This window comes from Henckelia pumila, chromosome 3, assembly GCF_033568475.1.
Source record: "Henckelia pumila isolate YLH828 chromosome 3, ASM3356847v2, whole genome shotgun sequence".
Taxonomy (NCBI): domain Eukaryota; kingdom Viridiplantae; phylum Streptophyta; class Magnoliopsida; order Lamiales; family Gesneriaceae; genus Henckelia; species Henckelia pumila.
The window spans coordinates 21,588,911-21,660,999 of NC_133122.1; the positions used below are offsets into that span (position 1 = coordinate 21,588,911).

The following is a 72,089-nucleotide window of genomic DNA, read 5'->3' on the forward strand; positions in this document are numbered from 1 at the left end:
TATTTTTAATTAAAATCCTAATCAATTCGATCCATTTTAGATTTATTTTTTTTCTAGAAAAAAATGTCATACGTAGTTCGATCAGACACTAATGCTAAAATTGGGAAACTTGGTTTTAAAATTTTATATTTTTATTAAAATTCAATAATTGTAAGATGAAAAACCAAAATCTTTTCTCTTTGCAGATAGCTAGGATATGGATTATCATGCTTGTTTACCAAAATTATAATTGCTAGGTTGCAAAATCAAATGATATTAAAAAATATATATATGTGTTTACATAATTATCATGTCCCATAATGTTACAGGTGGATGATACATTAGCTGTGTTCTACACACATGCGGTGGCCGGAATTTTGGGTGGGGGGTTAACCGGACTCCTGGCGGAACCCACCCTCTGCAGCATGCTGCTGCCGGTCAAAAACACCAAGGGTGCTTTTTACGGTGGCGGAATACTGTTCGTCAAGCAAATAGTTGCAGCTCTGTTTATAATTGGCTGGAATTTCACTGCCACAACAATCATCCTTCTATTAATCAAGATATTTATACCGCTTAGAATGCCGGACGAGGAGCTCGTGATCGGAGACGACGCGGTGCATGGCGAGGAAGCGTACGCCCTGTGGGGCGACGGGGAGAAATACGAACCGGCTAAACACGGGTGGCATAACCCGGCTCATGCGATGGAAATGGGCGCAGGTGGGCATTTGAATGGTGCTAGAGGAGTGACCATAAATGTATAAATTAACTTGGAAGCTAAGGTACGTAGAAGATGAAGAAAAAGAAAGGATAATGTGTGAAACTAGTGGGTATATATATATCATTTGTTGATTGAGTTTTGAGATTTTTGTAACAATATCATATTAATTAGTAGTGTTACACAGCATGATAATCCATAGTGATTGCTCTTACCGTCTCATATCGAAAATACAAAAAATTCGATCAACAAATTAATATGATAATCCATGTGATGGATTATCATATTAATTTGTTGATCGAATTTTTTGTATTTTCGATATGAGACGGTAAGAGCAATCACTATTCGATTGTAATTTTCACTCTTCGGAGACACCAGACAGTGAAAGTAATCACCATGTCTATTGAGAATTTGAGAGTTGACGGTGACTTGGACGGAGATTCAATTAATCACTCACGGGATCATCAACCCTTCTTGTACGTTTATCAAGCATGTGCTCAGAAGTGGTAATGACGTCGGTTTCAACAAAAAAAAAAAAAAAGAAGTGGTAATGCGTGGCTCATTATTTAGCCTCTTATTTCGTTATTTTATTGTGTAAATATTCCTTTATAGCCTATTAACTTTGCAACATCGGAGTTCAATACGTAATAATATATTTATGTTAGCTTTAAAGTAATACACATATTGATGTTTAGCTTTTAAAAAAATTATATTATCTACAATCCGCATCTACATCAAATAAAATCTAGGTCAAAGTAAAAATTACATTCTAAATTTTGCAAGTTCACGGTAAGGTGGATGCTAGTACCCACATGCCAGATCCAATGATCCATTTTTCAATGCAAGTGAAATATTCGCGCGAACATTTCACTTGCATTGAATCTATGAAAGGGTCGTGTCCTGATTTAATATTTAATCATCAAACATTTAGGATTAATTAATGTAAACAACGAAAACGAGTTAAAAATATGTGTTTTGGGCCTACAGAAAATTCGGCATGACCTATTCGTAAATAGGACATCCCAAAAACATATACAACACAACTAACATAATATACTCGAAAATAGAGTCACATCACCAATTTACAAACATATAGCCGCACTGACCAGGACTAATCACATGCAGAGCCGGCAAGGCTCAATCACACAAACAACAATCCAAAATAAATTAAAAACTATCAATACAGATACACAGGGCATGTCTCCGAAAAATATAAAACTCGCTAATATGATATATATACATATATCTCGCAACTCGACTCCACGCTCAACTCACTGGGTATCACTAGATGACGCTCCACCAGATGCGTCAAATCCCCCTGGATAACCTGCTATGAAATCACAAACAACCACAGCATAAAAGAAACAGAGGTTGGACCCTGATGAACTAGAAAAATTACGACAAATATAACTTACATGAATAAAATCAAGTAAAATGCAATGAAATGCAATGCAATGCGTGACAGGTATCAATGGAATAAAGGATACCAAATGGAGTCCAAATAATCGTATCACAATAATCTCAGTGTTCACCCGTGTCAGGAACGCAGCAGACCTCGAATCATCACTGCTCAACCACGCACGTAGCATCGAGGGCGACGGGAGCTACCCGGCCTGCCTCATGCTGTCATCAGGAGCCCGAGGGCGACAGAAGCGACCCGGCCTGCCTCGTGCCCACATCTGGAGTGTGCTAAATCCTATATCACTAGCTCCAGAGATGACTCAATACATCTCAAGAGATCAATATAAATAGCAGTCAAAGGAGTCAAGGCTCAACGTGCTATGAAAAATTATCAACGTGCTTATTTGACCAATATCCCTTAATATTTTTCAATAAAAATGTATTTGAAAATATATTTTATTTTAGTAAAAGAAAATATAGATTATTCTCAATTCGGCACATTAACAATAAATGTAAATGAGTGAATGCAATCATATAATCCACATAAGCACATAAAACACGTTATCACTCATTACAAAATACTTAATATCATTACATGTCATTACAGACGTCGTAATATAAACAGCTCATATGTACCTCAACCAACACTTAATTTACCACAGAAATATCTCAAGTATTTTTCAAATAGTCCAATCCTGTGAAAAACCATTTGTTTCAAATTAATTCATATTCCTTTGTACAAATCTGAGAATTATCGGAATAATTCTAAAAATCAACTAATATTTCCAAATATTCATATTTCATATTAAATCATCATATCAATGTCCAAACAGTGAATAAACGACTCCTGAATGTCGAAATACCCAAATTAGAACAATATGAAAAAATTCCATTTGATACCTCGAATCCACGAAAATGTTGTTTCTACATCCAAAACACAAGAATTATCAATTACTTGAATCAAAATCGAACCGAAACTCGCATAACTTGAATTAAAAATCTGCTCACACTTATACAGCTTCTGACAATCAAGCTAAACTAATGATTCGAGCTCCCGACGTCCCAAGAACTCAAGTACAAGTAACGGCGGTGGTTCGGTGCGACGGATGGCCGCGAACAGCGGTGACTGGCCGGAGGTAGGTTTCAGGTGATGCGATAAAACCTTACGAAATTGGTATCACTACCTAGCTATCTCTCGTCGAGAGGATTCCGAATCTATATTTACTTTTGAAATCCGACCAAAAACGAAGAAGATACGAGCATTTAAAGTGACGGAAAAATTTTTGAAAAGAAAAGAATAAGGATCGGGAAACCATAGAAGATGACGATGATGAATAACGAGGAGAGAGGTTATATATATCATATAGCTATTAGATATATATTGGTTTAAATGTGTGTCCTATTTTATTAATTCGGGGTTGGATCTTGATCCGTTTTGAGTTATTTCAACTCTTGTGTGCTCTATAAATAAAATATGCATTTTAATATCGTCTATAAACCGATATTTATTAATACATATTTTAACACACAAATAATTTATTTGGCTTAATTATTTTAATTTTGCACTTTAAAATAATTAACACTAGATCTTGCCAAATTAATTCACAAATTAATATCGGGTCCTTACATTTCTCCCCCTCTAAAAAGAAAATTTCGTCCTCGAAATTAACACACATCAAACTTATATACAAAGGGATCAAACATCTACCAGTGATAGTACATAGGAAAATCAGAGTACATGGCATAATTCATAACATTGTCAAACAAATGAGGTCATTCTTGACGCATTCTAGACTCTAATTACCATGTAGCTTCTTCTCTCCCATGTCTACTCCATTCGACCATAACCAAAGGAATCGTCTTGTTCCTAAGTTGCTTTTCTTTACGATCAAAAATCTGCACTGGATATTCAATATAGCTAAGGGAACTATCCAATTCCACATCATCAGCCCTCAAAATATGAGAAGGATCTGGTTCATACTTTCGCAGCATATATACATGAAATATATCATGTATCGCAGACAAACTCTGCGGCAAGTTCAAACGATATGCCAAAATACCAATCTTCTCAATAATCTCGTACGGACCGATATAACGAGGAGCTAATTTCCCTTTACGCCCAAATCTCATAGTACCACGAAATGGTGATACATTCAAGAAAACAAAATCTCCAACCTGAAATTCTAAATGTCTACGTCTGTTATTAGCATAGCTGGCTTGACGATCCTGGGCTGATTTCATCCTTTTCCTGATCATTTTAACCTTTTCTTTCATCTCTTGGATAAATTCTGGTCCTGACAACTGGCGTTCTCCTATTTTTTTCCAACATATCGGAGATCTACATTTTCTGTCATACAAGGCTTCAAATGATGTCATCCCGATAGATACTTGATAACTATCATTGTAAGAAAATTCCACCAAAGATAATAATTCTTGCCAACCACCACTGAAATCCATCACAACAGCTCGTAATAAATCTTCAAGCGTCTGAATAGTTCTTTTAGATTGACGATTTGTCTATGGATGATAAGCAGTGCTTATGGACAATTTAGAACCCAAAACTGATTGCAAACTAGCCCAAAACTTAGAAGTAAATCTGGGATCACGGTCTGATACTATGGTAACTGGCACACCATGCAATCTCACTATCTGATCAATGTACAGTGTTGCCATTTTATTATATGTACAAGTACGATCATAAGGAATAAAATGGGAAGATTTAGACTATCTATCCACAATAACCCAAATGGCATCACAACCGCGATTAGAACGAGGTAAATGTGTCACGAAATCCATAGTAATGTGTTCCCAATTCCACTGTGGTACTTCAAGACTAAGTAACATACCACCTGGTCTCATTCTTTCAGCCTTCACTTGTTGACACGTCAGACACTTGGCCACAAAGTCATAAATATCTTTCTTTATACCTTCCTACTAGTAATGGGCTTTCAAGATATGATGCATCTTTCTAATTCCAGGATGTACACTATGTCGACTACAATGAGCTTCTCGTAATATATCTTCTTTCAAATCTATCAAATTCGTAACCACAAGTCTACCATTATAACGCAGACATCCATCAGAAGCAACAATGAATTTATCAGACTGACCTACTGTAAGGACCCGATTTTAATATGTTAATTAATTTGTATGTTAAAATATGTATTAATAAATATCGGTTTATGGACAATATTAAAATATATATTTTATTTATAGAGCACACAAAAGTTGAAATAACTTGAATCGGGTCAAGTTTTAACCCCGAATGAATAAAATAAGACACATATTAAACTGAAACATATTTTAATGGATATATATCTATATATAGATTTATAAATATAAGATATATATCATCACCTTTCTCTTTCTTCTGAAGTCGCGTCCATTCTCTGTTTTTTACTTTTCAAATTTCTTCATCGCTTCAAATCGCCGTAACTTTCCCGTCGGTTATCAATTTTCAAAAGTAAATATAGATTCAGAATCCTCTCGACCAGAGCTAGATAGTGATACCGATTTCATAAGGTTTCTCGCAATCTGTTCAAATGCGATTTCCGGCAACCGCGCCGTTCGCCGCTCTTTGCTGCCGCCGGTCGCCGTCTAGACTAGGAAGAAGGTGGTTTAGATTGTTTGAAGCTCAAATTCGAATCTTTGAGGAAAATTTCGAGAGTAGGGTTTTGGAAATTTGGGAATTTCGATTCAATTGATGTTCAATAATTGATATTTGATTTATTCTTCGTTGTAAGTATTAGACTGAAGCCGATTGATGGTATCGGTTAATTTTCAGAATTTATTTGGAATTATTTCGAATTTCCAGATTATTTTAGTTGGGATTTTTGAATTTTAGGGTTATTTAAATCAATGTTTAGATGTTTCGATGCGTTAAAATTGTCCTATATTAATTTTAGGATTTATTAAAAATTTTATGGAAAATTTTAGATTCTGAAAAGTTGAGTTTTTCGACTTTTAGCGTCGTATATTCGATATTTGGTCATTGATAGGATGTTTTGATATTAACGATGACTTTTTTGGAATGTTAATTTGATTTTTAAATTAGTTCCGTAATTCTTAGATTTGTAAAAAGAATAGGAATTGATATGAAATAAATGATTTTTCCACAGGATTGGATTATTCGAAAAATACTTGAGATATTTCTGTGGTAAATTAAGTGATGGTTGAGGTACGTATGAGCTGCTTATAATACGACGCCTATAATGGCATGTAATGATATTAAGTATTTTGTAATGAGTGATAATGTGTTTTATGTGTTTATGTGAATTATATGATTGCATTCACTCATTTACATTGATTGTTAATTTGTATAATTGAGAATAATCCCTATTTTCTTTTAATAAAATAAAATAAATTTCAAATATATTTTTATTAGAAAATATTAAGGGATATTCGTCAAATAAGCACATTGACAATTTTTCATAGCACGTTGAACCTTGACTCCTTTGACTGCTATTTATATTGATCTTTTGAGATGTATTGAGTCATCATGGAGCGAGTGACATTGTTTAGTGTACTCCTGAGATAGCATGAGGCACAGACAGGTCGCTCCTGTCGCCCTCCAATGCTACGTACGACACTCCTGATGACAACATGAGGCTGGACGAGTCGCTCCTGTCAACCTCCGATGCTACGTGTATGGATTACCAGTGATGATTCGAGGTTTGCTGCGTTCCTGGCACCGGTGGCCACTGAGATTATTGTGATACGATTATTTGGACTCCATTTTGTATCTCTTATTCCATTGATACCTGTCACACATTACATTGCATCTCATTGCATTGCATTTTACTTGATTGTATTCATGTCAGTTATATTTATCGTAATTTTTCTAGTTCGTCGTACTGGGGTCCGACCCCTGTTTTCTTTTTATGTTGTGGTTGTTTGTGATTCCATAGCAGGTTATCCAGGGGGATTTGACGCATCTGGTGGAGCGTCATCTAGTGGTACCCAGTGAGTAGAGCGTGGAGTCGAGTTCCCAGATATATGTATATATCAGATTAGCGAGTTTTATATTTTTCGGGGAATGCCCTGTGTATCTGTATTGATAGTTTTTTCTTTGTTGGTGTGATTGAGCCTTGCCGGCTCTGTATGTGTTTAGTCCTGAACAGTGCGGTTATAGGTTTGTAAATTGATGGTGTGACTCTATTTCGAGTATATATTGTTTTGTACAGGTTTTTGGGATGTTATGTTTACGAATAGGTCATGACGAAATTTCTGTAGGCCCAAAACGCAAAATTTTAACTCGCTTTCGTTGTTTACATTAATTAATCCTGATTTTTTTATCATTAAATATTAAATCAGAACATGGGCGGGCCCTTTCATTTGGTATCAAAGCATAAACTGGGATATGCTCGAATTAGAGTCTAGGACACTCTAGTTTAGACACTAACAAAATGGTTGCGTATGTGTGTGACTACTTGTTCTTACGTGACTTTTTTTGTTTAATTTTAACTTATCTGATAAAACTAGTAGTACTTGGCTTTGGAACTTAGTTTATGAATTCTTATTAGAACTCTGAGTTCGTATAATAGTTCTGTATTCGTTTAGATATTTCTGCCTGTATTTAAATCCTTGTGTCTTGTAGAATGACACCGGGAGGAAGAGGTAGAAAATGAAAGAAAGTTGTAAAAGAGTCTGCAGCAGAAAATATTAGAAATTTTGATTATATTGGCAGGGTAAGACGTGGTCGACCAGCTGTCCAGCCTCCAAAGAATGTAGAATTAGAGGTGGAACAGTAGCCACAGGTAAATCCTGACAAGAGAAAAGTTGTCCAGGCTGAGACTGAACCAGAAATGGCCAAATTGATTGAGAAGATGGGAGGAATACGATTAATAATTTCTCAATTTCAAGAGTTGCGTCCTCAAAAGTTCTTTGGCAATAAGGAAGTGAAAAAGCTGCAAGCTGGTTAAAAAGTCTCAACACTATGTTTAATGGACTAGAGTATCCAGATGAAATTCGACAGCATGTAACACCCGGTATTTTTAATTACATAAATCCGCCTGCATAATTAGGATATTTAATTATTTAAATTTATGATTTATGGGTTAAATAATTATGTGAATTATTTATGCATGATTTAATTTATTTTTAAGCATTTAACCCATAATTAGTGATTTTTATGATTTTTAGTATTTTTATTATTTAATCGCGTAGACGGGACCGTGGACGGACGAGATGACAACTTTCTAGCCAAATTATTTTATGAGCCTTTTTGGAGCATTAAAATATTATTTTGAGTGTTATTATCTCAAAATTTTAAGTATTTAATTTTATTTAATTTTAGGGGTCTTTTTTATCCAAAATTAGTCAAAATATTGACTTTTTAGTATTTTTAAAATTCCCCTAAATTATTATTTCGAGATTTATTTTATGTTATCAGATTTCTAAAGTTTAATTAAGAGTTTAAGTTATATATTTAATATTTAAAACCTTTTATATTTAATTACTAAACCTATATTTAATTAACACCAAAATTAAAACCTAAAACCCTACTAGCCGATTATTTTCTTCCTTCCATCAGCCGACATCCACCTCCACCATCTTCTTCTTCTTCGAACCAACCTCCAAGAAGACTCCATAGCCGGTTTTCAAGGTTCCAAGCAAGCCAAAGTCGTCCCGTCGTCCCGAAGTCCTTCCTACACGTGTTATATCCATATCAACGGTGAAAGGCATGATTTTCCTTCTCATTTTAACGTCATATCAGTATATATTATGTAAGTTATGGTAGGCATCGAAATCTTTTGAAAACTTTTTCAGAAAAATCGATTTATGTGGTTTTAGGCGCATTGTTCTTCGATTTCATATGCATGCTCACGTTTTTCATGCCCATGGCTAGGTGGTCTGCTGGTCCATGGTTAGAGGGGTTCCTTGGGGTCCCTAGGGTCGAGTGGTAGGGTCAGACATGGGCTGGAGATGGCTAGGAAGAGACTGGGCATGGCTGCACAAAATCTGTGCTGTTCGCGCAGGTTTAGGATGTCAAGGAAGGGAGCTTCGTTCTCCTTCCTCAGACCACGGTTTAGGGTAAGGTCGGTTGGGTTAGAACCCCCTTTAAGTTTTCTAAGTTTTTGCAAAAGGTTCCATGGTCTTTCGTGGTCGGAGCTTCGAGAACGAACGGTTCTCCCGCAGCTGCTCGGGTCTGCGCGACAGTGCAGAAGGGCCGGGTGGCAGAGCTTCGTTCTCACTCCATAGTCGACGGTTTGGGCTGGTTCTTGGCTTGTTGGAAAGGCCTGGATGTGAGCTAAGTCCTAGGGGTGGCCCTCCGGCCGGTGGGTGGTCGGAGCAAGGCGGCCGCCGGGAATTTTGGTTGCTGCTCACAGTGGCCGAACAGTTTTGGGAAGGGGGTGATCGGGCTAGGGTTTTTGGGCATGGTCCGGGTCGGGTCAGGTGCTCGGGTCGGGTCAGTAAGTTAGTGGGTCGGGTTAAGTGGGTCCGGGTCCGGGTTTGGTGGGCCGGGCTCGAGTCTTTTTATTTTTAAAATATTTTATGAATTAATGGGTTTTTGAGGCAATTTAATTGAAATAAAATTATTTGGACTCCCAAATAATTTTATTTGGACTTTTAAAATTTTAATTAAGTTAGTCCATTAATTTTATGGGCTTTTGGGCCCATGAAAGTTATTGGGCCAGTCTTTGGGTTTTTGGGCCCAATGGGCCAGTTTCAGTGTTATTGGGCTTAGTGTAAATTTAATGGGCTTAATTAATTTAATTGGGCTTAGATTAATTAATTGGGCTTAAAGTTTAAGATATTGGGCTTAAGTATGTTAATGTGCCAGATTTAAGTTAATGGGCTTGAGTGTAGGGCCAGCAGTCCAGAACCATCCATGAGAAAATTGCATGTGTCCTGATTATATATTTAATTATTTTTTATGCATTTAATTTATTTTAATATTTATATGTTAGTAAGAAAATTAAATTAAATATATATGAAGGACACACCATTTATTTAAGTACATGCATTCATGAAATCAATTTTTATGCTAGGATTTAATTTCTATGGTTGAGCAAATAAAATATTTTAGGTGGAAATTGAAGTAGTGTGGCCATTTATGTATGGGCAGTTTTCTGCCATTTATGTATGGGTGGTTCGCCACCAGCCTCGTACGATGGTTTCTTAGACTGATCAGTCGCACTATGGGTCACACTTACGGATAGGACCATTCGATGTTAAGAAAATAAATGCTCAACAACTCAAGTATGTATGTTATGTATTATGTTATTTATGTTTATTTAAATAAGTTATGGTAAGTAATTTTTAAGCATGCTCATTCATGTATATGTATGTATTAGTATTAAATTGTTTTAAATTATTTTGAACCCTTGTTAGTATGCATGTTGGGCCTCTAGGCTCACTACCCTGATATGGTGCAGGTGAGTACGTAGAGGAGCAGGTTACTCCTACCGGTGGTGAGGACGTATGAGCAGCGCTGCAGTAGCCCCGTGACCGTGACAGCTTCTGAGTCACCATGTTTGAGTGTCATGATACATTTTAATATTTTTATTGGTTGAGGTTTATTGGAATATTTTATTAAATATTTTTAGTGCATGCACACATTTTATTATTTTATTTATGCAGTATATTTTTAATTCTAGGGTTGACTCAGATGTTTAATTATTTTAAGGATTGCATTTTTCTTAAGTATTTAATTATTTATTTATTTAGTCATGAATTGATTTTAAGTATTTTATACAGTGCATATATGTATGGGCATATATGTACATATTTCTTTTAGTAGTATATAAAAAAAAAAATTTTCCGCATATTTATTTATTATAGAGTTAGGGTCGTTTCAGTTGGTATCAGAGCACGGTCCTTGGAGGGGTCACTACTGCTATGCGAGCTCAGAAATCCACGCTACCGGTCTGTAAGTTTTAATGTTTATAGTATGATTTAAATTTCTAGAATTTAAGTTAGCATTAATTTTAAACCACTTGGTTATGCATGGCGATTTACGTAAAGAAATATGGGGTGATGCAATATGCCTCGGAGACGAGTAGTCCTTAGGGGTGAAATTGGGTAAATTAAGATTTTGGTGCAGCTACTTGGAAATATCTTCTGCGTGCAGGGAGAATTCTAGTTGGAGGCAACTCCACGTTTGCGTTGCTAGATTCAGGAGCCACGCATTCGTTTATCTCCCGGGATTTTATCAGACGGATAGGCATTTCACCGGAGGTTGTAGACAGTGGTTACGATGTTACCATGCCATCCGGACAGATTATCACTACCACTAGTGTCATCAGGGATCTGGAATTGGAGCTGCAGGGACACTCCATCCGAGCAGATCTAGTGGTTCTTCCATTGACTGGGTTTGACTTGATTTTGGGTATGGACTGGCTATCAGTTAATGGAGGTTCGATTGATTTCCGACGTAGGACAGTGTCAGTGAAGCCAGCAGGAGGTGAGATGTTTACTTTCTTTGCATCTCAGTCTAGCAGTATTCCTCAGATGATATCACTTGTTCGTGCGAGGAAACTGTTGCGCAATGGATGTCAGGGATTTCTTGCTAGTGTGGTCACTACCTCAGACGTTTCTAGCAGATCTTTATCAGATATAGAGGTAGTACGTGACTATCCAGATGTTTTTCCTGACGATGTTGCAGGAGTTCCACCAGTGAGAGAGGTGGAGTTCAGTATTGAGTTGTTGCCGGATACTGTGCCTATCTCTAAGGCACCGTATCGACTTGCTCCTACAGAGATGAGAGAGTTGAAGGAGCAGATTCAGGAGCTGTTGGAGAAGGGTTTTGTTCGTCCTAGCTTTTCTCCATGGGGAGCTCCAGTGTTGTTTGTGAAGAAGAAGGACGCAGCATGAGATTGTGCATTGACTACCGAGAGCTCAACAGAGTCACAGTGAAGAATAAGTACCCACTGCCGAGGATAGAGGATTTATTCGATCAGTTGCAGGGAGCTTCGGTATTCTCCAAGATCGATCTACGATCTGGTTACCATCAGCTGAGAGTCAGAGATTCAGACGTGTCTAAGACTGCCTTTAGGACACGATATGGGCACTATGAGTTTTTGGTGATGCCCTTTGGGTTGACCAATGCTCCAGCAGTTTTTATGGATCTCATGCATCGTGTTTTCCAGCCGTATCTAGATCAGTTTGTCATTGTATTCATTGATGACATATTGATCTACTCGAGGAGCATTGAGGAGCATACACAGCATTTGCATACAGCCTTGCAGACTTTGAGGGAGCATCGACTGTTTGCAAAGTTCAGTAAGTGTGAGTTTTGGTTGGAGCAGGTGGCGTTTCTAGGCCACATTATTTCTAGAGATGGGATTGCAGTGGATCAGTCCAAGGTGCAGGCAGTGAGGGATTGGGGGATTCCAAAGAATGCTTCGGAGATTCGTAGCTTCTTGGGTTTAGCAGGATACTATAGGAAGTTCATCAAGGGTTTTTCCTCTATTGCAGTACCCTTGACTTCCTTAACCAAGAAGAACGCGAAGTATAGTTGGAGTCCAGATTGTCAGAGGAGCTTTGATCAGCTGAAGGATGCACTTACTTCAGCACCTGTGTTAGCTATGACAGTGCCACATGAGGAGCTAGTGGTGTACACCGACGCGTCCAAGCTTGGGTTGGGTGCAGTACTTATGCAGTGTGGCAGAGTTATCGCATATGCGTCGCGACAGTTGAAGATTCATGAGCAGAACTATCCGACGCATGATTTGGAGCTTGCAGTAGTGGTATTTGCGTTGAAAATCTGGAGGCACTATCTTTACGGCGAGAAGTGCAAGATTTTCACCGACCACAAGAGCCTCAAGTACTTCTTCACCCAGAAGGAGTTGAACATGAGGCAGCGCAGATGGCTTGAGCTTGTTAAGGATTATGATTGTGACATTAGCTACCATCCGGGTAAGGCTAATGTAGTGGCAGATGCTTTGAGTCGGAAGTCGTCAGTGGTATCATGTTTGACTATACAGTTACCACTACAGACCGAGATTCAGAGGTTTGGGTTGGAGTGCTATCCGAGCGGCCATGCACCGAGCTTGTCAGTGTTGACGGTGCAGCCAATTTTGAGAGATCGGATTAGAGAGGGACAGTCCACTGATGAGGAGCTACAGCGATGGAGACAGAGAGATGAGGCCAGAGGTAGTCTCTTGTATACAGTGGAGGATGGCATCGTTCAGTACCGTGGGAGGATGTGGGTACCGAACGTTGATCAGTTGAGAGCCGAGATTCTAGCAGAGGCTCATGCATCTCCGTACTCCATTCACCCCGGAAGTACGAAGATGTACCGAGACTTACAGTTATCGTATTGGTGGCCCGGGATGAAGAGTGACATCGGGAGAGTGGTGTCAGAGTGCTTGACTTGTCAGCAAGTCAAAGCAGAGCATCAGCGTCCAGCAGGACTTCTTAGACCTCTCCCTATTCCGGAATGGAAGTGGGAGAATATTACGATGGACTTTGTGGTTGGCTTACCGAGGAGTACTAGAGGGTGTACAGCGATTTGGGTGATTGTGGATAGACTCACCAAGTCAGCTCATTTCTTGCCGGTAAGGACTACTTACACTTTGACACAGTATGCAGAGCTTTACATCAGAGAGATTGTTCGACTGCATGGCATACCAGTGTCTATCGTGTCAGACAGAGATCCGAGATTCACCTCAGCGTTTTGGAAGAGTCTGCACACAGCTTTGGGGACTAGACTTTTGTTCAGTACAGCTTTTCATCCCCAGACAGATGGTCAGTCCGAGAGAGTGATCCAGGTTCTCGAAGATCTTTTGAGAGCTTGTGTCATCGATTTTCGAGGATCTTGGGAGACTAGACTGCCATTAGTGGAGTTTACCTATAACAACAGCTTTCAGTCGTCTATAGGTATGGCTCCATATGCAGCACTGTATGGGAGGAGATGCAGATCTCTGGTGCATTGGGATGAGGTTGGTGAGAGGATTTTGTTGGGTCCAGAGATTGTGCAGCAGACAGCTGACATAGTGACGCAGATTCGAGACAGGATGAGGACAGCGCAGAGTCGGCAGAAGAGTTATGCAGATGCCAGACGACGCGATTTGGAGTTCGCGGTAGGTGATCACGTATTCTTGAAGGTGTCACCTATGAAGGGAGTAGCGCGTTTTGGACGGAGAGGCAAGCTTAATCCGAGATACATAGGGCCATTCGAGATCTTGGAGCGAGTTGGCACGTTGGCCTATCGTTTAGCTCTACCTCCAGGGCTAGCGGCAGTGCACAACGTTTTCCATGTATCCATGCTTCGGAGATATGTCTCCAATCCGTCGCATGTGTTGGATTTTGAGCCCTTACAGTTGCCACCAGATCTTGTATACGAGGAGAGACCAGTGCGGATCTTGGCTAGAGAGGAGCGGAGGCTTAGGACGCGGGTCATACCGATGGTCAGAGTCCAGTGGCTGAATCACTCGGAGGAGGAAGCTACTTGGGAGACCGAGGAGGATACGAGGACTCGCTACCCGGAGTTGTTCGGGTAAGTACTTTAATTTCGAGGACGAAATTCAATTTAAGGGGGGGAGAATTGTAACACCCGGTATTTTTAATTACATAAATCCGCCTGCATAATTAGGATATTTAATTATTTAAATTTATGATTTATGGGTTAAATAATTATGTGAATTATTTATGCATGATTTAATTTATTTTTAAGCATTTAACCCATAATTAGTGATTTTTATGATTTTTAGTATTTTTATTATTTAATCGCGTAGACGGGACCGTGGACGGACGAGATGACAACTTTCTAGCCAAATTATTTTATGAGCCTTTTTGGAGCATTAAAATATTATTTTGAGTGTTATTATCTCAAAATTTTAAGTATTTAATTTTATTTAATTTTAGGGGTCTTTTTTATCCAAAATTAGTCAAAATATTGACTTTTTAGTATTTTTAAAATTCCCCTCAATTATTATTTCGAGATTTATTTTATGTTATCAAATTTCTAAAGTTTAATTAAGAGTTTAAGTTATATATTTAATATATTTAAAACCTTTTATATTTAATTACTAAACCTATATTTAATTAACACCAAAATTAAAACCTAAAACCCTACTAGCCGATTATTTTCTTCCTTTCCATCAGCCGACATCCACCTCCACCATCTTCTTCTTCTTCGAACCAACCTCCAAGAAGACTCCATAGCCGGTTTTCAAGGTTCCAAGCAAGCCAAAGTCGTCCCGTCGTCCCGAAGTCCTTCCTACACGTGTTATATCCATATCAACGGTGAAAGGCATGATTTTCCTTCTCATTTTAACGTCATATCAGTATATATTATGTAAGTTATGGTAGGCATCGAAATCTTTTGAAAACTTTTTCAGAAAAATCGATTTATGTGGTTTTAGGCGCATTGTTCTTCGATTTCATATGCATGCTCACGTTTTTCATGCCCATGGCTAGGTGGTCTGCTGGTCCATGGTTAGAGGGGTTCCTTGGGGTCCCTAGGGTCGAGTGGTAGGGTCAGACATGGGCTGGAGATGGCTAGGAAGAGACTGGGCATGGCTGCACAAAATCTGTGCTGTTCGCGCAGGTTTAGGATGTCAAGGAAGGGAGCTTCGTTCTCCTTCCTCAGACCACGGTTTAGGGTAAGGTCGGTTGGGTTAGAACCCCCTTTAAGTTTTCTAAGTTTTTGCAAAAGGTTCCATGGTCTTTCGTGGTCGGAGCTTCGAGAACGAACGGTTCTCCCGCAGCTGCTCGGGTCTGCGCGACAGTGCAGAAGGGCCGGGTGGCAGAGCTTCGTTCTCACTCCATAGTCGACGGTTTGGGCTGGTTCTTGGCTTGTTGGAAAGGCCTGGATGTGAGCTAAGTCCTAGGGGTGGCCCTCCGGCCGGTGGGTGGTCGGAGCAAGGCGGCCGCCGGGAATTTTGGTTGCTGCTCACAGTGGCCGAACAGTTTTGGGAAGGGGGTGATCGGGCTAGGGTTTTTGGGCATGGTCCGGGTTGGGTCAGGTGCTCGGGTCGGGTCAGTAAGTTAGTGGGTCGGGTTAAGTGGGTCCGGGTCCGGGTTTGGTGGGCCGGGCTCGAGTCTTTTTATTTTTAAAATATTTTATGAATTAATGGGTTTTTGAGGCAATTTAATTGAAATAAAATTATTTGGACTCCCAAATAATTTTATTTGGACTTTTAAAATTTTAATTAAGTTAGTCCATTAATTTTATGGGCTTTTGGGCCCATGAAAGTTATTGGGCCAGTCTTTGGGTTTTTGGGCCCAATGGGCCAGTTTCAGTGTTATTGGGCTTAGTGTAAATTTAATGGGCTTAATTAATTTAATTAGGCTTAGATTAATTAATTGGGCTTAAAGTTTAAGATATTGGGCTTAAGTATGTTAATGTGCCAGATTTAAGTTAATGGGCTTGAGTGTAGGGCCAGCAGTCCAGAACCATCCATGAGAAAATTGCATGTGTCCTGATTATATATTTAATTATTTTTTATGCATTTAATTTATTTTAATATTTATATGTTAGTAAGAAAATTAAATTAAATATATATGAAGGACACACCATTTATTTAAGTACATGCATTCATGAAATCAATTTTTATGCTAGGATTTAATTTCTATGGTTGAGCAAATAAAATATTTTAGGTGGAAATTGAAGTAGTGTGGCCATTTATGTATGGGCAGTTTTCTGCCATTTATGTATGGGTGGTTCGCCACCAGCCTCGTACGATGGTTTCTTAGACTGATCAGTCGCACTATGGGTCACACTTACGGATAGGACCATTCGATGTTAAGAAAATAAATGCTCAACAACTCAAGTATGTATGTTATGTATTATGTTATTTATGTTTATTTAAATAAGTTATGGTAAGTAATTTTTAAGCATGCTCATTCATGTATATGTATGTATTAGTATTAAATTGTTTTAAATTATTTTGAACCCTTGTTAGTATGCATGTTGGGCCTCTAGGCTCACTACCCTGATATGGTGCAGGTGAGTACGTAGAGGAGCAGGTTACTCCTACCGGTGGTGAGGACGTATGAGCAGCGCTGCAGTAGCCCCGTGACCGTGACAGCTTCTGAGTCACCATGTTTGAGTGTCATGATACATTTTAATATTTTTATTGGTTGAGGTTTATTGGAATATTTTATTAAATATTTTTAGTGCATGCACACATTTTATTATTTTATTTATGCAGTATATTTTTAATTCTAGGGTTGACTCAGATGTTTAATTATTTTAAGGATTGCATTTTTCTTAAGTATTTAATTATTTATTTATTTAGTCATGAATTGATTTTAAGTATTTTATACAGTGCATATATGTATGGGCATATATGTACATATTTCTTTTAGTAGTATATAAAAAAAAAAAAATTTCCGCATATTTATTTATTATAGAGTTAGGGTCGTTTCACAGCAAGTGCAGCCACAACAATTTGGCCAATTTCCTGGAAGACCATCGTTCAGGCCATATGCTCATGTACCGCAGTTTGCTCCTACACAGTCTTATGTTCCGGTACAGCCAACGCAGCAACCTAGGTATCCATCTCCTCGGAGTCGGCAGTGTTTTACAGGGCCACAGCAGGCTCAAGTGCATGCCATGACTCAGGATCATGCACAAGATGCACCTGGGGGAGTCATTGCAGGTATTTGTTATATTTTTGAGTATCCTGCACGTATCTTGATAGACATAGTAGCATCTCATTCCTTTTTATCTGTTACATTTGCTGATGAGCATGAGATTGTTTTTACTCCGTTGTTGGATATTGTGTCTGTAGCTACTACTGCTGGTGTTTTCTTGATATCTAATGAGATAGTTTTGAATTGTGTGATTAGATTTGAGGATAAGATCATGATAACCAATCTAATCAAACTAGCTATGTCTGATTTTGACTGTATTTTGGGTATGGATACACTGATGAATTGTAGAGCTACTGTTGATTGTTTTCTTTTTATGATGTGGTTGTTTGTGATTCAATAACAGGTTATCCAGGGGGATTTGACGCATATGGTGGAGCGTCATCTAGTGGTACCCAGTGAGTCGAGCGTGGAGTCGAGTTCCCAGATATATGTATATATCAGATTAGCGAGTTTTATATTTTCCGGGGAATGTCATGTGTATCTGTATTGATAGTTTTTACTTTGTTGGTGTGATTGAGTCTTGCCGGATCTGCATGTGATTAGTCATTGCCAGTGCGGCTATAGGTTTGTAAATTGATGGTGTGACTCTATTTTCGAGTATATATTGTTTTGTACAGGTTTTTTGGGATGTCCTGTTTACGAATAGGTCATGCCAAAATTTTTGTAGGCCCAAAACGCAAAAATTTAACTCGTTTTTGCTGTTTACATTAATTAATCCTGATTGTTTGATCATTAAATATTAAATCAGGACACGGGCCCTTTCATTTTGCCGCCGATCGGCGAACGGCGCGGTTGCCGGAAATCGCGTTCGAACAGTTTGCGAGAAACCTTATGAAATCGGTATCACTATCTAGCTCTCGTCGAAAGGATTCTGAATGTATATTTACTTTTGAAAATCGATAACCGACGGAAAAGTTACAACGATTTGAAGCGATGAAGAAATTTGAAAAGTAAAAAATAGAGAACGGACGCGACCTCAGAAGAAAGAGAAAGGTGATGATATATATCTTATATTTATAAATCTATATATAGATATATATCCATTAAAATATGTTTCAGTTTAATGTGTGTCTTATTTTATTAATTCGGGGTTACAACTTGACCCGGTTCGAGTTATTTCAATTTTTGTGTACTCTATAAATAAAATATGTATTTTATTATCGTCTATAAATCGATATTTATTAATACATATTTTTAACACACAAATTACTTATCATATTAAAATCGGGTCCTTACACGGGGTGGACTTATCGAGCTAAAGGTAAACCCATTGGTATATGTGAAGGTAAATTTATTGGTGTATGTGAAATACTTCCAGCTCCTTGAGAAACAGATGCTGGGATTGATCACCCCTGAATAGAATTGCTTCAATATTCTTTGCCTTTTCTACTGCTTTCATATAAGTCGATGGAGTTCCAGTAATTACCAACGTATGGATCGTTCGTGTAAGCCCCTTCATAAAATGTGAAAACTTTGACCAATCATTTTTTGCAACATGTGGGACATAAGGCAGAAGAGCAGAAAACTGAGAAGCATATTCAAAAACAGATTTATTGCCTAGCACCAACATATTAAATTCATCATCTTCAGCAGAATAATAGGATGGTGGTGCATAATCCTGTACAAATTGAGTACGAAATACTTCCCATGTGATCTTTTCATCAGAATCAAAAAGTGTTTCTGCTGTCGTTTCCCACCAAAGTTGCGCACGTTCTTTAAGCTGAAACGGAACTAACTTCAATCGAATTTCATCTTGATACTCTAGTCCATTAAACATAGTGTTGAGACTTTTCAACCAGTTTGCAGCTTTTTCACTTCCTTCATTGCCAAAGTACTTTTGAGGACGCAACTCTTGAAATTGAGAAATAACTAGGCGTATTCCTCCCATCTTCTCAATCAATTTAGCCATTTCTGGATCAGCCTCAGCCTGGAAAACTTTTCCCTTGTCAGGATTTACCCGTGGCTGTTGTTCCACCTCTAATTCCACATCTTTCGGAGGCTGGACAGCTGGTCGACCACGTTTTCCTCTGACAATATCATCAAGATTTCTAATATTTTCTGCTGCAAACTCTTCTACAACTTCTTTTCCTTTTTTACCTCTTCCTCCCAGTGCCATTCTACAAGACACAAGGATTTAAATACAAACAGAAATATCGTAACTAACATATGACTATTAGAGGAACTCAGAGTTCTAAAGATAATTCATAAACTAAGTTCCAAATCCAATAATGACTAGTTCTATCAAATAAGTTCAAATAATAAACACAACAAGTAAGTCTCGTAAGAACAAGTGGTCACACATACGCAAACATTTTGTTAGTGTCTAAACTCGAGTGTCCTATACTCTAATTCGAGCATATCCCAATTTATCTCTGATACCAAGTGAAAGGGCCCGTGTCCTGATTTAATATTTAATTATCAAACATTCAGTATTAATTAATGTAAACATCGTAAACAAGTTAAAAATTTGCGTTTTGGGCCTACAGAAAATTCGGCATGACCTATTCGTAAATAGGACATCCCAAAAACATATACAACACAACTAACATAATATACTCGAATATAGAGTCACATCACCAATTTACAAACTTATAGCCGCACTGGCCAGGACTAAACACATACAGAGCCGGCAAGGCTCAACACACAAACAACAATCCAAAATAAAGTAAAAACTATCAATACAGATACACAGGGCATGTACCCGAAAAATATAAAACTCGCTAATATGATATATATATATATATATATATACATATATGGGAACTCGACTCCACACTCAACTCACTGTGTACCACTAGATGACGCTCCACCAGATGCGTCAAATTCCCCCGGATAACCTGCTATGGAATCACAAACAACCATAGCATAAAAGAAAACAGAGGTCGGACCCCGATGAACTAGGAAAATTACGACAAATATAACTTACATGAATAAAATCAAGTAAAATGCAATGAAATGCAATGCGTGACAGGTATCAATGTAATAAAGGATACCAAATGGAGTCCAAATAATCGTATCACAATAATCGCATTGGCCACCCGTGCCAGGAACGCAGCAGACCTCGAATCATCACTGCTCAACCACGCACGTAGCATCGAGGGCGACGGGAGCTACCCAGCCTACCTCATGTTGTCATCAGGAGCCCGAGGGCGACGGGAGCGATCTGGCCTGCCTCGTGCCCATATTTGGAGTGTGCTAAATCCTATATCACTAGCTCCAGAGATGACTCAATACATCTCAAGATATCAATATAAATAGCAGTCAACGGAGTCAAGGCTCAACGTGCTATGAAAAATTGTCAACGTGCTTATTTGACGAATATCCCTTAATATTTTCCAATAAAAATGTATTTGAAATTTATTTTATTTTAGTAAAAAAAAAATAGGGATTATTCTCAATTCGTCACATTAACAATCAATGTAAACGAGTGAATGCAATCATATAATCCAGATAAGCACATAAAACATGTTATCACTCATTACAAAATACTTAATATCATTACATGTCATTATAGGCATCGTAATATATACAATTCATACGTACCTCAACCAAAACTTAATTTACCACATAAATATCTCAAGTATTTTTCGAATAGTCCAATTTTGTGAAAAAACATTTGTTTCATATTAATTCCTATTTCTTTGTATAAATCTGAGAATTATCGAAATAAGTCTATAAATCAACTAATATTTTCAAATATTCATATTTCATATTAAATATCCTATCCAAACAATGAATGTACGACTCCTGAATGTCGAAATACCCAAATTAAAACAATCCAAAAATTCCATTCGATACCTCGAATCCCCAAAAATGTTGTTCCTACATCCAAAACACAACAATTATCAATTATATGCGAATTAAAAATCTGCTCACACTTATACAGCTTCTGACTATCAAGCTAAACTAATGATTCGAACTCCCGACGTCCCAAGAACTCAAGTACAAGTAACGGCGGTGGTTCGGTGCGGCGAACGGCGGCGACTGATCGGAGGTAGGTTTCAGGTAATGTGATAAAACCTTACGAAATTGGTATCACTATCTAGCTCTCGTCAAGAGAATTCCGAATCTACATTTATCTTTGAAATCCGGCCAAAAACAAAGAAAATATGAGCGTTTAAAGTGAAAGAAAAAAATTTTGAAAAGAAAAGAATGAGGATCGGGAAAGCAGAGAAGATAACGATGATGATTAACGAGAAGAGAGGTTATATATATCATATAGCTATTAGATACATATTGGTTTAAACGTGGGTTTTATTTTATTAATTTGGAATTGGATTTTGACCTCGCTTGAGTTATTTTAATTTTTGTGTCCTATATTTTAATATCATCTATAAATCGATATTTATTAATATATATTTTTAACACAAATAATTTATTTGACTTTATTATTTAAATTTTGCACTTTAAAATTTATTAATATATATTTTTAACACAAATAATTTATTTGACTTTATTATTTAAATTTTGCACTTTAAAATAATTAACACTAGATCTTGCCAATTTAATTTACAAATTAATATCGGATCGTTACAATATGAACCATTGACTAGACCATTGGCAATCGACAAAATCCAAGTTCACATTCAAAGCCGACTCCTCCCGTGTCCAATAAAATCTCGGTCAAAAGTGTTATGCTGACTATAGTCTTCCTCATGGGTCATGACAGTTCATCTATAGCTATTTTTCGATTCATCATTGATACGACATATGTAATGGATCGTGCTTGTGGATATGCACCACATAATTGAAAAAAGAATATAATTTGAGCTATGCATTTACCGATGATGATATTATAATGCGATTTGAAAATTCAGTTTCATAATAAATTGAAAGCGCTAGCTGTTACCGAATGTACAACAAACATAAGCATTTTGAACCACTGTTGAGAGAAATAGCTTAAAATCGGAAAAAAAAAAAAAAAAAAAAAGTGCGAAAAGGTATATAACCTATTTTAATTTTTTGACTCTCGTATTATTATTCTTGAATTACAGCGAGAAAAACTCAAAAGAACAACAAACAAATACAAAAGGGAAGAAAATTAGAAGAAAGCAGTCAAGACAGCCTCCCCAAGGACATGCCCTTCAATGGCCTCCACCACCTTATCCTTTGTTACCTGCAAATTCAAAACAAATACAACTAATGAAGCAACCAAATCGCAAAATACATATGTTAGCTAGTCTAATTATATTTATTTCGTATTTCTCTGATTTTTTATTTTTTTTAAAAAAAAAAATTAAAATGCGGATTAAATTTCTTCTGACCTTATTACCAAGGTGCAATTCATCATCTAAAGCATATATCTTGAACTCGAACCGATGACCATGGTTAGGCATCTTAGGCCCATTCCAACCGGGCTTCTTCAAATCACTATACCCTTCTGTTATCTGAGCATAATCTCCCGACTCCTCTTTCTTGCCGGAGAATCCCTCCGGCAGCCCCTTCAGCGACGGAGGGATGTTCACCACCACCCAAACGGTCCACGGCACGATCGGCCCGGCGGGGTCCGGCGCATCAACGTCCAGCACGATCAGGGCCAGGCTTTTTGTCCCGTCGGGCACATTGTACCATTGCAGCGGCGGAGATATGTTTTTCTTGGCGCCTTGGCCTTCTTCCGTGTACTGCCTCGGTAGCCTCCCCTCGTCGTTTATGTTGGGCGACACCAGCCTGAATTCATCTGCCATTCTTTCGATTGAAAATATATAGTCTTGTTGATGTAGATGGGATTCAATTTCTTGATTAATTAAACCAAACTTCGGTAACTAGCTATTTTGGTCCGATTCAAGAAAAATATATATAGACGTTCAATTTTATTATAATTAGTTGAGGCGAATGGATATGTATAATCTGAATAAGTGACATCTGTGTTTTACGAGAAGGTTCGTCTTTGAAAAGCCAAGAACACGTGGTGCAGCTTGATGACACTGCTTCATAGATGTCTAATTAACATAACATATTATAGCTCCGACTAAAAATGATTAATTAAAATTGCTTGCACATGCTCTTGCTAATAATAATAATATACTTCACATAACCCAAAATATATATATACAAAATATATATATAATATGCTTTTCCTTGTAGATAAATCATTTAAGAATTTTATTAATCAAAGTTTTCGCTGAGTTAAATTAATTACGTTAGAAGTTTATATGATTTTTTTTTTTGGGACTCTATATATATATTTTTAGATGGATTGGTTTTCAATTTATTATTGATGAAGGTGGAAGGACTCGACCCAAAGCTAAAAAGAGCAAAACTTTGCGTTGAATTTTAATAGTGGGCTAGACTAAGATGAAGCCCGGTCCAACTCACTACCCTTGTACAAAAGACCATGTTCTATCAACTGGGACGTTTTCTAAGTTACTATTACTATCTCTAAATATGAAATGGAATACATAGAGAATAGTACTTTTAATCATTGTACATATGTAATTGTTATAATTTTCTATTGGCAACAAATTGTTAAGATTTTTTCAAACTAAAGAAATCCAAGAAAAATCGAAGTATTCGCTAGCTTACGCTTGGTGATCAAGAGAGACAGATACGGAGTCAAAGGAGGTCGGTGAGTTTGACCGCCTCTCTCATGGAAACTTCGATCCTATCTCATGGGGTAGATGGAACTCTCTCACTAGTCCAAATCATGTGGGCTCCACATCAATTATATTGATCCCACATAATTTGAACCAATCATGTGCTTCCATCTACCCGATGGGGTAGGACCGAATTTTTCCTCCCTCATTTCCTTCGAGCCTCTTCTAGTCATTCATCTTTCATTGATAAATATTTGTTCTTTAAAAATATTTTAGCACATTGTCACCTTTTAATTTATTCAAACTACAATCTCACTAACTCTTAAATACGGATTTTTTTAATTTAATAAATATTTTTTAAAAAAAAACTATTAATCCAAATGATGCAAAGACACAATTGTTCAATAAAAGTTCTTATAAAATTGTTATTTATTTTAATAGTGTTTTGGAAAATAAGAATAATGAAATTTCCACCTCTAATAAAATTTTCCTACTTCGTCACTGGCTCGATCCATAACCATTGGTTCCCTCGCCAATATGAATATAAATTTTTATTATATACTTGTATCATTTATTTAATAAAATAAAATATGGTAAATGTCTAACTCATATTGATATTATATATGTTGAAGTATGCTTCTATCAGATTGAATGGGAATAGAGAAGAGATCGGATCGAATAGTACAGATCAGATGAGCTCGGTGTTAAGATGAGTTCATGGACAGATCGTATACTGGGATCAGATCGATGTGATGGTCAGACGAGTCTTCGGATGAGTTCATGCAGATAGATTGCTCGAGTATTGTGACTTGGTTAGAAGTCAGATGAAGTGTTCAAGAAGCTATACGCTTGCAGGCAGATCGATGCAGATCGAAATACAAGGGCAGATCAAACTGATGAATGAAGACTTATCGGGCTAGACCATGTTGACTTTATAATTTGGTCATAAGTTACTATTGCACTACAAAAACAGTTGCCTATAAAAGCGGTTTTTATGAGTTATAGGAGCGGTTTTCAACCGCTCCTCAGCTTTTACCACCGGTTTCATTACCGCTCCTCTTATCAGTGGCCCTATATCTTATAAAAGCAGTTTTTTAAACCGATGGTACAAGTAGAAAAACCGCTCCTATTATTGGCTACAGGTGTGGTTTGAAACCGATTTTATTTGTCGTACATATAACAACGATTTCAAACCGCTTTGAAACAAAATAATTTAAGAGCGGTTTAAGTTCGATCTTGAAGCTGTTAAATATAAGAACGGTTTAAACTGCTCCAAATACCATGAATTAAAGAGTGGACACTAACCGTTCTTGAATAAATGGTTTTAGAAGCACATTTAAACTACTCCTAAAGTCAGAGGTTTGTGGTGGTTTAAAATCGCTCTTCATGTCAATGATTTAAGAGCATTGTTAAACCGTCTTTACAATAATTGATTTAGAACCATTTCCAAGTTCATGTTAATTCATGATTATGGAGCCAATTTCTTCACCACATCTTTTCAATATAGGATAGGATATAGAATTAAACGGTTTTATGTCTTTTAAAGCATATTTAGTAGTAGATTTCTTTTTTTTAATTAAATTTATTTTCCAAATTAAAATAAATAATTGAAAATATAATTTATCCATAAAAAAAAAAAAAATAAATACCATCAATTAAGTAACAAAATCCTTTAAATTTAACAATTAACAATTAACAAATTCAAATAGACAAATATTAACAAACTATTATTATCCACAAGTAGTAACATTTGAAAAACAAAAAACAAAAGTCTATTCGAATACTATCTCGTTCCCTGTGTGTATTAAGAAGATCTAAGATTACTCTTCTATATATTTGGTGGAGTTTGGTGGAGCATAATATGTTGCTTCGTAATAACTACCTGAATAATCCACAAGATAAAAAAAAACATATATAATTAGTCTTGCATATAATAATACTTAATAACTTTAATAAAATAGAAATAAAATTTTAATCAAATTATTATTAGTCAAATATCAGAACTTTCGTTTTGTTTCCACATACCTGTCGTGTGGTAGTGCAGCACAACCTCATTAAGCAAACCTGTAAAAAATTAGGAAAATTTATATGGAAAAATAATTTTGAAGAACCCAGACATGATATTGGCCCCGTTTGGTTTCAAAAGTTAGGCCAAAAAAGCATTTTTTTTAAGTGTTTTTCAGTTAACAAGGTGTTTAGCACTTTTTTGAGTCAAAATTAGAGCTTTTTTAAAAGCCAAAAATTGTAGCTTTTAAAAGCACTTATTTTAAAAAAATTCTACAAAATCCAAACGGGCTCATTACCTTCTCTTGTATCATCATCAATGGAAGCATCTCTTCTTTTCCTTTCTTTTCCTTTCTTTTTTACTTCATCGACATACTGAAAAAATAGAGCTCTGAAATGTGAAGAGATATGCGTTAATTGTACTGTGAAATCTCAATTACATATCATATTTAATGAAAGAAATTACGAAGCTAAAAAAATTAACATAAACAAAAATTGAATACCATCCTTCAAGGGCGGAACAAAAAAAGGGAGAAACAAGAATGAGAAATTATGGAAGAAGCAAGAGTAAGCAAGGAAAATAAATAATCGGTGATTTTGAAATGAGGGGCGCAAATTTTAAAAATTTTCAATTTTCAAGCGGGAGATAAGATTTTGGTTGTGGATTTGGATGTAAAACCCACGTACAAAATGATAGAAAAACACCAAATATTTGATCATTAATTTTTTTTAATATATAAATTTTTTTCTTATCGAAATGAAATTTCTTGTCTTTTATTAAAAAAATTAATTAAACTCATTTAAAATGGAATTTTGTCATGAAATCGTTCATTAAACTAAAAAAAATTTATGATCGAAAATATAAAGATTTTTAAATTAAATATGTTTACTTTTAACATAATCTTACTATTTAATTAAATTTTACTTCATTTAGCTCATAATAAGATTATAGTAATACCCAATATTTTATTTTTATGATACAAAAATGACGTGTATAAGTAATTTTGCTCTGATTATCATAAAATAATCTTTGTTTTTAAATCTTTAGTCTTATACCTATCCATATTTTAAAAAATTCAACCATATCTTTGTCTACATTTGAAAGTTTTTAGATAGTTCACTACTTCTAGCTAATATAAAAAATCATTAATTTGAAAATAACAAAAATTATCACGTTTAGATCGATATTTCAATTGTATAAGTACACATCGCTTGTAAAAAATACTAGTATATATTATATTCATTCTGTACATATTTTTCCGTCGGATCAATTATGATATATTTAATTAAATGAAAAATATGGATGGAATTGAACATTAAAAAATTTGTAGTTAAAAAACAATATCTATACTATTCATTAAACTTGCGTCATGTAACTAATCAACTTGGTCAGTCAATATGACACAAATACAGATTTATATTTATAGTCCTCCTACTTTAACTAAACGAATACAAATATCAACAAGAAAGAAGAAAAAAAATTAGCCATTCTAAAGAAGAGGAAATTATCTCATTAACATATATAGCTGAAAACTCATTATATATGTTTGAAAACCCATTTTCTTAAAAACCCAAAAATTGTATAGCACCCGCATTGCATATATCGATCACTAGTGTGTATAATTTGGGTATTATTAATAATGTAAAGTGTAGGGAATTTAAGATTTAAAAATATTATTGAATATAAAATGTTTGTAAACTAAATTATTTTAAGATAATGTATTGAAGTTATAAAAGAATAACTTAAAAGGAATACCAAATTTAATTTATATTTGATAATATAGTATAGATGATTATACATATATCTCACCAATAAAAATTATATATATATATATATATATATATATATATATACATATGAGTAGTTATCCCGTGAGGCGGGTCGATCTATACATACTTATAGTAAAATGTAATAATTTTGATATAAAATGTGATTTTTTCACGAGTCGGTCGGGTCAAATATATGTATCATAAATTATCCCGTAAGACGATCTCATAGGAATTTATGTATATGTTTTTATGCGTGTATGTTCATATATATATGTATAGTTTTGATCTCACACACCCTAGTGTGCAGGATTTTGTGAGCGATCATTGTATATATACATATAAGAAAACAATCAATTTGGTCCCCAAAATCATCATGTTTTGTGTTTTCATTATCTAAGTGGTCAAAGTTAAGCCTTAGTGCAATAACTTTGATTTTTATCAATCTTCGTTCATATGTCGGATTGTTAGCATGACACCAGAAATATTAGCAATATTCGATATCACATTTATATTTTTCGGTATCACGTCAATGCTCTAGAAAAATATGACTTAAAAAACAAAATTATTGTATTAAGACCCAAACGTCGACTATTTACATAACCAAAATCCAAAAAACAAAAAAGGCAAACTTACAAAAAACAAATCGACTATTTTCTTCACATATATATACAATGAAAGATGTGACCGCTGGTGAGGATTGTTATATTTCATATAAAGAAAATAAAATGAAATCAGATGAATTATACTTCGATAATACAAACCCGCCCATTTTAGACAAGTTTGATCTGATTTCATTCATTGAACCTAAAATCTCGTCAATGGCATCACTAACATTATTAACATTTTTTTTATTATTATTACTGTTATTTTATTATATTAATAACACTAATTAGTATGATTTGTATATTACCATTATCATTATTGACGTATGTAGAATAAAAACATCATTTCTCCAAAAAGTTGTTCAATATGAGCGGTTTATAGAAACAATTTACATCAACCACTTCTAAAAATATGTAATAAGAACAATTCGAGAAAACAATACTAAAATCATGAATCAATAAAAGCGGTTAATAGCAGCAATTTACATAAAAGCTGCTAAAAATATTCGGTAGGAGTGGTTAAAGAAGTGCTCCTAAATACGCGTGCAATAAAAGAAGTTTATAGCAACAGTTTATTCAGAACCGTTGCTAAAAATATTCGATATGAGCAGTTTCAAAATTGCTCCAACAAAGTATATCTATAAGAAAAGTTTACAGCAGCGGTCTATACAAACCGTTGCTAAATCTACTCAGTAAGAACAATTTCAAAACCTCTCTTAAAAGGTAAGGTAATAGAGACGGTTTAACTAAAACCGATTCTATTGGTCACCTTCCAAGAGCAGTGTTAAAACTGCTCCTAAAAGACCGCTCTTAAAAACAAGTTTTTTTGTAGTGTTGACCTAAAGCCCAAGATGAAAGTCGGTCTAATTCTCTATATAAGCAGATGAAAGCTGCCGCAACGATAATAACAGAAAAATCAAAATTCTTCAAAATATATTGAGAGAGAAGAAGGAGAGATTTCGGAGAAGAAAACTAAGCGTAGATTATGACGGGAAGATTCAAGTATCAATAGCTTGAATCGTGTCTGTATCTAGCTTGATAGTTTGTCTGAGTCCATCTTTGTAATAAGCTCTGTTCTTGAGCTTGGGTTGTTCTGTTGGGTGATTAACAAAAGTGTGTGTGTTGCTCTCCCGTGGACGTAGGAAAATCTTTGCCGAACCACGTAAATACTTGTGTCGTTTAATCGCTTTCGCGTGAGTTGATTGATTGATCTGTGTGTGTTGGTTATATCTGCTTTCTGAGATTATTGTTCTTATCTGTGTGTTTCGTTTGCCTGGTGAATTCTCGATCTTCAAATTCCGGATTGATTCCTAACAATATATTGAAAAATAAAAATATTTAGCGACTTATCAAATAATTATATAATAAATTATTATGAATTGAAGACAATGTTTAACTTTTTTGCTCGTCTTTTAGTGATATAAATTATGTATTCGTGATTTTTATTAATTATATTTAATAACGGAGTCAGATTTTATTTTTATCCAAATTAAAATTTTCTAACCTCTCAATTTTTTAATGTGTTTAACTTGTATCTTTTTATTTTTAAAATTTTTCACAGTCACAATATTGTTTGCTGTGAAGGATAATACATTGATTGATTAATCATTTTTGCTTTGTCCAATGCTTGGCTCAAGTTCTTCCAAGGATTAGTGTCATTCACCATTGTCTAATCCAAGTATATTGATTAAAAATCTTTATATTATTAATCCCTCATCATCCAATCTATGAACCAAACGGTGCCCCGACCGAACAAAATTTAATGTATAAAAAATAGAAAAAAAAAACTGGACACCCAAGCTACCACCGGGCGGAGCAAAACATGGCTCTCCTCTTCAGTGCGCCCCCTGAACAAAATTTCTGGGTCCGCCCCTGCCCCTGCCTCTACCCTCACCACAACAAAACAGATGAACGAAATCGACCCGGCTGCCATAGCATGAAGAAGGGCTCGATAAATACTTAATCACATGGTTAATTCATATTGTACACTCTCCTATCCGTCATATTTCACATATATATATATATATATATATCTTCTAACTTCATCTAAATTTAATTAAACGTTAAAATACTTAAAATAATCTCAGAACATTTTTTTTTATTACTGTCTATATATCGAATATATGAAATGCAAAGAGTTTATTATCCTCATGATTTAAAAAAAAAAATTGTATATTTCTGTAAAAGAACCCCAACTACCATGCATAATCGATCGGAATGTTAAAGTGGCTGAGAGATTTTGCGTACTTAATTGATTTAAAGAATCATGAAACTTTGCAGTGTCACATAACATCCATCTAACCTATATCTTAAAATTTTTAATCATTAAATAAATAAAATAATGATAATAATTTTTACACTTCCAAGAAACAGAAATTTAGGTGACTAAAAAGTAAACCCTACCTAGCTAGTGTTTGAAAAGATTAACTGTTTAACTCGTCATGCATGCTTCCTTCATTTACTGCTTTTAACATGGGTTTAGTTAAACTGTCTATTCTAAATAGTTCAAATAATATATAGCTCAAATATATATATATATATATATATATATATATATATATATCAATTATTATTAAGAAATTTGTTAATTGATAGCTCAAATATACGAAAATCTACGTGCTTTCCTCGGAAAAAAATATATTTTATAATTTGATCTACATTGAATTATGATTTTTTTTAATTGGTAAATTTAGATCTTTGTGTATAAGTTTCTATAAGGCGTAGAATATCGTAATTTAGGCCAATTTATAAGATCAATTTATTGCAATGATATTAAGAGATGAAATTCACATCTTTATAAAATCTAATAATTAAATATTTTTTAAAAAAAAAAAAATTGTGTACCCGACCTCTCTAGCTCGACCGGCCCATATATGATATATATATATATATATATATATATATATATATATATATAAACTGGATCTATATATATATATATAAACTGGATCTGCCTAAGTACGTGTACGTATATATTGATTATATATATAGATATATTATAGTACATGCATGCATGCATGGATGTACTTACAACAGGTCATTACATACGGTGTTGCTTGGGATTGAGAAGACAGTTAAAAGACAGGTAGGGGAATTAAATATTCAGTTGAACAAGTAATAATTATTAGGATTCTACCAACCCTGCCCTGCACGAGAAACCCGGAAACTCATGTGATTTTCACTGCTCCCCCTCTTTTTTATTTCATGACCAAGTTTTTTAATAAGCCATCTTCAATCACAAAAATCATTTTGATGCAAATTTTATATTAAAATAGTATAATTTTTACACCAAATATAACATTTATTTCCAACCCATTTACACCAAATGTTGCACTAAAAAAAATATTCTCGAAATATGTCTTTTATTTCACATATATTAATTATTATTATTCAATATTTTTAAATAAATAAATATTAAATTAATATTGATTAAATTAAATGAATTATTATAATAATTTATTATTATTATTTAATTATTAAAACAATAATTTAAATATTAAAGTATTATTTATAATTTTAAAAACAAATAAAATTCATTATTATTTTAAAAAAAATAAATATAATAATTTAAAAATAATAAAATAATTTTAAAATATATAAAAAAAAATTGGCGCAGCTATTTGGCCCAGGAGTTAATGGGGCGCTATTTTGTGCCCGGTTGGAGATTGATTTTGCACCAAAATGGTGTATTTTTGGTGCTCTGTTGGAGATGTCCTTAGTTGCTATATAAATTTATTTAACCTGTATGATAAAAAATATTTTTTTTTATGAATCAAGTCGAATTAAAATTTAATCTTAAAAAATTAACATGTAACGCGGTCTTGAGTGTTTTGTGCAAGTTTTTAATTATGAATAGTATAAATATCTGTTTTGTTTTTCTTAATATATTTGTGAATATTAATAAATTCCAAAATAATAAAATTTGATCGAGACAAGTGCAACTTTGTGTCACGAACATTAAGCAGTTAACGAAGATTTATCTTCATTTATTTTACAAAAAATATAATGTACATAGATTGAAGTTTTTTTTTTTAGAAAAAAAACTACGATGAAAGTGGTTCATTAATTAACGAAAGTTGCAACATTTCAGCGTTATATTTTTTATGTCGTTATGAATTTGATAATGCTATTCACAAAACTAAATCCGACTTTTAATTTTCAAATTAATAAATTTTGAGATAACTTTGTGTTATGAACATTAATTCAGCAGTTAACGAAGAGTATAATTTAAATTTATTTTAGAAAGTATATATATTCGTAAAATATAGAGCGTAAATAGCACAATCCATTTAATAGTACCATACAACATACAAGATACAATGGAAAATCTTTGTTCTAACAAATGTTGCACTTTGGTTTTTCCAATCAGTGATGAAGATACAAATCTAAAATTATGTACAGGGATGAAACTATGCCCCTTTTTTTCCTTTTCTAACAAAGTACGTTTTTTTAAAAAAATGAAAATTGCAACATTCCTTCGATATATATTTAAAATTTGGACATTTATGGTTCAAATCAGATCATAATATTGTATCTTTCAGTTATTTGTAATTTTAATAATTTGCTTGCAATTTAGTTCTGAAGTGACGGCAAATAATTAATAGGGAAAATTGCATATATCACCCTTGTGAAATTTCGTGTTAGCTAATAACCCCCCGTGAAAATTTTTTAAGCTAATAACCCCCTGTAATTCTAGATTTGTAGCATACACACATTTTTCAGCTAAAAATGACGAAAATACCCCTACATAAAATAAATGATAAATTAAATAGTTCATAAAAGTCGAGAGCATTTTCGTCATTTTTTAGCTAGAAGGGATGTGTATGCTACAAATCTAGAATCACAGGGGGTTATTAGCTTAAAAAATTTTCACAGGGAGTTATTAGCTAGCACGGGATTTTACAAAGGTGATATATGCAATTTTTCCTAATTAATAATATATATATTCATATCAGAACTCCTCCGAAAATAAACTAAACCTACAAGAACGAACTAAAATTGAATTTTTACGACCTAAAAGGCCAAAATATAACGCGACTAACGCATGTTATCAATATTGAAATTTATAAATATTTTCAATGTATATATATTTCTCACTAAGTACCTACACACTGAAATTCATGCTTGTTAGTCCATTGTAGAAATGATTCGGACAATAGTGCAAATGTGCAATATTGCATCTAGGAAATCTTGAGGGCTCCCCAAAATATCACTTTAATTTACTTTCCTTCAAACGTTGTAATTATGGTCGGAAAAAAGCCCCTTAGAAAGAAGTGCTAATTGGTGTAATACTTTACTCTCCTACGAGAAAGCAACCATTAAAAAATTATATATTAAAATTTTTTTACTTTCTTTAATTTCCTGGTGTAAAAAAGATAGTTTACGTATATGATTCACTAAATTTAATTGGGATTTGTCCCCCCAGCTACCTCGTTTAAATATAGGACTAGGTGATGTCATGTGCCAAATTAAAAATAATAATAATAATAATTTCATAATTTGTTTGTTGTGGATGTAGGATTTTGTTGATTTTGGAATTGAGTTATATATTTTTTAATATTAATATTTTATGTTAACACAGTCGAATTCACCATTTTTTTGGTCAATCCATGTCAGGGGTTGTAAAATCAAGAAGATTACATGGCCAATTTTAGTCAACTATAAAGTGGATTTTGTGATAATTTGGTGAGTGGATTGCTACTCGTACGTATGTGAGATATCTATTTCGGGGTATTCAAACATATGAGTAATACTCAAATCATGCATTTAGGTAGTGAGACCCTAGCATATGAGTAATACTCAAACCATGCATCCAACGATTCGTATTTTTACACATAGACGTAATTAATTATATATTATTGATGTGGCAAATCATGAGATATTATATCTATCATTGAAATATTTTTCATATGCTAGGTTGAAATCTACCTTATTTCTGATGGATTTGTTAAAATGGTAATGTAATACACTTGGAAAATCGCCACTTTTTTTAATCAATTAATCAAATGAGAAATTGGTTTATTTTACTTCTTTGGATCGGAGCTAGCTAGTGGTATTTCTTTATAAGATAGCGGTAATTTATTCTTACTTTATCGTGATTGTTATTGGATGAAAATTGGCCTCACCCGATCCTCTTCAACATATTATTAGTTTCTTTTTCTACCAGATTTGTGTGAGCGTGACTACACATACAAGCCCGAAAATCTAGATATAGTTCCTATATATGTTCAAGAAATTACTCTCGTAAGTGATCCACTTTGTCTAGCATGTTTAAGAGTTTTTCTCATATACACAACATTGTTTCGAACGACACTTATCTAGAAACTCTTTCAAACACTATCTTATACCGTATAGCAGAATCCATGTTCAAGTAAGCATGACTGCATAAATGATCAACTCAATTTCTCATAGAAGTCCAATATAACATTACATAAATATTAATTCACACATTTCACCAAACAACGTGGAACTGGAATTATATTATACAAAGCTAGACTCTTAAACTTGATTTTAAAAAAATAATTATATAACATGCACCTGTTATTAACGGATAACTAATGATATCATTATATCAACACTCCACTATATGTTATCTACGTACACTTCACTCTATGCATAAAAATTTACTTAGAAATGGAGTGCAAATCTCCTAAAAAAAGAACAAAACAAAGCCGTGACAAAAACCATGTATGTGTGTCTAGATATATATATATATATAAATATAAAATTGAAAATATGAGAATTTTGTTATTAGTAGCTTCATCGCACCTAACGCAGTACCATCAATCTCTCGCGCGCTATAGCCTATAAATATGGCGCATATAGACTACTTGATCTCCAAACTTCACAACCCTTAATTCGAAGAGAAATTAGAAGCCAATGGAATACACTACAATATTTCCAAACCCAAGCACTCCCACCGAATCCACTTCCCTTAAAAATGACAAGGAAGAGCATATAAGAAAAAATAACAAGAAGAAGCCCAACGGTGGTGCCACCATGAAGTTGTCCACAGACCCACAAAGCGTGGCGGCAAGACGGCGGCGCCACCGCATCAGCAACAGGTTCAAGATTTTGCAGAGCCTGGTACCCGGCGGCTCGAAAATGGACACGGTTTCCATGCTAGAGGAAGCCATACAGTACGTGAAGTTTCTCAAGGACCAGATTTCATGGCTCCACCAGCAGGCCATGGTTTCAGAATCAGTTCTTCCAATTCATCACCATCAGGAGTTCGACTTGTTTAATGATTACGCAGAGGATCAAGTTCACGTAGTGAACGAGGATTCTTGGTTTCAGTATGAAGAGAATGTTGCTTTTAATGCGTAGTATACGCATGCAGTGGTAGCTTCTGAGTGATTAATTTCGTAGATACTTTGATGTGTTAATTAAGAGTGTTCGTGCAAATTTTATATGATTATATATTAGCTCAAGTACTATTTTAAATTTAGCTAGTGTTAGTTTCGTGTGGTAATGTTTAAATCTTCTATGGGTGGTTGTGCATTTTGTTATGGTAAATTAAGGAACTCTGGGTTGCACAGCCAGTTTGGGTGTACTACATTGGATATGACTTATGTGACTTTTTTGGGAAGTTCTATGCCACCCAAGGGCAATGCCCTTGGGATGATGTGGCAACCCGTGATTGATTAAAAAGTTTTATGCCACCCAAAGGCAATGCCTTTGGGATGATGTGGCAATCCGTGATTTGTTAAAATTAATGGGCTCCATACTTTGCCATGCCACCCCATGGCAATGCCCTTTGAGGTAGCATAGAACTTTCCCTTTTTTTGTTATTTAACTTTATATAGCGATGAGAAGTGGAGAACTACGCGACATAGTATTAGAGACCTTCGGCCTATCTTGTTATTTTATTTGCTTCGATAAGAGCTTTTTATGCTGCAATTAGCTGCTTAGAATACGGTGGTCGGTGTAGCTACATATTAGTCATTCAGATTTCAGACAGAAACTTTAAAACAAATTATCTCAATAATTTAAAATAACAGTTGAGATGCAATATTTAATCCACCATAAAGTGGAATATGTTGATGTCATAACGCCTTACTTCAATATAACGATATTTTCGACCTTTAACTGTGTATATACAACGGGACCAAAGAAACGAGGAAGCAGCAACCACGTTCTGCGTTGTGCTCAAGATGGTGAGGTGATCCAATCGACAGCAACGAAGGTATTGTATCGTGTGTATGTTCCCATATGGTGCAACAAGCGTCAATTCGTGAATTCCAATGTGCCGCTTGTTTAGACAGGGTATCAGAGGAAAAATCAAGGGATAAGCCAAGAGTGGCATTTTTAAGCAACGTTTTTCTGTAAATACTTTTTTCTTACAACTTTTCTAAGTCGCTTCAGCTTGTCTGCCATTCAAAATAAGACGACTTAACACATACAAACAGATAAGTGTGTATGTGCGCACGAAGATGCCATAATATTTCAAGGACCACCAGCACCATGCAAGGATTTTGTAAATAAGCTGGTACACAATCACTGGCTAGATAGTGAGAATGCTCTTCCCGATATAGGAATAGATGCAATTACCCAAATCACCTCTGGAAGACCTCAAAATAATGGCACAAAGGAAGTGCCATTCTTGACATTGTTGAGAAGGTGAAAGTTGTTGATTTACTTCCTTTGTGGTGTGAAGTAGGAGGAGAGGTCTCACTTTAGAGTCCATTGTAGAATGTTACACAAAAGCTTAACCCTAACCTTAGGGGATCAGATCACACCAGGATTCGGGGTGGAAGACAGGGCTCATACATGCTAGCCTAACACCCCCGGGAAGAACAGGAACTGGTAATTTTGTTCTATATATATATATAGTTCAACACAACAAGGGCTTGCATTGATGTTAATTTGACATGGAACCGAACTTGAAGGGCTGAATTACATTCATGTTCCATATTGAAGGGTATCGAGACAATGTAGAGTTAAAGGAGGAGCTACACACTATAAAGAACAGGATGCGATTTTTACAATTATTACACTATATTTACATTTAAAGAAATTAATTGGTTATGTCATCAAGCAGTAAATAACTCTCCATGCTGGCCTTCTGAAACATGCTAGTAGACCGGCAAATACATAACTAGAGAAAATCAAAGCATAAAGCAATTTCAAAATCTCATCCTCAGGATAATCGTGAATACCAAAAACATAGAACTCGGATAAAAAACGAAATCGATGAAATCTCATGAGATTGATTAGTTGATTGGTCTACCAAGTCTCGCGCATAAAGCGTAAGGAGCACTATTACAGATTCAAAACCATAAAACTGAAAGCTTGAAAACGAAACCCTAGAAACGCCATCAGAAAGGGGGGTTTACTTAGATCTCTGCCTCATCTTTCGGCGCTTCCTCTTCAACCTCCTCATGCGCTTCTTCTTCCACTGTTAACAATCAATCGCAAAACAAAAAAGAAATATGACATAAACTGTAAATCGATGGAGGAAATTCATTAATTCTTTCAAAAAATAGAGTGCTTGATTAGATACCTTGGCTCTCATATCGAACGAGAAGATGCAATCAAAAGCTCCGAACGCCTCTCTTTGTCACAGACGATGATAAAAAGGTGGGTGGCTGCAGAATATCGTATTAGGGTTTTGCTGCTTAATATATAAGAGGTCTTGAAATTTGGATGGGCCTTTTAATCTTTAGGCCCATCCATATTGGTAATGGGCCCGGCCCCACCCATTTCTTTCCACAATATTTATAAGTTCTAGGTCGTAACCAATACATCGGATTTCTCTTTTCTGGGCATCATCTTTATCATGTTTTTATTTGATTTGATCTCATGTCTTCCTATCCGGCCTGGTTGTTAATGGTTGAAGTGTTAAAATGTGATAGATATATATCCAAGAAACTTCGTTGCAAATGAAATACGATGAGATGAGATTACGATTTACAACGGATCTAGAAACTTTTTGTAAACGAAATAAGATATTCATTTAAAACATATTCTTTCATTTCACATAATATTTCAAAGTATATTGTTGATATTTATTTTTTTCGACACAACGACAAACCTGCAACAATTTTAACACAACCTATATATATCCAAGCAAATCAAACAGTGTTTTGATTTCATTACAACCAAGCAAATATGAAACAAAAAGAAAATGAGTGTGATAAACAACGACGAAAGAGGATGAGTTTGAAGCATATATTGAAGATCCTAGCAGTCAGGATCGAGAGGAGGATGATGATGATAATCAAATGTACAGATAATCAATATTTTCGTTAAATCTCATAAACTAATCCTCCGGCTCAACAAACTGGTATATATTTGCTATTTTTTTTTTTTTGATTGGATATATTTCCTTAACTTGATAGTTATAAGTTGAATAAAATAAATATAGATATTTCATACTATCCAAAAATAATAGTGACATTATAATCACGTGAAAAAAAAAAAAGAAAACTCGTCTATATTTTAAAAATTACAGAAGTTTAACCGTATTATTTTCGAACATTGTCTTATATTTATTTGTCACACACACACCGCATATTGCAATTTTGAAAATATTTTGATTATTTGGGGAATAGTTTAAGTTTTTGCCAATTATATTTGGAATTATAATATAATATAAAATAACTTTCCATGAAGGAAAACAAGAAAGGAAAAACGATATTAAATTGCAATTTAAATCAAAGTGACACGAGACCCAGTTCCAGCTCAGAAACTCTGCGCCGGAGGCTTTCCCTTTTCTCCGCCTCCGACTACCGCCGCTGCTAACCCTTCGTCGGAATCCTACTATCCACTCCACCCCCGGTTCTTTAAATTCTCCGCTCCGATATTGGAAATCATATCTCTTCCAGTTACCCTTCGGAAAGTATCACAATTCGAATCTTTTGGTCAACACATCGATCAAGAACAACTCCGCATTTTCTCCGTTTATGCAGACACTGTGCATTTTGCGATACGCTTGATATATTGGTTGATTTTTTCTTTATAGAAAAGAAATGGCTCTCTCAATCTCCGACTTGCCTGCGATGTATACACTGCTCACCAATTCGTTGAGTGGTGACATAAGCATACGCAAGCCTGCCGAAGATGCTCTGGCGCAGTTCGAGAGCAGACCTGGTTTCTGCTCTTGTCTAATGGTACAGGAGTGTTTGTGTTTGTACGCGTTGTTTATGTTTGTGTTAATGCACGTGAGAAGTGATGTGTTGCTAAGATGTCGGACTTTTTTTATGAGGTTTTTTTGTATCGTACAGGAAGTTATAGCAGCTAAAGATTTAGTGCCACAGGCTGATGTGAGATTATTGGCGTCAGTGTATTTCAAGAACAGCATCAATCGGTATTGGAGACATAGGCGTGATTCCACGTATGCCATTCGTATTTTTTGAGTATCTGTGTTTATCTCGGTGCTTGTGTTCTTTGTTTTTCGATATCTACTCGTGTTGTTTTATCTGAATGTGACAAAAAGGAGAAATGGGTTGGAAATGGTCTAAAATTGTCTTTGGTTAAACAGCTTGTACTTTTCGTTAGTCACTTTGGTTTTGGTGACAATATATAATTCCATGATTGATGAATTACATCTTGTTATTGAATGTGTAGTTTGATCATTATTCATTTTGATTTCATCTCGAAGATAACTTAAATAAAATGCTATAGCCCCTGTATTTCTGGTGGATATTGATGAAAGTATGTGTGGGTGTCAACCCTGACCAAGGGAGTATGCAAAGGTTTTGAGAGCAGTTTTGTTTTAACCTTATATTATCCCTCCCTTTAGTCGGGCTGTGTTTATTTCGTTTCTTTATTTTATTGGAGTAGATTGATGTTCAGGTTTTGTGCTGCATCTGATTATAAAATGCCTTCACAGGGGAATGAGCAATGAAGAAAAAATACATCTGAGGCAAAAGCTGCTGTCACACTTAAGAGAAGAGAATTATCAGGTGATACATATATTGATCGCTGGTAATCCACTTTGAATTTTATCTGTTTGCTTACAGTTCCCTAAAACTAGTTGTGTAGTAGTCTGTGCCAAAGCTTAAACTACAGCATATTTATTGCTGTTGATATTGCTGCCGATACTACCCGCACGGAATTGGAAGTTTTTTCTAATTTGTCTTCTCAAGCAGTAGTCATGTTTCATATGTTTTCTTCTTTTGGTTGTGTTACAGATTGCTGTGACATTGTCCGTTTTGATCTCGAAAATTGCTCGCATTGACTACCCAAGAGAATGGTATGACTCTCACCTGCTTTGTCTGCTAGCGCCTAGTAACTAATGCAGAGAATTTAGTTGGAGAAATTTTGTGATACCAGTATCACTGTTTTTTAACTTCTCAGTTCTTGGGAAAGAAATAGTCAGATATTTTTTCTTTCCTTAAATAAACAAACAAACTGTATGTGATGCTGTGCTGAATCCTACAGTATGGTCTAGGCGGGATTGGCTTTTTCAATACTTTAATCAGTTGGCACTTGTAGATATCTTTATTTGTCCATGGTCAGCATCTTAGAATTGTGATAGAAACTCACAGACACTATAAAAGAGGAGTCAAAAGGTTTTGTTGTGGATTTGAAATGAAAAGCTTTAATAGTGGGGGGAGCAGATTTCTTATTATATTTATAATTTATTTATCCCATCTTTTCATTCTTGAAAATATGGTATGATATTGATGAAACTGGCCGCAGCCCAGATTAAGGAACTGATATTATTTTTTTCAAATTTGCTGGTTAATTATTCCTTCTTATAATGTAATATCTTGTTTTGTATTTCCAATCTTCAGTCATATCTCAGTGAAGCTTTTATAACATTTGTATAGTGCCTTGTGTAATATTGTTGATTTTTTGCAAAACTGCTCTCTGTTTATTCCTCCTGTGTATTATGCCTACTGATTCAAGTTTGGATACAGGCCAGACTTGTTTTCTGTGTTAGCTCAACAGCTTCAATCAGCGGATTTATTAACTTCTCATAGAATACTTATGATTCTTTTCCGGACATTGAAGGAGTTGTCGACGAAACGACTAACGTCTGATCTGAGGACCTTCGCTGAGGTGCACTAGTTTAATTTTGTTTATTATTTTTGGAAATGCCTGTGTGTGCGCATTTCATGATTTGCATTTTGATAAAGTTGCATTAATTTAAAATTTGGATGCTGGGGCATTAATATCAAATGTGCTAAGATTGTTGCAAAAACAGAGTCCATATGGTGATTAAAGATCATCAAAGAAGCTCCATTTATCATGTAAAAGTATATTCACGTCTGCTTTTGTCATTTGATTTTTTTACTGGAGTCTTGATTTATGGATTTGTTGTGGAGTTATTATGTTGACAATACCCTGGTGAAATTGTGTTCCTTAATGTAGAAGAACCTTTATAATTTATAGTCATATTATTTCCAATCTACTTCTTTTCTTCTTATTTCGTCGGAAATCAGATAAAGACAATTCCTATTTGATATGGCTATTTGTGCTAGTATTTTACGAAAGCTGATGTGAGCTGAATTGATCTTAAAGATTTGAATGTAAATTTTTGCACTTTATTTTCTAATTTCTATAAACGGTCTCACTGTAATACTGTATGCAAAATTGGGTGGACTGATTAAGTGCTATCCTTGTCATGCCGAATAATTTTTTATAAAGGATGGGGCAAGTGTCACTGAATATTTCACCTTTTTCATTTGTCAGATAGCATCCCAGTTCTTTGATTACAGTTGGCACCTTTGGCAGACTGACGTGCAGAATATATTGTCTGGTTTTTCATTGCTTGCTCAAAATGCTTCTGAGTTGAATCAGGATGATATTTACTTAACCTGTGAAAGATGGTTCCTGTGTTCAAAGATTATACGGCAACTTATAATTTCGGGGTTCCCAAGTGATGCAAAGTCTATGCAGGTGAGGTCTTATCAATCCAGCTCTCTTCTTCTTCACTGTCTGTATTGTTTTTTTGTCTCTGATCACTGATGATCAAAACAAGTTTACTTCATTTATGAAATTGTTGCCTTACAGGAGGTGCAACCTGTCAAGAAGGTTGGTCCTGTTGTGTTAAATGCTGTCCAATCATTTCTGCCATACTGTAAGATCTCAGCTCTTGAATTAAGTCTTATCAATTGTTCCTTGCTAGATATTCAAAGCCTCTTCTAAATAAATTCAAGGGCTGTAAATGTTAAAATTGTTCCGATTTATAATTCATATGCAGATTCATCTTTTCAAGAGAAGCATCCCAAATTCTGGGATTTCCTGAAGAAGGCATGTACAAAGTTGATGAAGGTTTTAATTGCAATTCAGCACAGGCATCCTTACTCATTTGGTGACAAAAGTGTCCTTTGGCCTGTTGTTGACTTTTGCTTGAATAAGATCACAAACCCTGAGCCAGATAATGTCTCGTTTCAAGATTTTTTGATTCAGTGTATGTCAATGATGAAATCTATTCTTGAATGTAAAGATTACAAGCCAGTCATGACTGGTCGTGTGATGGATGACAATCGAATGACCTTTCAAGAGATGAAGAAAAATGTATCTAGTACAGTTGCTGGTGTCTTGGCTTCTCTTCTGCCTAGTGAGCGTGTGGTTCTATTGTGTAACATACTGATAAGGAGGTAACAACGAAGTCATGTAAATATGCTTTATGTTTTTGTGACCTCTGCATTCTTTAGGCATTTATCATCTCTATCAGATCAAATATGTGCCATGTCATCTTTAATTTGGTTCTTTCTTTGCTTCATTTTTCTCAGTCCTCCGTTATTTCTTAGCAGGTACTTTGTTTTAACCGTCAGTGATATGGAAGAATGGTACCAGAATCCCGAGTCTTTTCACCATGAGCAGGATTCTGTCTTGTGGTCAGAGAGATTAAGACCATGCGCAGAAGCATTATACATTGTTTTGTTTGAGAATCACAGCCAAGTGGGTCTTTGTGACACTTTTAAGTTTATTTTCTTATGTGTTGACATGTCTGGAAGTGTTGTGCATGCTCATGGTCATTTTTCACCGTTTCAGCTCCTGGGTCCTGTCGTGGTTTCCATTCTTCAAGAAGCAATGAATGAATGCCCTTCTTCTGGTAATGAAATAACTCCATCCTTGCTTCTGAAGGATGCTGCTTATGGTGCTGCTGCATATGTCTACTATGAGCTTTCGAATTATTTGAGCTTCAAAGACTGGTAAGTCGTTAAATTATTGGTGTCAAGTAGATTCCAGTTACACAAATTGGTCAACGTTGTCTTCTGGTCACTCTTTTTACAATGGAGAACTCTGATTTTTTTCCAATGGCATCTTGGATCTGTGAATACAGATGAGTGCTAATTACTTGATGCATATTTTTGTACAAATATAATGCTCCTTCAACGTATGCTTTTGAAGTTGGGGTTACTTGGGACAAGCAGTTAATAGACATGATTTTTTTTTCCTGGAAATTTTATTGTAAAAGATACATATAAGTCAGTAGCTTCCGCCCACTGCTTCCACACAAGACAGGAGTAGATGTGAGTGTTTGGTCCAGTTGCCGGCTGGAATTTATATAGATGACCGTCACATGATGCTAGCTAAATTTAAACCTAGCAAGTTTCAGTCCTAATTTTCCTTTGTTGATTTATGGACAATTACTTCATTGATATACCCTAGCTTGACTGATTCAGATTCCTACCGACTTCTAATGTTTATTTCGACCATTGTATCTCTGTTCTTAACTGCTTTTTTGAATCCATGTTTGTATTCTTTTATTAAGCTGTACAATTACCAAAGATCTTTTTACGGCAGTTTCTATTGTCTGTGTCTACATTATTTACTCAATCAATGCTTATTACATTCTACTCCATATCCTACTTATTTATTTATTTGTTTCATGACTTAATGAGAATTCCATCACCCTCTTATGCAGGTTCAATAGTGCATTATCTGCTGAACTCACAAATGACCATCCGAATATGCGAATTATACATAGAAAAGTTGCATTAATTTTGGGGCAATGGGTTTCAGAGGTAATAAAACTTCTTGATATATTTGCATTTATCATCACTTTTTCTTATTTCTTGCACTTATACTTTTGTTGGTTGCCTCTGCTTTTGAATGGATAATTTTCTTATTTTAGTTTATTTAAACGAGGTTGGTACAAAAGTTAAAATGCTCGTTGATCAGTTATCTGTTTAGATGAACTATCAGATATTGAGAGTATTCATGTATGGAAAAAGTTGAATTTAAGCACTGTTGGTCAGAAAATCTGTGCATTCATGTGTCTGAGATAGCAGTTGGTTCTTAATTATGGTGACCTCGAAATCTCAGTCTCTAGTTTAGTCATAGTATGTTTTGTATTCTGGCTTGCCAATTCCCAAAGGATTAGGTTTCTTTTTTTCCTTTTTTTTAAAGAACTAGGATCAGGTATTCTTGAATTATATCAAATTAAATTAGTTGTGTTTTGACTCTGAAGCTCTGGAGCTGGTGCAGACCCAAAGAAGGGTCTAGACTAGTCTAGCCTTTCTATGTGGTCCAGCCCGATGGTTCAATACCAATTATGAAATTCTTATGGTTCAGAAGTCACGTTTAGGTTTTCTTTACCCCAATCGTTGCATCGTTTGACTGATCGCCTCTCATTGTTTCGTGCCTTGGTTATTTTCCTTCGCTCCGTCTAGTTTTTATTTTGCTGGATAGTTAAAAAGAGGGAGAAAATGTTCTGAAAATCATAAGGCTTGAGAATTGAAATATATGATAACTCAATTACCGAAGAGGCAGTCGCAGCTTTACGTAAATCTTGATCTAAATCCTAATTTCTCATGCTTTTTATACAGTGTGTGATTTCTTTCTCCTTTTTGTTTGATTCTGTTAGTGAAAAATAGTTTTTCCACTCATTTGATTCTGCTTGAGTTTTGGTTTGTTTATTTAAGCATGTGATTTGTGAATTAAGAATCGTGATACAGGTTAATTATGGCGATTCTGTTTTTGGGTTTCTTTTATTTTTCTAAGCATTGTGATTTGAGAGTTATATGTTCAAGATTGTTATGTAAGTAAGTTGAATCAAAGAAGTAAAGTCCTTCCAGTTTTGCTTTTAACCTTATCGATAAATCTTGAAGGAAAAAAGTAAAACTATGATGCAATATACGGGTTAAATGATAGAATAATTGTTGATTTGATTATTTTGTACAGGATCTTTGTTAGATATTACTTAGGTGATTTAGATGTACAAAACTAAAGTTAAAAATAGTACTTTGCATAAGATGGGTTAATTATTTCATTGTAGATTGTATTATTACTTGTTTTGACTAGAACAATTCAATAAATGATGAATTCGTAACCAAACAGAATATCCTTGTTTCGCCCTGGAGTCTTGGTAAAAGGAATGAATAACTAGAAATTTGTAGGATTTTTGCGGATTAGAATTAAATTATTAAATGGGTGTCCCTGTTGTGAAAAGTTTGAAATAAATTTCGTTTGTATCTTACTCGATTATGTCATTCACTTTAAGCTGTCAGCTATATCAAATTGATTCTGTGTCCTCGTGTTTCAGATTCCTGGTGACATGTCTAAGTTTGAGATGTTGCTAGATTGGCATTAAATCACTTGATAATATCACACAGACATCTATCGAAAACAATTCTGATCCCATTTTCAAAAGTTTTCGACAATTCAAACTTTTTTGTTGATCGACTGCACGAATCCAATTAAATATATGGTAAGATATGTAAAAATAAAGGACTGCCCAATAAGATTGGCCATCTGAAAGTTTTATCTGAGAGGTAAATAAATTTTTCGAATGAATAATCAGCTTGACTTTCTGATGTTCAATGTTGCATGACATATGACATGGTTTGAGTGAGTTGTATCATCCTCTTAGATGATTTTATTGCAGTTGCAACTGAGAATTGGCTCCTGAGTTTTTCTTTCTCTACAGATTAAAGACGATACTAGAAGACCAGTATATTGTGCTTTAATAAAATTACTTCAGGAGAAAGACCTGTGTGTTAGGGTATGATGCATTTTGAAAAATCCTCTGCAGTTTCTTGTTATAAAAAATTGTTTCATTTCGCAGATTTGATTATTTTTTGGCTTTTTTTTCAGCTGGCAGCATCACGATCCTTGTATTTTCATATTGAAGATGCCAATTTCTCAGAGCAGGAATTCTCTGATCTTCTTCCAATGTGCTGGGACTCCTGTTTCAAATTGGTGGATGAAGTCCAAGAGTTTGATTCAAAAGTTAGTTACTCTCTCATTGTTTCAGGTTTTTCAAGAAGTTCAACTTGATATATGATGACAAAGATACCGTGCACTAATTTTCTTCGGCAGTCTCTCAATCTTATTTTAACTAGGGATTTAGGTTTCTTTCAAATTTCTTGTTGGGTCATTCAGCCTTCCACCATACAGGTCAATTTTCTAATTACAATTTTATTCAAATTATGTATCAGGTTCAAGTGTTAAATACGATTTCTTGTCTTATTGCACGGGTGACTGAAGTCTTTCCTCACTCAAACAAGTTGATGCAGTTTTTCCAGAAGGTACCGTGTTTGCACTTGTGTGCATTTTTTCCAAAATGACACGTTCTTCTTTTGTACAGTTGAGTGGACTTGACCGAAAAATCTTGTTATTAACTTACATTGCCTTCAGTTTTGCAGCATCCTTGTTTATTTCTGTAAAGCTTGAGTAAGTTTCATTGAGGCGCTGACCTGCTGTTGTAATGAATTTCTGGTTGGTTTTATTTGAGTTGAATGTTGTCACAGGGAATATATGGCTTCATCTTAATCACATTCATTTGGCCTACACTCTCTAGTAGACTGCATTAGCTTGTGCAGATATTGTTTTCCTGTTGTGTTGTAATGAAATATAAAGAGTGGTTTGCTTCTTGAAATATGCACAAACCCATTTGAGCATACAATTTTTCTCCCTTTTTGGTTCATTATTCCCATCATTTCATATTGCTTTGTATTGACTTAGTTTTCCATAGGTCTGGGAAGAATCTTCTGGTGAAAGCCTGCTGCAAATTCAGCTTCTCACGGCTCTGAAAAACTTTGTCGTTGCACTTGGTTATCAGTCGTCTTTATGTTACAACATGCTACTGCCCATTTTACAAAGTGTAATCAATGCAAATAGCCCTGATGAACTTTTGGAAGATAGCATGCAGGTCAGTTTAGAGCAAGCATTTTTTAATGAATTTTAAGAGAATTCCTTAAAAGCAAAAATGTCAAACTTCGCTTCCTTTTGTTCTGTATCATTATCATGCAGTTATGGGAAGCCACTCTTTCTCATGCCACCTCAATGGTTCCTCAGCTGTTGGGGTATTTCCCGTGTCTGGTGGAGATCTTGGACCGAAGTTTTGATCACTTAAAGGTATGCATGGAAATTCCTTTTGCTCTTTCATCTTTTTTAAAGAATAATGTCCTGAAGTCTTAACTCAATTTACAGGTGGCTGCCAGCATCATTGAAGCCTACATACTTCTTGGTGGAATAGAATTCCTCAATATGCATGCACCAACTCTTGCTAAACTTCTTGATTTAGTTGTTGGTAACGTCAATGACAGAGGGTTGCTTTCAATTGTTCCACTTGTGGATATTTTAGTTCAGGTAGTTGATTCCTGACACAATGCTGCGAAATTTGTTTCTCTTGACAAAGCATCATAATACCCGTGAAAGCTGGTCCTTATATGCTAAAATAGCATCTTTTAATTTTCACAAGTGGTTTTCTTTTTTTTTTTTTTTTTTTGAAAGTGTATGGTATATGTAAATCTTCTTGGAGTGTCTAGCAAGGCTTGGGTATCATCAACTATCTTACCCCTTGCCTGTGAATATTATCATAACTGAAACTGGATTCATAAAGTGCTATACTCAGTCAAACAAATATAAACGATTAATTGTCGCTCGCTCAGTGCATTTTTATCGGTCATCAGTTGATACAGTGAATGACTTTCATCTGATTCTTGTATCTGCAGTGTTTTCCTTCTGACGTGCCCCGATTAATCAGTACCACTATATTGGTAAAAAGAGTTCATCTCTTTCTTCGATATTAGTGCTTATTCTTCATATCTGGAATTCAGATTTTGCTGATTTTTGTCTAGAAATTAATTGTCATATGCCTGACTGGAGGAGATGATCATGAACCTTTGAAGACAGCCGTGAAAGCATCTTCAGCAGCCATACTTGCAAGGATTTTGGTCATGAATACTAATTATCTAGCACAATTAACATCAGAACCATCACTGTTAGCACATCTCAAGGAAGCTGGATTTTCGAATGACGAAAACATATTGCTTTGCCTGGCTGATGTATGGCTGGACAAGGTGAGTGTATAGATTCTATCATTTTGATTTTGATGATTTTGAACTCACCTCTGAATTGTCTTTGTTTTCCGTATGTTTATAAATATGATTACCATTATTACATGCTATATTTCAATCATCTTTTCATTTTTCAGAAATGGAACTTATCGCAGTGGCTATATTTTTTCTGTTGCTTGTGCGATACTTTCTGTTGAATGAAGATTCTGTTCTGGTACAAATGGTGTTCTGATAGTCATTGCTTAAGATCATAATAGTTGTCGTCGAAAAAGTTTTTAGTAAACCATATATAATGACGTCACTTGGTTGCACTCTGGGTACATGGACCACAGTTATATGCTGTTTACTGGCCATTTATGATTTCTCTTTTGTGGGTTTGCAGGTTGATAATGTTGTGTCCACTCAAAGAAAGACCTTTGCCCTAGCACTTTCTATAATTTTAACTTTGAGAATGCCTCAAGTACTTGAAAAACTTGATCAAATCCTAAGGTATTCATCTTCTTCATTGTTAATGATGAAAAATTCTGCTGAAAAATGTGTTGATATTATGGGGTTTTTTGGTTCTGGATGTAGTGTATGTGCCAGTGTCATACTGGGTGGAAGTGAGGATTTAACTGAAGAAGAATCAAGGTTTGATCTGATGTTTTGGTTTTCTTCTCAGTATACTTTTTGACATCTCTTGAATAAAGCCTTGATATACCTTTTCTAGTTTGGTAATCAAATTCACTTTTGGTACTATAGTAGCGATAATATGCAATCTAGCAAGCTGCAGCTCCCCAGTAAAGAGGTTAGGAAGAGACAGGTATACTGTTTTTCTCAAGATGCAGTGTTGGTTTGATTAATAATTTTTTACTGAATCATGTTTCATGTCAGATCAAATTCTCTGACCCGATAAACCAAATGTCGTTGGAGAACTCTGTGAGGGACAATCTTCAGACTTGTGCTGCTCTTCACGGAGAATCATTTAACACCGCCGTGTCTAAGATTCATCCTGCCGCATTTGCACAACTGAAGCAGGCTTTGAACATGACATAAAGTTGTTTGCTCGAAGCTTTTACAGGAAAATCAGGGCTTGCTTAATTTCGTGAGAGCTTGTGAAAATTGAAAGAATATGGGTAAGCAGCTTGTTTCCCTAAATTCTGCTCCTGTGAAAAGAGAATGTCACATATGTATACATGAGTGCTGTAAGCATTTGATCTTTTAAGAAGATACACTAATCAAAGGATTTTGCTCGAGTACTATCTTAAAGACGTAGTTTGTCAAAGACACATGCATGTGCAGCAATATCTACATACCATTCCTTTTTTATGTAGTTTTTACTCTGTTCGACAGGTGAGGTTGACGCTTCAATTTTGGGACGGATAAAGTACTTCATCGCACACTCTATTGGTTTCTTTTTGTTTGGTTCGCTTCCATTGAGCAGAATTTTTGTAGGTATATTGTCAAAAGGGCACACCTTTGTGCATGGTATATAGTGTGATCCCTGCATGTCAGTTTTTTAGGCATAAGGGTGAGTTTTGAGCTGTTAGGGTCCGTATCAAATACTGCAGAGGAATGAGTGGACAAATTGTATCGCATCGATGTCACCTCGGATCTGGAAAGTACCAATTATTGTTGTTTTTTCCTCCTTTTTCTTTTCGAAGGTTGGTTTTGTTGATTGTAATGCAATTGGTGTAACATTTTACTCTATTGAGACTTGAGAGTTTAAAAAGAAATGTCAAAACAAAAGGAAACGTTCAATCAAAGAAAATGCGTTTATTTTTTGTTGAAATGACATGCACGATAGGATATTGTCCACAAACTCACTCCAGATTTCAATTGGAAATGCTCATATTATTATTATGATTATTTTTATAATGAAATACTTATTTCTTTGCCGGCAAAACATATTTTACAGAAATTTCAACCAACTGAAAAGGGGATGATTGGAATTACATTGCTCAGAATTACAAAGAAAGGTTTACTTCAGACCTTTCGGTAGATCGATATTTTCTTGTTCTTCCCTCCGCCATACTTTTCTGATTTCAGGGCTAAAGATGCTCAGGCATTTGATCTCAAGATCAGCTACCGTCTTTGTGTGTGTATAAAGCACAAGCAAATAATCTACATTAGATGTCACAACCACAAGAGTTACAAGTAGTTCAATCCAAAGCAAACATTTATCCAGATTACCAATCCACCAAGTCCCAAAATTCTACCAGTTAAATTTTATGCATGCCAAGAATGATAAATTAATTGTAATTTAAGGCTTAATGGATTTCGAACTGACTCCCAAGTAAATCAGCCCCATAAACCAGCCATGCAGCCTAAAGCAATATTGGCAACAGGGAAAAGAGGAAATCAATAGCAGAATCGATCACCTCGGCAAAGTTGCCCTTTCCAAATACAATTAGGAAAATCAAAGAACCAAAGACAAAAAAAAATTATCCAACTAGAAAAATCCCTTCCCATGATTTTTAAAAAAAATCCAAAAATTTAGCAAAATATAAGAAAAAGAAATTCAAAACCAAAAATACCAAAAAAAATAAAATTTAATCTCTATCAGAGTAACTATGACTAGAAAGAGCAGCATCGGATGCAAGATCCATAGCCCATGAATAATAGCATCATCATGTAGAGTATCGTTCTCAATTCCCAAAAAAAGGGTTAAAAGTAAAACAAAAATGACTCAGAATCGACTGAAAATTTCAAATACAGGACCGAGGAATGTAATAGATTTATGGAAAAATTGAAGATTTTAAAGCTACCATACTCAACGTCGGCTCCGCAGAGAATAGTGGTGAGGTTTGCGTCGTTGGCCGCTAGATTTATATAGTGTCATCCTGGCATTACGAATCCAAAATCTCGAATTAGGGTTTCACCAATATATGAGCCCTAATTGCATTGATTTACAGGTTTGGTTGATTTGGGCCAATTTAGAGATACACAAGTACACAACCCATGGATATAATATAGGGCCAGACTGAAGCCTCAAAATCAAAAAAATATGTGGCTTGCCACTAAAGTAATAATATTTATTATTATTATTTTGAAAATATAAAATATATAAAGTAGGAAAATTGTTTTTTTTTTTTGTCATATATATTTGTCTTTTTGGGATTTCGGTATTCTATGTTGTTATATTTCAATTTTAGTCTTTTATTTTTTTTTCGACAATTTTAGTCTTTTTCAGACATGACGCTGATATTAGGGGTGGGCAATCGGGTTGGGTAGTTCGGGTCCCGACCCGAACCGAATCCGATCAGGTGAACATTTCAGGTAGTTCGATTTTTAAATCGGGTTTGGGTACGATATATACTTAGTCGATTCGGGTTCGGGTAGTATTTTACTACCCGAAATACCCGATCGGATACTCGTTTACTATTCATATATATATTTTGAAAAAAATGATATGGGCTAGTAATATTTGTTTTGGAATTTACAATTACATAGCCCATTAGTTTTGTAAGTTGTGACCCAAAGAGGCAGCAAATTGAGAAGGCAGGCAGAGCCCCAAGTCACACTCGCCGACTCGCCATCCTTGTTCTTCCAATTTCCATGGGAGTGTTCACTTGTCAATTCATCGATATCACACACACACCATCGATTCACAGTAGAAACTTGATTCTTGCTATGGTAAGTGCTCGATACTCCATGGTTTCGAAAATTAGAGAGCATTTTGCTCTGTTGTGTTTTGATTGTGAAAGAGGTCTAACAGTGTGTGTTGTGTGTATGAGATGAAGATGAAGAGGAAGAGGAGTGCTTTCTTTTCTTCTGGATGGATCACACAACATGGATGAATTTGTACCTGAGAATTGTGAGAATTGTCTTCGTGTGTGTGTGTTGTGAGGGGAAGAGGAGTGCAGGTTGAGTGCGTGACTTTGAAGTTGACTTGTATCATTTTTCTACCGGATACCCGAAACCGAACAGACTCGAAACCGATTTAATTGGATATCCGACTAATCGGGTATTCGACCCGAATAATCCGAAATCTGAATAACTCGACCCGTGCCCACCCCGAGCTGATATGACATCAATAAAGAGTTGACGTTTACAGTGTTACATTAGCATTTTTTTTTTATAAAAAATAACTAAAATTGACAAAAAACAAAAGATGTGAGATAAATTAAAATTTAAAAACATAGATTACCTAAATTACAAAGTTACAAAATTATAAGACTAAAATTGCAGTTTTATTTTGGCAAAAATTCAAATACTTTGGGTCCACGATGATGCATAGACAAGAATATAAAAGTAGATTAACATCATCGGTAGACTTTTCAAAGCGAAAAGGCTGGTAGGTTGGGAAGAACCGAAGAAGCAAGGTTGCCGTCTTCTGCAATAAAAGTTATTATGCTAGTTTTTTATTTTATTTATTTATTTATCTTTATTATTATGCTAGTTCTCCCCGTAAATAATGCATATCTTTTTTATATATATAAGAAAATTATTATTTTATTTCCAATATTTTATAAATTGAAGTTAGTTTTAAGATTTCGAAGTTAGAAATGTTCAATTCTATCTCCTTATATTTTGAAATTAATAAAAAAAAATGATATCTTTAAGACCATATATAGCATGATAAGATAATTCGTCCAGGAGCTCACAATTTACGTACACAGTATAGTTTCACAAAAATTAAACGAGCATAGAGATATGTTTGGAATAAGTAAATTTAAATCCGGATTTAACTTAATTTTGATTGTATTCTAAATTCATCATGGTTGGTTAGATTTTTTTTAAGAAAAAAAAATACAAAGGGACGTTAAATTAATTCATATTCTCTTAAGTTGCGTTTAGATTTATGAATGGATTTCAAATCAAAGCATAGATTTGAAATGATTAAATTGAGGCATGGACTTGAAAATTGAAGCAAAAAATATACTTAGCTAGTATAAAGTTGTGTTTGGATGGAAGAATTTGATTTTGTGACAGAAATTTGATTTGGTAAGAGATATGAAGAGTTAATTTGAAATAACAAAAATCTTGGGTGAATTCAAATCAATCATATAATCACTATTGCATTTACACAAGTTAAATCGGGGTAGATTTGATATTTATCTGACATAAATTCATTTAAACAATCAAATGATTTGAAATTCATATATGATGGCTAAATTTCTAATTCTAAAGCCCACAGATGACCTCATAGTTTAATTTGTTCTATTCTTAAGTTTAATTAGTTGCAAGGTCAACTTCTTAAAAGTCATTAGATCTAAATTTCTACGGAGTTTGATCTTTTCCTTCATTGGAAAATATTTATTTAAATATTATATATGAAGGTCATATTGTTAGGGAGAACGTCTCAACAAATACTTCACTTCAGAGACGGCCATCACGATAACTGCCACAAGCAAATTATGTGAAATCTTGATTGGGAAAATTGTTATTTTTGATTGTGTATGTTTGTTTTTTGTGATTTCGGTTATTTATATTATAAAATTTTAGTTTTACAGGGTGTTTGACTAAGTTTATTAAAAATAACTTATAAGCTTTAGGAGTTTATAAGCTGTTAAAATAAGATATTTTCTAAAAAGAGTAAGGGTGATTTCACTTTTTGAAAAATAACTTATAAGGTGTTTAAAAAAAAAAAATTGTTAAACAAATTGAAAAAACTTATTAGCTCTGAAACATCATATGAAACATCATAAGTTATTTTCAAGAGTTTATAAGCTCTGTCAAACATGCTTTTAGTCATGTATCTTTCTATTTTTGACAATTTTATTCATTTTTTCATTTGAAATACTGGTGTGGTGTTACATATGTCAGTGTCGTGTTATTGCCACAACAATGCCAAGTTGATAAAAAGACTATTTAAAAAAAATAAAAAAAAATAGCGAACTCAGAATAAAATTTTACAATATAATAGATCAAAAATTACAAAATAAAAAACATATCGGATCAAAAATGTAATTTTTTCATTTTGATTTATTCTTTCTACTATGATAATTTTTCTTTTAAAAAAATGTACGACTTATTACTCGATCACTTTCTCAATGCAATCACAAGTTACCATATAATATTCACACTGGGAAAAAAATAATGCAACTTAAAAAAAAAAACATGGACAGCAAATTAAACATATATTGAATACAATATAGTCCATGTAAGTTGATTTTAATATTTAGTCATAAAAGAAAATATCACAAGCTAGGTACAAAAGGTCTCTCGATTATTCAACCATATCGTGTCATTTGATTGAAATTCAAATAATTAATTGCAGTGTTTTATAATTAATTAGTTCATCTTGTCACTTACTTTATTGGTGGATTTGTCGACGGTTTCGTCAGCAGATTGGTACCTCGACCGTAGTACTGTATCGTTATCGAGCGGGCCGGGTCAACTTTATGAAAAAGTACAGATTCTGTTAAAAAAAAAAAAAAACTACTGTTCAATTTGTAATGTTATTGTCATTTACTATATCGTTGAATTTATGGTTGGAATAGGGTTGAGACCCGTTCCGTAAACCTCTTACCCAACTCTCGTCTCGAAAAAAATTGGAAAACTTTTTTTTTCTCCCGATCCCGTATTCGAAATATTTCGAAACCCGACTATTCGGGATCCCGAACATAGGGAGAGAAAATCCCGAATTTTTTTTCATGTTCAAGATTTCGTTCAAAAAATAAAAAAAAATGTGATAATTTTATTAAATATACTATTTAGAAACTTATATTTATAAATAAAAATAAATATTCAACTTGAAACATATAATATTAAAATATTTCGGATAATGTTTCAAAGTTTTGTTAAGAGAAAAAATGTATCGGATAATTATTAATAAAATGTTCGGATACAGTTACTAAATAAATTTTGTTAAAAAGATTGTCAAATTAATCTCTTGAGTCTTGTTCTACATATTTGTTCTAATTAGATAATTATAAATATGAATTAATTAAATTATTAATTTAATTTTAAAAAAAATACACAAAAATAAAATGGCATTTCGTGATTTTACAATTTGATCGTCTCAACAATAAAAATTATGTGAATTAATTCCACAATTAAGTGTTATATGAGCTGAAACCTAATAATATTTAGCTTATTATATTAATAAAGTTATTAATAAAATATATTATTATATTATTTCGGGACGGGTCGGGAATCCCGTCGAGATAAGGTTTTATTTTCGTTCTCATTCCCGATATTAATCGGGATGAAAAAAATCCTAAAAGTTTGGGTTGGAAAAATTTGGAGTTGAGATTTTTTCGGGACGAGAATGAGATGAGATTCGGGAAAAGTCGGGATTTCGAGAATTTTTGCCACCCCTATTTGAATTAACTTATTGGCTCATTGCCTTCATGTTATTCAAAAAAAAAAAAAAAAATTTATTGCCTTCATGCATACATCATATTAATATTACTTTATAAAAGCTACATCATGCTACAAAATAATCAAAACTTTTTTCCATATGAAAAGATCAAAGTTTAAAAACGATAATCCAATCAAGTAAAAAAGAAACCGAACCTAAATTAAAGTTTAAAAACGAATAAACGATCATTCAAACAAAATAAAATCAAACCAAAACGAAACGAAAATTGCAATTTTGATATGATAGTTTTGTCACATTCAGATTTTGGTTCGATTTTTGGCAATTTTAGTTTATTTTCGTCAAAAATATGGATACGACACTATACACAGAAGCTCCAAATAAGCGCTGCATTGATTTTACATCAATTTACATCAATTATTAAAAAAAAAAAAATAACAAATTAAAATCAAAATATGATAATATAAAGTACCAAAATTCCAAAAGATATAAATATTAAATACCAAAAAGCAATTTTCTTTTTTAAAAAATAAAATAATTGAACCTATGTAGATTTATGGTACTTGTCCGTACTCGAATATTAGAAGTTAGAACACACATTTTTGGTTTTCCATTTTCAGCGTTCCTTCTCACAAGCATGTCTCTACGTTCTCTTTTCTTGAACTTAATCATCTTCTTCAATCTTCTCCCATTTGCATACAGCGACATCATCAGCAAGCCGAATTGCCCCAGCAACTGCGGCAACTTAACAGTTCCATATCCATTCGGACTCGGCCAAGGAACAGCCTGTTCCTTCGATTCTTCGTTCGACATAATCTGCAACACTTCATTCAATCCCCCGAGACCCTTTTTTCCTAGCCTCGATCTTGAGATTCTCGACATCAAAGACGACAAGATACGGATCAAGAATCGAGTAGCAGCAAACTGTTTCGACGAATCAGGCAATCAAACGACTTCTTTTTTCGCCTCGTTCAATCTAGCCAACACTTCTTTTGCCTTTTCTGTTGATAACATGTTTACAGTACTGGGGTGCGACGAGTTTGCGCTGATAAACGGTACCGAAAGGCGTAACTTCACTAATGGATGCGTCTCATTGTGTTCCAGCAGGGACGATGTGATCGAGCATGAATGTACTGGGCTTGGATGCTGTCAAACTGTGATCCCAAAAGGTTTACAGAGATTTCGTTTAAGACTACGTTCGTTTTTTAATCACATGGATACAGTAGAGTTCAATCCTTGTGGTTATGCATTTCTTGGAGATCCTGATAGGTTCAATTTTAGTTCGTTTGACCTCTCCGACCTGAGTTTTCGAAACCGGGCTATGGATGATGTTCCTGTGATTCTTGAGTGGGCGATTGGGAGTCAGAATTGTAGTGAAGTTCGGAAATCCGGTAATTTTGCGTGTCTCGAAAATAGTATCTGTGTTGATTCTGAAGCTGGGATCGGAGGGTATCTGTGTGAATGCGCAGAAGGGTATCAGGGGAATCCATATCTCAGTCCAGGCTGCACAGGTACTTAGTTTCTAGAGGATCCATTTTGCTGATTATACTATGTTAATGAATTAATCTTATGTTTTTTTCCCCAGATATTAATGAATGCGAGAGTAATCCATGTGATGAACATGGGATTTGTGCAAATACACCTGGAAGTTTTACATGTTCTTGCAAGAAAGGATTTTCGGGAAATGGAACAAAACAGGGGCGTGGATGCGTAGCTGAGGACTCCAAGTTTCCAGTTATGAGGTTTTCATTAGGTACTATTTTTCTGCTGGAAACTGATCAAGCACATAATTTTATGCTTCCATAATTTTCATTGGCCTTAAGTAGTATCATGAAATCATGGATTACCTTTGACCCATCTTTGTTTGTATGTGGATTTTCAGGCATGAGTTTCGGTTTCTTGGGCTTGATTTTCACAGCCACTTTCATATATTTTACCATAACAAAACGGAGGATGATGAGACTAAGAGAGAAATTCTTTCAGCAAAATGGAGGGTTGCTGTTAAAGCAGCAACTTTCTTTAAACGAAAACAATGTGAAATCAACGAGAATCTTCACAGCTGAAGAGCTCGAAAAGGCCACCAACAAGTATGCAGAAGAGCGAATACTAGGCCGAGGTGGCTATGGTATTGTGTACAAAGGAATCCTCAAAGACCAACAAGTGGTAGCCATTAAAAAATCACGAGTAATGGATCAGAATCAGATGGAGCAGTTCATAAACGAGGTGATCATTCTGACTCAAATCAATCATCGAAACGTGGTTAAGCTTCTAGGATGTTGTCTGGAAACAGAAGTACCTCTATTAGTCTACGAATATATTTCAAACGGTACACTCTTTCAACACATCCAAAACAGCGGAGGAGTGACATGGTTTTCGTGGGATAATCGTTTAAGAATCGCAGCAGAATCAGCCGGGGCGTTATCCTATCTCCATTCTGCTGCAGCAATGCCCATCATACATAGAGATGTCAAGTCCCCAAACATATTACTAGATGAATATTACACCGCGAAAATATCAGATTTCGGGGCTTCAAGATTAGTCCCCATTGATCAAACACAAGTCTCTACTCTAGTCCAAGGTACAATAGGGTACTTGGACCCCGAGTACTTCCACACAGGCCAGTTGACAGAAAAGAGCGATGTTTACAGTTTTGGGGTCGTTCTTGCGGAACTAATGACGGGCAGGAAGCCTCTTGCGAACACAGGGGTTGAGGAAGAGAAGTGTTTGACCACATTACTCATCCTGTCAATGAAAGAAAACCGCTTGTTCCAAATCGTGGATCCTCGGGTTCGAAGAGAGGGGAGCATGGAGCAAATCCAGCGTGTTGCGGAGCTGGTGAAACAGTGCCTTAGGTTGCACGGTGGGCAGAGGCCAACGATGAGAGAAGTGGCGAACGAACTCGAGCATTTGAGGAGGTTGGCTAATCATCCCTCGATTCAGCATGAAGCTCAAGAAGAAGAAGCCGTGGGATTGATGAGCGAGCAAGAATCAGATTTGTATGCAGTATCAATCCATCCTGGGGAGTACTCAGGGGAACCTAATACAGGATCTACTCCTCTGCTGAATCCTGTCACTTATCCCAGGTGATAAGTTCATTCCTTGTATGAAACTCAATTTTTTTGGTGTAAAAAAAAAAATTGATGGTTTTGTCAAAGTCATTTCTTTCAATTTGCATAAATAATGTTCGTTTTGATAATAATTTATTATTGGGAAAATGACATATATCACCCTTGTAAAATTCCGGATTTGCTGATAATTCCCTATGAAAGTTTTTTGAGCTAGTAGCCCCCAGTGATTCTAGGGCTTATTCTATGCTGCACCGGATGAAATTCACCCGGTGCAGCATCTACCGTCCAAACAGCCCGAGCCCCACATAATTATGTGAGGCTCGGGCTCCTATTCATGGGGCCCGGTCCCATGAACGGCCCAGATCCACCGGGTGAAATTCACCCAGTGGATCATAGCACTTCCCTGATTCTAGATATGTAAGCATACACACCCCTTTTGGCTAAAAAATGACGAAAATGCCTTTAACTTTTTTGAACTATTTAATTTATCACATTTTATTGAAGATTTAAATGAAAACATCAATACATTAACTTATATTTTCAATTTAGTTTATTTATACAATCACTTTAATTAATTTAAATATTAAATTATATTTAAAAATAATTAAAATTATTACATAATTTAATGTAATAATACATATTACTATTAAAAAATATTTTGTGTATAACAAATATTAATATAAAATAATTATATATAATTTTCATAGTTATTTAACTAAAATTTGATTATTTTATTCAATTAAATTTATAATTATAAAATAAAATTAATTTAATTATTTATTTAAGTAGGGGTATTTTCGCCATTTTTTAGCTGAAAAGGGTGTGTATGCTACAAATCTTGAGTCACAGGGGGTTATTAGCTTAAAAAAATTTCATATGGGGTTATCAGCAAACTCGGGATTTCACAAAGGTGATATATGCAATTTTTCTTTTTTTATTCTATCTATGAGAGCAAGAAAAGTTGTGTGTGTGTGTGTGATTTTTTTTTTTAACATCTCGATCGAGCCACTTTGGTTTTTAATTTCGCCAATTAATGAGAATAAAAATGATTATCATGCCAGACTTAAATGTTGAAGTTTTATTTATTTTCGAAAAAATTTTAATCTCTATACAGGCTATACTTTCATGTTTTTCTTTTCTATAACTTATAAAGTAATTTTAATTAGACATGTCGTATGTAGTTTAAAAATAATATAATAAAAGTTGTAACTCAAATTTAAACACATATAGTCACAATGTTATAATTTAGATACATTGCTTGAAAAATTAAAAGGAAAATCCTATACGTAGAATTTTCTACTTCAACAATAAAATAAAAATAAATTTATATTAAATAGAGAGAGAATAATAAGAATTTACTTGTACAAACACGCAAGAATTGAGTAATGGTTTGAAAAATTATATGTTTTCCTTGATAATTTAAAGAATTAGCACGATAGATGTATTCAATTTTTTTTTAAGAAAACATGTAATTTTATTCGTCAGTATTTCAAATTACACTGTTTTCCATTCACGTGAAAAAATTTCTCAATCTCCCTAACAAGAAGAAAAAAGGGCAGAAGAAGTAAAACATGCTAAATTACGAGCTACTAAATATTTCGTTCATCAAGAATCGGAAATGAAATATATCAATGGCTTGGCACTTCCATTAGCCTACGAATCTCTAGTGTAGTTTAGATCCTCGTCCTTCCCAGTCACGGTAGATGTATTTAATTTTTTCAATTCACTTATATTGGATTATTAATTTATTATAATTAATTATTAATTTTTAAAATGTTTAATTATAACTATTATTATTAATTTTTTTGATATGATTTATTATTATTATTATATCAATATCATTAGGTTTTTTTATTTAAATAATGAAAAATAAATAAATAAATATATATATCAATTTTTTGTTTAAAAAAACAAAATGGAATCTCGGCCCGTCGGTTGCTTCAATAAGAAGCCGGTGCAAACCCAAATTTTTAACTTGAATGATATCTAAGGGCCGAGGTTAGGAATCTCGGCCCCTTTAGAAGTTAGAATAATTTAGTAGGAGCCCGGGTTCGATCTAAATTTTTAACAGGACCAAAACTTTTAAGGGCCCAGCGTTTGAAATCCCTGCTCATGACCCAATGTTACAAGACGAAGATTTAAGGGGCTGGATTTTGAGATCCCGGCCCATGAATAATGAAAAGCATAAGCCCGATTTTTTTAAAATAAAAAGAAGGAGTCGTTGCTGGAGCCGAAAGTTTCTCAAAAATTTGTTCGTTTTCGCATATAAGGTTTGTTCGAGTTTTTTGAAGACTTCAGGTGATTATCCGATGGTGCATTCACAGGTGTTGAATTTCAAGTAGGCTGGTTCCAAAATATGTTGTGATTTCTTTGGATATAATAAGAAATAAAACATGAAATTAATTATAGGATCAGTTGGCTTTTGGTTTATAATTTCTGAATTAAAAAAATGTGTTGGAATGGCTAACATCACTTGCATCAATGGTTTTGTCTGTTGAGGTGTGTAAATGGCAACGTGCGAATGATTCGCATTTGATTATACAAAGCTTGAAAACAGATGAAAGAAAGAGACGGCAGAGTTGAAATTCTTTTCCCAACTTGCAATTGCTTCTTTGTTTAAAGCTTTAATTCGTGAATGGATGAACTTCTCAGAAACTTAAGTCAGTCAACTCCCAACTCGATCTTGAAGCCAAACTCCTTCCACGACGCACCAACCTATTCTTTTACTATTGATCCAAGTGATAACGGCATATTGTATTCTTGGATCAACCTGAGTGCGTGTATCAATCGTGTCTCTGATAAGATCCTTAAGGTTTCGTTTGGACATGTATTTATAAAATGCTTTTATAAAAGTATTTTTTAAAAACGGTTTATAAAATATTTTTAAAGTTGTTGTGAAGACTAGAGTTGACTTGAATTAGTTGGTGATCAACGGATAAGATGTATCTTGAAGACTAATATTGATCCAATGGTTATAATTGGTTATTAAGTTAGTTGCTTGGCGGTTAAGCTGGTTTAAAAGGGTTTATTTTGAGATAAACAAACACAACGATACACGAAGCAACTCTCGGCAGATTTCTTCATCATCTCTCTTAATCGTATCCCAAGGAAAACAACAGCAGCTCACCTTGATTCAAGGATCATTTCTGGAGTTAGCTATCAGCTGAGCTATGAGTATCAAGAATTGATTCTAGTGTAGTGTTGAGCTTTGTTTTTGCTTCGTTCTTTCTGATTATTCGTGTGTTGCGATTGAAAGGGGATTGTAACGATTGAACGTTGATTGATTCATAGTGAATTCATATGGGTGAATCCCAGAACCTTGGATGTAGGATTGGTTGATAATCCGAACCAAGTAAATCCTTTTGCGTTTCCTGTTTTCATGTTCGTTCTTGTTCTTGATTGATGCTGTGTAACTTGTTTACGGTATTGGTTTTATTCTGGTGTTTGAATTATAACAAGTGGTATCAGAGCCTCAAGATTAAGATCTTGGGGCGTAAAAGTGATTGGGTGGTTTAGTCTTCTACTCTACAGTTGAATCCCGGTGATCTCTACTTTGTTCTTTGTGAATTCGTTTGAGAAGGATGTCTTCGAATCAAGGGCATTCTTTAGCAATGCCAACATCAAGGTTTGAGGTGGAGAAATTTGATGAGAAGAATGATTTTAATCTGTGGAGGGAGAAGATGTTGGCTCACCTTGACAATCTAGGTCTAGATGATGCTATACTGGGTGAAACCAAGATTCCAGACACCAAAGAAAACAAGGCAGAAATTATGAAGAAAGCAAGGAACACAATCATTCTTAGTTTAAGTGATCAAATTCTAAGAAAGGTTGTAAGAGAGAAAAGTGCCGCTGATATGTGGCTAAAACTTGAACAACTATACATGACAAAGGCACTGCCCAATCGGATATATCTAAAACAAAAATTCTACAGCTACAAGATGGATGAAAGTAAGACCATAAATGAAAACATTGATGAGTTTACTAAGCTGCTTTCAGATCTTGAGAACATGGATGTACAGATTGATGAAGAAGATCAAGCAATCTTCTTGTTGAATTCTCTGCCAAAAGCCTATGATCAACTAAGAGATACATTGAAGTATGGTAGGGAAACACTCACACTTGAAGAAGTGACAGGGGCAGCATATTCTAAAGAATTAGATTTGAGAGCAAATGGTAGACTCCAAAAGCCTACTGGTGAAGGTCTAAATGTGAGAGGGAGATCAGTTGAGAGAAAAGACTCGAATAATAGATGGAGATCAAGGTCAAGATCCAAATCAAGACCAAAAAGGACATGTTGGTCCTGCAAGAAAGAGGGACACATAAGAAGATTTTGCCCTCTAAGGAAAATAAATCAAGGACAGGAAACATCCACAGCCACTGACACTGCAAATGTGCTACAGGGATATGAGGATGCTGAAGTTTTAACCATCTCAACAAATGACCCCAAGGAAGAATGGATTCTAGACTCGGGATGTACTTATCATATGTCCCCAAGAAGATACTGGTTCTCAGATTTTCAGGAGTCACACACTGGTTATGTGTTACTGGAAAATAATGAATCCTGTAAAATCCAAGGTGTTGGATCAATCAAGGTAAAAATGTGGGATGGTTCTGTAAAGGTCTTATCTGAGGTAAGATACATTCCAGACCTAAAGAGGAATTTGATATCTTTAGGTACATTGGATCAAAAGGGACTGAGCTATAAAGCACAAAGAGGTACTCTCAAAGTGATAAAGGGTTCACTGGTTATTATGAAGGCAACTCTGAAGCAAGGTCTATATATTCTTCTAGGATCTACCCTATCTTCTGAAATCAATGTATCTATATCAGATAAGAATGATACTCTTCTATGGCATCAAAGGCTCGGTCATATGAGCCTAAAAGGTCTGCAAGAACTGTGCAAGCAAAATCTACTGGAGTCCAAACAAATCAGTAACCTGGATTTCTGTGAGAATTGCGTCCTTTGGCAAATCTCATAAGCTAAGATTTAGCACAGCAACTCACAAGACTAAATCACCGTTGGACTACATTCATGCCGACCTTTGGGGATCTCCTAAGGTACCTCAATCATTATCAAAATGTCAATATTTTCTTTCTTTAATTGATGATTATTCTAGAAAAGTTTGGGTCTATTTCTTGAAAACTAAGGATCAAGCGTTTAGTAAGTTTGTAGAATGGAAAACCTTAGTTGAGAACCAATCTGAAAATAAAGTTAAGACATTTAGAACAGATAATGGATTAGAGTTTTGCAACCATCAGTTTGATGAGTTTTGTTCTAAGTATGGCATTACTAGACATAAAACTTGTACATACACACCACAACAAAATGGAGTTGCAGAACGCATGAATAGGACCATCATGAATAAGGTGAGATGTATGCTTAGTGAGAGTGGACTGCCACCAGAATTTTGGGCAGAGGCAGCTTCAACAACCTGTTACTTGATTAATCTATCACCTTCTTCTGCCATTGACCTTATGGTTCCTGAATTTATGTGGTCAGGCTCAAAACCAAATTATAAACATCTAAGAATCTTTGGTTGTGTTGTATACATTCATGCTAACCAAGGTAAACTAAATCCTAGAGCAAAGAAGGGAATTTTCCTTGGTTATCCAACTGGAATTAAGGGCTACAAAGTCTGGCTTTTAGATGAACTTAAATGTGTTATCAGTAGAGATGTGGTTTTTAATGAAACTGAGTTTTACAAAACTAATATAAATGTGCTAGACTCAGCCAGCTCTAAACAAGCTGAGCAGACTTTGAGTGACAGGGAACAGCTTCAAAGTTGCAGCAATGAGGATAAGGAAGAAGGTGGAGCTGATTATAATCTGCCAGAAAATCTCTCTGATATTAAACATTCTGGAACTCAGTTAACCCATCGAGATACTGACATGCTAGATGCAAACAGAGATGAACAAGGTGAAGACCTTGATAAGGACCAGCATCTGGAGGATTATATGCTCACAAGAGATAGGGTCAGAAGGGATATCAGATTACCATCAAGGTTTGCATCATCCGAATTTACAGCTTTTGCTCTCAATGTAGCAGAATTAATGGATCTGCAAGAACCATCAACCTATGAAGAGGCAATGAGAAGCAAGTACAGTGCAAAATGGTTGAGAGCTATGAAAGATGAATTCCAATCACTAATCAAGAACAACACTTGGATATTAGTAAACAAGCCAAAGGATAAAAGAGTGATAGGTTGCAAATGGATATTTAAGAAGAAATCTGGAATTCCAGGAGTTGAAGAACCCAGGTACAAGGCAAGATTAGTGGCTAAGGGATTCTCACAAATAGAAGGAATTGACTACCATGAAGTCTTTTCTCCAGTAGTGAAACATTCCTCTATTCGAATCCTATTGGCCATAACAGCAATTCAAGACTTAGAACTTGAACAATTGGATGTAAAAATAGCTTTCTTACACGGAAATCTTGAAGAAGAGATTTTGATGACTCAACCAAAGGGTTTTGAGATAGATCCTCAGGCTGGAAAAGTGTGTCTGCTGAAAAAATCTCTTTATGGCTTAAAGCAGTCACCCAGGCAGTGGTATAAACGTTTTGATGATTTCATGCTACAGCAAAAATATGTTAGATCAAAATTTGATAGTTGTGTGTACTACAGGAAGCTATATGATCAGTGTTTCATATACCTATTGATCTATGTAGATGACATGCTCATAGCATGTAAAGATCTAAAGGAAATTCAGAAGTTAAAGTATCAACTTAACACTGAGTTTGAAATGAAAGATCTTGGTGCTGCTAAACAGATCTTAGGAGTTGAAATAAGAAGAGATAGAAAGCATAGAACTTTGACTCTGTCACAAGAGAAGTACATAGACAAAGTTTTGAATCTATTCAATATGGCAGTGGCAAAGGAAGTGAGCACACCTATTGGTGCTCATTTTAAATTGAAGGCAGTTTCAGGAGATCAAGAAGAATTAGAAGCTATTCATATGAAGAATATTCCGTACTCTAATGCAGTTGGTAGTATAATGTATATGATGGTTTCTACTCGACCAGATATTACATATGCCTTGGGTCTTGTAAGAAGATTCATGAGTAAACCAAGTAGGGAACATTGGAAAGCTGTACAGTGGCTGCTGAGATACATAAAAGGGACGAAGAATTTAAAGTTAAAATACTCAAAATCAATCTCAAACACGTGTGAAGTCATGGGGTATTGTGACTCAGATTATGCAGCTGATCTAGACAGAAGGAGGTCAATTTCTGGTTATGTGTTTACTCTTGGAGGTAATGTTGTAAGCTGAAAATCTAACTTGCAAAGTGTGGTTGCGTTATCTACCACTGAAGCAGAGTATATTAGCCTAACTGAAGCAGTAAAAGAAGGCTTGTGGATTACTGGCTTTGTCACTGAAATGGGTTTGGAACAGAAATGTGTCACCATTTTCTGTGACTCACAAAGTGCAATACACTTGTCCAAGAATTCAGTTTTTCATGAAAGGACAAAACACATAGATGTGAGATTGCATTTTGTAAGAGACATTATTTCTAAGGGTTTGGTTAAAGTCCAGAAGATAGATACTATAATCAATCCTGCTGATATATTAACAAAAGTAGTAGCAGTGAGCAAACTTGAGCATGCATTGAGTATGCTCAACATGATGGAGTAAATTAACTTCATGTTTATGGGATCTCAGCTGGATTTATTATGTGCAATCAATTGAGTCAAAGGTGGAGATTTGTGAAGACTAGAGTTGACTTGAATTAGTTGGTGATCAACGGATAAGATGTATCTTGAAAACTAATATTGATCCAATGGTTATAATTGGTCATTAAGTTAGTTGCTTGGCGGTTAAGCTGGTTTAAAAGGGTTTATTTTGAGATAAACAAACACAACGATACACGAAGCAACTCTCGGCAGATTTCTTCATCATCTCTCTTAATCGTATCCCAAGGAAAACAACAGCAGCTCACCTTGATTCAAGGATCATTTCTGGAGTTAGCTATCAGCTGAGCTATGAGTATCAAGAATTGATTCTAGTGTAGTGTTGAGCTTTGTTTTTGCTTCGTTCTTTTTGATTATTCGTGTGTTGCGATTGAAAGGGGATTGTAACGATTGAACGTTGATTGATTCATAGTGAATTCATATGGGTGAATCCCAGAACCTTGGATGTAGGATTGGTTGATAATCCGAACCAAGAATCCTTTTGCGTTTCCTGTTTTCATGTTCGTTCTTGTTCTTGATTGATGCTGTGTAACTTGTTTACGGTATTGGTTTTATTCTGGTGTTTGAATTATAACAGTTGTTTTAAGAATAAATATGTGTTGGGATAAACTATTCTATAAAAAACATTTTAACATTTCAAAAGTGTCTCTCATGATTCCATGTTAGAAACATCTTTCAAGTGTTCTTAAAAAAATATACTTAGAGAACACTTTTTTAAAAATAATTTTCAAAAACATTTTACAAAACTTTTATCCATACTTTAAAGTTTTTTTCACTTATAAATCACTATAAACGTTTTTAAAGTACATGTTCAAACAGAACCAACCTTATAAATCTCCAGAATCATGTTTCTGGGCAGATTATTAATTTGTTTCATCTGAGAGGGACCTTTGCTTAATGTTATATCTTTTGAATTATGATGGTTTCCCTCATCACTAGTACCGAGTGAATTGGGATTGTGATAAATATCGATTTTCCGGGAAAAGTGTCGATACAAGATTGAGAGGATGGTTAATTACAGGACCAGCAGGTTTCGAAAAAAGGCATCCCTCATCACTAGTACAGCTAGCGCGCACTCATGTTCAAAGTGAAAAGTAATAACATCGAGTTACGTACAATATAACATTTATACTTTAGAACTATAAAACGACAATGATGTTTAAGGCGTGTTGATGAGCCTAATTACAAGTGAACTACCGATGTGGTTTCATGGCTAAGACGCGCTTCGCCAAAGGGCTACATTTTAGCTTGTATCAAGATGCAAGGGTACTTGGGCCTGGCACTGAGTCTTAAGTTTGTTTTGATTATACACCGATCGAGTTTGCCTGCCTCTTAGTAGCAAAGAATGGAAAATATTATTTATTTAGTGGACGTTGAAAAGGACAATGCATAGTGGCGTGTTTGCGCAGTACTAAACTTCGATCTGCTATATATATATGGTGATTAGCATGAGGAATATTATTATTATTATTATTGTGAATGTAGTTGCTGAATATGATCAGCTAGCAAATTAAGATGCTGATAAACCTTCTTCTGTGTGCTTTTTTCCTAATTCATGATGTACCAATGGTGAAATTTGCGGTGGCTGGTTCTGACAAAACCAACGCAACCCGAATCAATATTACAAGTGGTGCCATTATCACCATGCCTGGTTGCCAACGCAAGTGCGGGAATTTAACTGTTCCATATCCTTTTGGCATTGGTTTAGGCTCAGGTTGTTCAGTGAACCCATCATTTGATATCAACTGCAATACTTCTTTCAACCCTCCCAAGCCCTATATCATGCGAAATCTTGAGGTCACCAATATATCAGGCTCCCAAATTCAAGTCAAGAACTTGGTAGCAACTCAATGTTTCAACAACCGTGGCAACCGGACCTTTAATAACCCGCTTTCTATTCATCTAGCCCCATATTTTAGCTTCTCTGATGTAAACAAGTTCACAATAGTCGGATGTGATGATTACGCTATCATGAATGGAGCAAAATTTTCAACTGGGTGTGGGTCCATATGTTCTGCAAAAGAGTCTCTTCTTGATGGGTATTACACTGGAGTTGGTTGCTGTCAGACCTCAATACCCAAGGGGCTGCAGGTATTTTATGCGGAGTTGGACACCTTTAATGGTCACATTTATGCGTGGTCCTTTGACCCTTGCGGTTATGCCTTTCTAGGCGATCAAGACAGCTTCACCTTCCGAGAATCTGATATTTCTGACCCAACATTCCAAAATCGAATCATACAAAACGTCCCGTTAGTCCTGGACTGGGTGATTGGGATCAATCAAACTTGCAATCCAATGATTTTTCTTGCCACCACAACAGTAATTGCATTGATTCGGATGCCCAACGCGGAGGATATAGCTGCAGATGCTTCGATGGATACGAGGGAAATCCATATTTGGAGCCAGGGTGCAAAGGTAATTGGTTTTTTATCTTCTACACCATATATATTTGGAAGAAAGAAATTTTGCTTTCACTTTCATGTCTCATGTGTGTGCTTACCACGGCACATATATATTAAGATTTAATTTCCTTCTGGTTATCAGATATAGATTAAGTGTTTGTGAGTTGTATATATGGACTTGGTGGAGTTAGAGTACTCGAGTTAATTATCATGATCTTCAAATGATATCAGAGCCCAGACTCGGCCTTGATGTGTTGGACAAGTGCCCTAATGGAACACCCGTTAATGTCTTGTAAACGGGTGAGACTATGCTTAACACACCTGGTGAAGCTGAGCCCTTGGATCATTGGGCGGCCCACATGAAAACATGTGCGACACATATGTCTTCATGTAAACTGCATACATTTCAACATGAAATATCATGACGGCTAAACTGCATACATTTCAACATGGAAGCAGTTTGCAAACTTTCTAGTCATAAAGATCCAATACAATTTATTCACTGCATCCACCCTTGTTTCGAATTAAGAACTGACATTGATGCTAATCGTCGTTTAATTGCATACAGTTCATGTGATCCTCACGGACCCAAACCATCGTGTGTAAAGTATAAGAGTCAGTAGCTATGTGATTAGAATTAACTTGTGTGCCATTTCTGATCTCCTCAAAAGTTTCAATCTGCAAATAGAAGTTTGATATTTATTGTGACAAAAATACAGCTTGTCATGCAAATGAACTTTGTAAAACTTCTATAAATTAGCATTGAATACCGCAGAGTGAAGCTATTGTTGAGATAAAAATTTGTGACTTAGCTTTGTCCGATCCCAGGAGTATTCATTGTGTTTGACTATTCTTATAAAAAAGCATAGAAACATGTCATCATGAATCATAAGTCTGTATGTATCTTGAATGGATTCAGTACTTGACATCAAGTTGTAAATTTGCTTCAACGTCTCTATCTTAATTTGGATTCAGTGTGCTGAAATGTATATTTTTTCAGGTCTGGGCTTTGGCTTAATGTTCTTGTTAATTGGCATTACTTCTTCATGCTTCATTATCCAGAAGAGGAAACTAACCAAACTGAGACAGAAATTCTTCCTCCAAAATGGTGGTTTGCTACTAAAGCAGCAGCTATCTTCAAACAAAGGTATGATGGAATCAGCTAAAATCTTTTCAGCTGGAGAACTCGAAAAGGCCACCAACAATTATGCTGAAGATCGTATTCTTGGTCAAGGTGGTTATGGAACAGTTTACAAAGGGATCCTCGGTGATAACCTTATAGTCGCAGTAAATAAGTCAAGAATGATGGATCAGAGCCAAATAGAGCTATTTATCAATGAGGTGGTTATTTTGACTCAGATTAACCATAGAAATGTGGTAAAACTTTTGGGTTGCTGTTTGGAGACCGAGGTACCTTTGCTTGTGTATGAATATGTTTCAAATGGGACAATCTTTCACCACATCCATAACAGTGGAGGAATGCCTTGGTTTACATGGGAGAATAGGCTGAGGATTGCCGCAGAGTTTGCTGGTGCTCTCTCCTATCTTCATTCTGCAGCAGCAATGCCGATTATTCATAGAGACGTAAAATCTCCCAATATACTATTAGATGATAACTACACTGCCAAAATATCAGATTTTGGAGCATCAAGATTAGTGCCAATTGATCAAACAAAAGTGACCACTCTTGTACAGGGAACATTGGGTTATCTGGATCCAGAGTACTTCCATACAAGCCAATTGACAGAAAAAAGCGACGTTTACAGCTTCGGAGTCGTCTTAGCCGAGCTCATGACAGGGAGAAAACCTCTTTCCCCTGAAAATCTTGAAGGAGAAAGGAACCTGTCCACTTTCTTTGTCACGTCCATCAAGGAAATTAATCGCCTGTTCCAAATACTCGATCCCCGAGTACTGAAAGAAGGGAGTTTGGAACAACTTCAGGCAGTGGCCGAGCTTGTTAGACGATGCCTCAAGTTAAATGGCGACGAAAGGCCGACCATGAAAGAAGTGACCATGGAATTAGAGAGGTTGAGAAAGTACAGTGAAACTTTCAATCAACAAGATATGATCATTGAAACAGGCATAAGTTTGAAAGCCGATCAAGCGGTGTCGTTGGCTCCAAAATTTTCAGTGGTGAGTACTCAGGACAGTATTGTTTGGACAGCCAAATGTTTCCTGTCAGCAATCTACCTCGTTAAGACACCAAAGGTTAAAGGATTTCACCGATAGGTACTTATTCTGCATTCTTGCTTTGGTTTCTCTATTAATGTCAATTACTCAATTCCTCTCCATTCTATGCACGATACATTATGGCGTTGTTTCGTTACATTTCTATTGTAAAAAATTAAAGTATGTTTTGCTTTTGTTCTTATCATGTAATTAATGCGCAATGATTCTTGATAGAGTTCAACCTATATATGAATTAAGTTAAGTAAATGTGTAAGGAAATAATAGTTGCACATAAACAGTTTGAGGTGTTGTCACAAGGTGTTGACAATACCTACTATAACACCTTGAGTAATTTGCAGCGGAATATAAGTTAAGCGTGTATAAAATAAATAAGCAACCAAATAAATAGACTCAATTGAATTAAGCAAGAGTATAAATACTCTTGCAGCGCTTCAGGGCAAAACTTCACTAGAAAACTTTCACAGAGTGTTACAAACCCTAACACTAGTGACTATTGTAAAAATCAATTTCTCAAGACAAGTGAGAAAATAAATAATAAAGTTTCTCCTAAAAAGCATTCTATATGAAATAGAATAATGAAAAAACAGAATATAGAGAAAAACTCTTGAAGCCAAAACACGTGAGTAGCACACTTCTTCGATCAACAATCTCCGAATTGTTCTTCACGGCTTCAAGCACTATGTTCAACCGTCAAGCTCTAGCCGTTCTATGAACGTATTCTTTTGCTTTTGAAAACTCACG

General features: G+C 35.1%; 6 protein-coding genes and 1 long non-coding RNA gene across 12 annotated transcripts in view; 4 read left to right on the top strand and 3 right to left on the bottom strand.

The window, feature by feature from the left end:
- The window catches only part of LOC140890813 (ammonium transporter 2-like), a 4,772-nt gene extending 3,871 nt beyond the window's left edge, over nt 1-901 (top strand). The window contains exons 5-6 of one of the 2 annotated variants that reach the window (XM_073298904.1): nt 309-758; nt 804-867. In XM_073298904.1, the coding sequence (XP_073155005.1) occupies nt 309-740 (432 nt within the window). In that variant the 3' untranslated portion in view covers nt 741-758; nt 804-867. Of the gene's footprint in view, nt 1-308 lie in introns of both variants that reach the window. The other variant, XM_073298903.1, reaches the window with a different exon arrangement.
- Nucleotides 902-18,855: 17,954 nt separating this feature from the next.
- LOC140887389 (uncharacterized) lies at nt 18,856-21,832 on the bottom strand. 5 transcript variants are annotated; one of them, XM_073294610.1, is made up of 3 exons: nt 21,518-21,832; nt 20,427-21,463; nt 18,856-19,758 (listed from the first exon to the last, which is right to left on the bottom strand). In XM_073294610.1, exons 2-3 carry the CDS (start codon nt 20,501-20,503, stop codon nt 18,933-18,935), a joined length of 903 nt encoding a protein of 300 aa, XP_073150711.1. In that variant the 5' UTR covers nt 20,504-21,463; nt 21,518-21,832; the 3' UTR covers nt 18,856-18,932. The 5 variants fall into 5 exon arrangements, with proteins under 5 accessions (XP_073150711.1, XP_073150712.1, XP_073150714.1 ...); XM_073294611.1 differs by having other exon boundaries at nt 20,427-20,481; nt 20,635-21,832; XM_073294613.1 differs by lacking the exon at nt 20,427-21,463.
- A 752-nt stretch (nt 21,833-22,584) lies between these two features.
- On the bottom strand, nt 22,585-23,441 carry LOC140887390 (uncharacterized). Its single transcript, XM_073294615.1, has 2 exons — nt 22,906-23,441; nt 22,585-22,757 (listed from the first exon to the last, which is right to left on the bottom strand). The coding sequence occupies exons 1-2, from the start codon at nt 23,323-23,325 to the stop codon at nt 22,683-22,685; spliced, it is 495 nt and encodes a 164-aa protein (XP_073150716.1). The 5' UTR covers nt 23,326-23,441; the 3' UTR covers nt 22,585-22,682.
- A 14,286-nt stretch (nt 23,442-37,727) lies between these two features.
- On the bottom strand, nt 37,728-38,208 carry LOC140893261 (uncharacterized). Its single transcript, XR_012153077.1, has 2 exons — nt 38,053-38,208; nt 37,728-37,947 (listed from the first exon to the last, which is right to left on the bottom strand). It is a non-coding gene; the product is annotated as an uncharacterized lncRNA (long non-coding RNA).
- A 992-nt stretch (nt 38,209-39,200) lies between these two features.
- On the top strand, nt 39,201-50,380 carry LOC140886519 (uncharacterized). The gene is made up of 24 exons (XM_073293120.1): nt 39,201-39,661; nt 39,776-39,885; nt 40,384-40,456; nt 40,685-40,746; nt 41,417-41,558; nt 42,192-42,398; nt 42,513-42,579; nt 42,703-43,102; nt 43,259-43,406; nt 43,500-43,660; nt 44,377-44,476; nt 46,381-46,455; nt 46,548-46,682; nt 46,892-46,981; nt 47,428-47,604; nt 47,706-47,810; nt 47,886-48,044; nt 48,410-48,454; nt 48,536-48,757; nt 49,137-49,243; nt 49,328-49,384; nt 49,496-49,556; nt 49,628-49,869; nt 50,087-50,380. Exons 1-23 carry the CDS (start codon nt 39,521-39,523, stop codon nt 49,787-49,789), a joined length of 3,006 nt encoding a protein of 1,001 aa, XP_073149221.1. The 5' UTR covers nt 39,201-39,520; the 3' UTR covers nt 49,790-49,869; nt 50,087-50,380.
- A 6,729-nt stretch (nt 50,381-57,109) lies between these two features.
- LOC140890129 (wall-associated receptor kinase 5-like) lies at nt 57,110-59,126 on the top strand. The gene is made up of 3 exons (XM_073297889.1): nt 57,110-57,511; nt 57,586-57,753; nt 57,883-59,126. The coding sequence occupies exons 1-3, from the start codon at nt 57,214-57,216 to the stop codon at nt 59,085-59,087; spliced, it is 1,671 nt and encodes a 556-aa protein (XP_073153990.1). The 5' UTR covers nt 57,110-57,213; the 3' UTR covers nt 59,088-59,126.
- A 9,196-nt stretch (nt 59,127-68,322) lies between these two features.
- On the top strand, nt 68,323-71,356 carry LOC140888236 (putative wall-associated receptor kinase-like 16). The gene is given in 4 exon segments (XM_073295926.1): nt 68,323-69,049; nt 69,052-69,171; nt 70,159-71,286; nt 71,289-71,356. Coding segments are annotated over 4 exon segments (2,043 nt in total).
- Nucleotides 71,357-72,089: the final 733 nt, after the last annotated feature.

Coding starts and splice junctions, on each gene's coding strand:
- LOC140887389 (XM_073294610.1), bottom strand. CDS start 20,503: ATGGTTGTTTGTGATTCCATAGCAGGTTATCCGGGGGAATTTGACGCA. Junction 19,759..20,426: donor GCGTCATCTAGTGGTACACA/GTGAGTTGAGTG, acceptor TGTGTCTTGTAG/AATGGCACTGGGAGGAAGAG.
- LOC140887390 (XM_073294615.1), bottom strand. CDS start 23,325: ATGGCAGATGAATTCAGGCTGGTGTCGCCCAACATAAACGACGAGGGG. Junction 22,758..22,905: donor AATTGCACCTTGGTAATAAG/GTCAGAAGAAAT, acceptor TTGAATTTGCAG/GTAACAAAGGATAAGGTGGT.
- LOC140886519 (XM_073293120.1), top strand. CDS start 39,521: ATGGCTCTCTCAATCTCCGACTTGCCTGCGATGTATACACTGCTCACC. Junction 41,559..42,191: donor ATCTGAGGACCTTCGCTGAG/GTGCACTAGTTT, acceptor TTCATTTGTCAG/ATAGCATCCCAGTTCTTTGA. Junction 48,455..48,535: donor TAATCAGTACCACTATATTG/GTAAAAAGAGTT, acceptor ATTTTTGTCTAG/AAATTAATTGTCATATGCCT.
- LOC140890129 (XM_073297889.1), top strand. CDS start 57,214: ATGGATACAGTAGAGTTCAATCCTTGTGGTTATGCATTTCTTGGAGAT. Junction 57,512..57,585: donor TCTCAGTCCAGGCTGCACAG/GTACTTAGTTTC, acceptor TTTTTTCCCCAG/ATATTAATGAATGCGAGAGT. Junction 57,754..57,882: donor AGTTATGAGGTTTTCATTAG/GTACTATTTTTC, acceptor GTGGATTTTCAG/GCATGAGTTTCGGTTTCTTG.